The 72,089-nt window shown below is 40.0% G+C and overlaps 1 long non-coding RNA gene and 1 other non-coding gene across 2 annotated transcripts; both read left to right on the forward strand.

Annotated features, from left to right (window-relative positions):
- The first annotated feature begins 268 nt into the window (after window positions 1-268).
- LOC109491549 lies at window positions 269-37,526 on the forward strand. The gene is made up of 3 exons (XR_006585578.1): window positions 269-1,197; window positions 35,779-35,855; window positions 37,280-37,526. It is a non-coding gene; the product is annotated as an uncharacterized LOC109491549 (long non-coding RNA).
- On the forward strand, window positions 9,329-9,431 carry LOC111556393. Its single transcript, XR_002735878.2, has one exon. It is a non-coding gene; the product is annotated as a U6 spliceosomal RNA (small nuclear RNA).
- Window positions 37,527-72,089: the final 34,563 nt, after the last annotated feature.

Consider the following 72,089-nt stretch of genomic DNA (forward strand, 5'->3'; position numbering starts at 1 on the left):
TTCAGAAATGTTTAATACGAAATAATTAAGGCACAAAAGAGTATAAGCATAGATAACACATATCCTTGTACTTTCTATCCAGTTAATAAAAAAGTGATTTATTTTATTTTATTTTAGAGAGCAAGCAGGGGTCAGGGGCAGAGGGGGAGAGGGAGAGAGAGAGAGAGAGAGAGAGAGAGAGAGAGAGAGAGAGAGAGAATATCTTAAGCAGGCTCCATGCTGAGCATTGAGCCCAATGTGGGGCTTGATCCCACAACCCTGGTGGAAATCAAGAGTTGGATGCTTAGCCATCTGAGCCACTCAGGTGCCCCAAAGTTTGTTTTTAAATGAATATTAACTCTCTTTTTGTGGATAAAAATTAGGACTTCCAATCTACATCTTGACAATGAATCAGGAATAAAATTGAGAAGAAAGATCTGTTTTCCCCTGTATTTAACCTTAAAGATGAGTTACTTATTATTTTTTGACTATTTTATTACTTCTGTAAAATAATTACACATTATAAAAAACTCAAATAATACAGAGAAAGAAATAAGCATCTGAAACTCAACAGTTCAGAGACAATTACAGATGACATTATTTGAGATATTACATATGCATACAACACGTGGAAATATGTATGCATTTTACATAAATGGGTTCATACCATTCATTTTACTCTGAAAGTTGCTTCCTTCCTCTAACCCCCATCTGCTGCATGTAGTGGATGTTTTTCCATTTAAAGAGGAAAAGGATCTACACTGATTTTAATAGCGGTACACATGATCATTTTCCTGTATCATGATGTGCTTAACAAGGCATCTATTCATGGCGATGTACATTTCTAATTTTTCCATATTATAATCTGTGTTTAATAAATAGTCCTGAGCATGGTTTTGTTCTTTTATCCTTTTAAAACAGTTCCTTGGGTAAATTCTTAAGAATGGGTGTGGTGGATTGTCCCAGCGTCTGGATGTTTGGCCTCCTCACTGCATCTGTACCCTTTGCCATGTTACTTTCCAGCACTTTTCCTTGTGAGCAGGGTGCCACGTCCCAGCTTTGGGCTCCGGTGACTCGCCTTGGTCAACGGGATGTTAGAAACGTGGTGCAAGCAGAGTCCCAAAGGTGTTTTTGCAATTGAGTTGCTGCCGTCGCCATGAGAAGGACATTCCGAGCCAGCCTGCTGGTTCCGGGAGAGTGAAAGCAGAACGAGCCCAGGTAAACGTATTCAGTGAAGTTCTAACTGAATCAGAGTCCTCACCCAGCCCGCAGGCCCCTGCGTGAGCCCGGCAAGGTCAGCAGAACCGACAACCCATCCGCAGTTCTGTGAACACTAACAGATTGTCTGTGGATGCCAATGAGGCTTTGTGGGTGTTTGTTACAAAGCATTAATGTGGCAATAGATAATTGATATAGTGGGATTTGGCTACTGAATTTTTTTTATTGGTACCTATATTGATTTGTAGTTTTTCTAAGCCTTGATACATTTTTCTGGGTTTTTTTTAAAGGTGATAAATGCAGTTTAGTGGAAGTGATTTCATACATCCATTATAATTAGATGAAAGTAAAAGACCAAATCCAACAAGCAAAAACTTCCTTGCTAGTTTACAGACCTCATTTCCATCTTGGGTTTTGCATTTATCTTGGCTATTTGTTTTTCATGTATATGAAAATCATGTTAATAGTTAATGTTTATTTATTTATTTATTTATTTATTTATTTATTAAAAAATTTTTTTTTAACGTTTATTTATTTTTGAGACAGAGAGAGACAAAGCATGAACAGGGGAGGGTCAGGGAGACACAGAATCCGAAACAGGCTCCAGGCTCTGAGCTGTCAGCACAGAGCCTGACGCGGGGCTCAAACTCACGGACCGCGAGATCATGACCTGAGCCGAAGTCAGCCGCTTAACCGACTGAGCCACCCAAGTGCCCCAATGTTTATTTATTTTTGAGAGAGCATGAGAGAGAGAGACAGAGCATGAGTGGGGGAGGGGCAGAGAGGGAGGGAGACACAGAATCTGAGGCAGGTTCTAAGTTCTGAGCTGTCAGCACAGAGCCTGATGCAGGGCTCAAACTCACGAACCGCGAGATCATGACCTGAGCCAAAGTCAGACTCTCAACAGACTGAGCCACCCAGGCGCCCCAAAAATCATGTTAATAGTTAAAATGAAGATGAGTGATTAGTTGTTCAATTACAGAAAGAAAATAGAAAACTTAAATTACTAAGAAAAAGAAAAAAATTACCAAATTGATAATCCAAATTTGTTTATTTATTTACTTATTCATTTATTTATTTGTAAATGTTTATTTATTTTTGACAGAGAGAGCGTGTGCACATGAGCAGGAAAGGGGCACTGAGGGAGACAGAGGATCTGAAGGCAGAGCCAGATGCAGGGCTCAAACCTACAAACTAACCTGAGCTGAAGTTGGATGCTTAACAGACTGAGCAACCCCAGGGCCCCTAAACTAAATTTACTTTTAAAGTTTTCTTAAAAGATTGTTAGTTTACTTATATTTGCATCAGTCTCATAAACTCTTATAAATGTTATAGCATTTAGTTTTGACCGTCATTCTAATTAATTTTAGGGCTGTGATTCTGGCCTCATTTTTCTAGCCTTGTACCCATGGCCCCATATTAATATTTATGCTGAACTAATAGAAAGTTTTTGTCCATTCTCACTTTAGACTTTGAAATGAGATCATTAGTTCCCATCAGTTAAGCAGAATTGCATATTCAGTCCAATTATCCTTGAAATCCACCAATAATCCCCAAACTTCATCAGAGTGATTAGTATCCATGTATTCTATGCCAAACCTTCCACTTAGAATTGTAATTAAGAAGATGGATATTTTAAAGTTTCACCTTTTTGTCCCTTCTCAAAACCAGCACTTTTTGACTGTTTTGATTCTTGTAGACTGTGCATTGTGTGTGGTTTCTGTACCTTCCCCATCTGAGTCCACGATCTATCCCTTCAACCACATCCTTACATCAATCACCATGTTCCCTTATCTGTTAGCCTTCCTCTGCACCTGTTATAAGCTGCTCTCAACCCAGGGCAACCCACCCCTCCACAGGAGGACCCCACTGAGGAGGGTTACATCTACCATTCCCCTGGGGCCCTCGCTCTACTTCTGTGTCTAGCATTATTGGCAGATGATCACTTTTGAGGAGAAACTAATGATTATTCAGAGTGTATATTCTTAAAAACATTTCTTAAATGTTTATTTATTATTGAGAAACAGAGACAGAGCATGGGAAGGGCAGAAAGAGGGGGAGACACAGAATCTCAAGCGGGCTCCAGGCTCTGAGCTGTCAGCACAGAGCCCGACGTGAGGCTCATACTCACGAACTATGAGATCATGACCTGAGCTGAAGTTGGACACTTTACCGACTGAACCACCCAGGCACCCCAGAGTGTATATTCTTTTTAAAAAAAAAAAATTTTTTTTTTAACGTTTATTTATTTTTGAGACAGAGAGAGACAGAGCATGAACGGGGAAGGGGCAGAGAGAGAGGGAGACACAGAATCGGAATCAGGCTCCAGGCTCTGAGCCATCAGCCCAGAGCCCGACGCGGGGCTCGAACTCACGGACCATGAGATCGTGACCTGAGCTGAAGTCGGACGCTTAACCGACTGAGCCACCCAGGCGCCCCCCAGAGTGTATATTCTTAAACTTACTTTGCTTCATGGCTTCAGACTTTCTTCCTCCCATCTACCATCTATACTGCCATTGGTTATTTTTCCAAAATATCACATTCCTGCCCTGATTAAAAATATCTAATGAATCTCTTCTGCCTAAATTCTGGGCATGGCACCCCAGGCCTTTCACAATCTGCTCGCCACCTGTTTCTAGATTCAATTTCTGCTCCTGGCTGTGGGGAACAGAGGGAGCTAAAGGGGCAGCCAGCGTAGAACCAGCTGTCAGTCAAGGCCGTGTGTGTGTGTGTGTGTGTGTGTGTGTGTGTGTGTGAGACAATTGTTGACATTCCAGGTGGGTACCACATTCTAGGGGACTGCACTCTGGAGGAATAAGGTCATAGTTTGAAAGTGTAGGGAGGTGTCTTGGGTTGGATTTCCCCTAATTTCCCTCAAGTTCCTGCAGAACTTGAGATATGTTTGTGTGAAGTCAATTTATTTGGAAATATGGTCTCAGGGAACAGGAATACAGGATGGAGGAATGAAACTGGAAAGGAGTAAGTCAATACAGGGGTAGATGATTGAACTGGACCAGCACTAGAGGCATCGTGTGTTGGATCCAGTGAGATGTCACGCGGAGTCTTGTGCAGTGCATCTAAGAACTGTTTTCTTGGTGGCAGCGCAAGAGGGAGGAATGTATTCATTGACTTCTGTTCCCCATGGTCGCGAGTGGCTTCGCTGATACTCATTTCCTTGTACATCTGGATTAAGAGTTACAAGTGAGGGGCGCTTGGGTGGCTCAGTCGGTTGAGCGACCGACTTTGGCTCAGGTCATGATCTCGTGGTTTGTGAGTCGAAGTCCCGGGTCGGGCTCTGTGCTGCCAGCTGAGAGCCTGGAGCCTGCTTCTGATTCTGTGTCTCCCTCTCTCTCTGACCCTCCCCCGCTCATCCTCTGTCTCTCTCTGCCTCAGAAATAAATAAACATTAAAAAAAAAAAAATAAAGAATTCCAAGTGATTTGGAAGACATCTTGGTTTGGCCTCAAAGGGATTCCTGGGCAGAAAGCACGTGGTATTTGGTGCAGCTTAAGGCAGGGCATATGCTCTACTTGTTCTGGGACAAAGGAACTCAAAGAGCTAGTAACTGTGAAAGTGGCTAAAGTAAGAGGCGGAGTTAAGAAGGTTCAGAAATGTGCACAAGAAGCAGATGACTTAGGTAGTATGTTGAGCTAGCGTCATCGAGGGAACCCCCCCTGGAGTAATGAGCAGTCAAGCTGGACACGAGCCAGGCCTCTGCTCAGAACCTTGCTGTTTGCTCATGACCAAAGTCCCTCCAAGTACCTAGGAGGACGGATGTGATCTGTTTCTCCCTTTACCCCTCTAATCTCATCTCCATCTTCTCTCCCATCGCTTATTCCTTTCTGACCACACTGGTCTCTGTGCTGAGGCTCTCACATGCTTCTGCCTTAGGACATCTGCCGAGGCCCTGCCCCAAGCACTCTGCATGATGAGTGTGAGATTCCTAGAGATCTGTCTCTTTGTTCCTTAACATCTTTGTTCACATGCTACTCTCCCAAGGAAGCTTAGCCAGATCGCCTATTAGAAATGTTAACCCTCTTACACTCTTGATGCTCGTCACCTTTCCCTTTTCCCGTAGCACTTTATCACCTTCTAACATACTACAAAATTTGCTTCCTTAATAAGTTTTTTATGATTTTTGTCTCTCTCCCTCTACAGAAGGCAAGCTCCACAAGAACTGGCGTTTTGACTGGTTTGTTGGCAAATGTATCCCAAGTACCTGACATATAGTTGGTGCTCAAAAATGTTTAATTTTGGGGGCACCTGGATGGCTCAGTCGGTTAAGCATCTGACTTCGGCTCAGGTCATGATCTCACAGTTCATGGGGTTTGAGCCCCACGTCAGTCTCTGTGCTGACGGCTCAGAGCCTGGAGCCTGCTTCGGATTCTGTGTCTCCCTCTCTCTCTCTCTGCCCCTCCCCCACTTGTACTCTGTCTCTGTCTCTCTCTAAAAAATAAATAAATATTAAAAAAAAATATATATATTTAAAAATTTTTATTTTTGAATAAGAAAATAAAACAACAACACCAAAGTGAACTCTTCTTTAGAGAAGAGGCTCACAGTTACTGCCTTTTGTGCTTTTTTTGAGTCCACAGTTTGTAATCCAGTCAGTAGGAACAGCAGCTGCCTGCTCCTAATTGGAGCAGGGACAGAGATGGGCTAGAATTTTAACCATGACCTTCCTTTTATTGAAATTCAAGCAGGGCAGTGGTGAAAACTAAGCAATTTGTTGTCCTAACAGATTTACGAATGACAAACCACAGCTGAGAAGCTTTGAAAGGAAGGCAAAATCTGTCCTAGAGAGGAAAATAATCATGATTATGATTTATTTGATCATGCTGTATTTGTACCATGCTCTAACTTTCTGTGTATCATCTAAGCATTATAACAGGCATTTACAGTAGGTAGAAATTACGATCCCTACCTTAGAAGGAAATGTTTATTATCTATTTGTACTTAAGAAGAACTGAGGTAAAATTCACATAGTATAAACTTAACCATTTAAAGTGTGCAGTTCAGGGGTGCCTAGGTGGCTCAGTCGGTTAAGCATTCGACTCTTGATTTTGGCTCAGGTCTGGATTGTATGGTTTCGTGAGTTTAGGCCCCACCTCTGGCTCTGCACTGACAGTGCGGGGCCTGCTTGAGATTCTCTCTCTCTCCCTCTTTCTCTCTCTCTCTCTCTGCTCCGACCCCACTTGCACTCTCTCTGTCTCTCTCAAAATAAATAAGTAAACTGAAAAGAAATTAAGTGTGCAATTCAGTGGCATTTAGTATGTTCACAGATGTTGTGCAACCATTCCCTCTATGTAGTTTTCAGAACATTTTTATCGTCTCGTAAAGAAACCCCATACTCGTTATGCAGTCTTCATTACCCTCTCCCCACAGTCCCTGGCAACCACTCATTTGCTTTCTGTCTCTAGGGATTTACTTATTCTTGATTATTTCGTCTAAATGGAATCATACAATATGTGAATTTTTGCATCTGGCTCCTTTTACTTAGCATAATGTTTTCAAGGTTCATTAGGTTGTGGCGGGTATCAATATTTCATTCCTAGTAATGACTGAATACTATTCCAGTGTGTGATGTACCACATTTTGTGTATCCATTCATCTTTTGATGGATATTTGGGTTGTTCCCTTCTTTTGGCTTTTGTGAATAGTGCTGCTATAAACATCTGTTTTTTGTTTCAACACCTGGTTTCAATTATTTGGGCTTTATACCTAGGAGTGGAATATACTTTTATTTTTACCTACTTTGTGCTGGGGGTTTCTTTTCTGCAAGACAGAAACACTAATTGAGGTGGTATTAGATGTATTAGCTAGGTCAAATGTGAAGCAATGTTAAGAAGAATGTTGAGATGAGAAAGCAAAAATTTCAGATGAAAATATGTAAACCACAGGTTCCGCATGGTTGCTATGATTAGACTGAGAATTTGACTCTTAGGCACCTGGCAGGTGCCAAACGCTTTTTAAAGTCAGAAATGAAACCTGGAAGTAAAATGTTTACACAAGCCATGAAATCTAAGAGATGGGTTTGTTGGGGCACCTGGGCAGCTCAGTTGGATGAGTGTTTGACTCTTGAGTTCGGCTCATGTCCTGGTCCCAGGGTCATGGGATTGAGCCCTGCATCGGGCTCCATGCCCAACTTAGGTCCCCCCCCCCCCCCCCCCGCCTCTCTCCTCTGCTCATGCGTGCTTTCTCTCTTAAAATGAAATGAAATAAAAATTTAAAAGATGCGTTGTCTACATAACAATGAAAAACTTCTGTACAATCAAAGGAAAAAAAAAGTTAAAAGGTAACTAGGAAACTGGAGGGAGCTATTTACAAATTGGTAATGAAAGGTCAATGTATAACATGTAAACAGATAATTTAAAAATGTCACCCAATGCCTGGGTGACTCAGTGGGTTAAATGGCTCAGGTCATGGTCTCCCAGTTCACAAGTTTGAGCCCTGCGTCAGGCTGTGTGCTGACAGCTCAGAGCCTGGAGCCTGCTTCAGATTCTGTGTCTCCTTCTCTCTCTGCCCCTCCCCCACTCGAGGCCTCCCTCTCAAAAATAAATAAAAACATTAAAAAATTTAAAAATGTCACCCAAGACATTAAAGGGTAAGCAGGCATTTTGAAAAAAAAGAAGTTTTTTTTTTGAAGGGAGTAGTCTAGTAAATTAGAAAAGAATTTAAAAGATAACATTCAGTGTTGATGGGGATGTGGATAAAAGGTCAACATAAAACAGTGTTGGTGGGAGTTTATATTTGCAGACCTTTTTTGTAGGGCAAACTGATAGCATAGATTAGCATAGATCAATGGAACAGAATGGGGAGCTTAGAAATAGACCCCGCAGATCTTTGACAAAGGAGCAAAGGCACTTCAGTAGAGAAAGAATAATCTTTTCGGCAAACGGTGTTGGAACATTTGGAAATCCATATGTCAAAAAAAATGAGTGGACACACAGACCTTATACCTTCCACAAAAATTAACATATTGTAGTGAAACTTCAAAACACGAGGGATGGAAAGAAAATCCTAAAGACTACCGGTGATAAAAGACACATTACCTACAATGGGAAGAAAATCAGAATGATATCAGACATTTCATCAGCAATACTTGATGCATAAAGCAAATATTCAGCATTTTCAGGGGCAGTGGGAGGAAGAAATGGACGCACGGATAGAACTTAACGTACCTCATCTGGCTGTGAGAGGAGGTATTGAATTCTGTAGCTTGCAAATCCAGACTTAAACCCATACAGAAAGCTAGAGTGTAGCCTAAGCCTGGGGTCGGGGGTACAATTAACTTGTAAGAAAGAGAAGCGAAAGCAGGCATGTTAAGGAGAAAATGATTAGTGTGTTTAGTCGAGGCTAAGCTAATTCAGTGGTGTACGTCTGGATAGCTGTAATTTTCCTCAACTGTGTATTTATTCTCTTTATACCAGTCGTGACAAGGCAGTTACCAAAGATACTCATTTAATCCCTGTGCCATACTGTACTTTCTATAGAGGCTCTAGCAAGTGACAGGCTTTACTGTAGAGAAAGCCTTCTGGTCAGTGTGATTGCTCAGAGCATGACAGCTCCTTCTGCTGTAAAACATGATTTGGGGAGAAAGGCTTTTGCTCCGAAACAATGTAGTTTAGCCTAGTCAGTTAATCAAAAAGTGTAATGCTGGGAGATGTAATGTCATCATGTGGAAAACTTTCGGCGTATTATCTCATCCACTCACCAAATGCGGTCTTGCAATTAAAATCCCTCCATATACCAGCAGATGGAATTTTATGCAAGCACACATAGACGTGTGCCAGGAGACTAAGAGAAGTTCCAAAGCACAGCTGCCTCCTCTACCTGACATAGGACTGAAAGAACCAAATTTATAAGTGAGTGCTTGCCAGACGGCAGACCTCTCGGCCTAGCCAATTATGTAAATGGAACTGGAAGAATGATTTGTACCAGGCACAGTTTCGGACGAAAGCCCCATTGTTGTAAAGCCCTATCCTTGGTCTACGTCGTTTTCAAAGTTTTTTGCTTTCTTTCCACTTTTGATTTGACTTTCCTGACTTCTGGAGAAGCAGCTGTGGGCGTACAGAGTAAGACCTTTCTTAAATTGAGAATCTTCATAAAGACATAAGATCGGCAGAAACAGGGCTCAGTTCGGCAGCACATGCACTAAAATGAACCATACAGAGAAGATTAGCATGGCTTCTGCTCAAGGATGACACACAAATTTGTGAAGCGTTTCATATTGAAAAATCAGCAGAAACGTTGGGATTAAAAATTTTTGGTTTTAAGTTTATTTTTTTGAGAGAGACAGAGACAGCATGAGTCAGGGAGGGGCAGAGAGAGAGAGAGGGAGAGAGAGAGAATTCCAAGCAGGCTCCGTGCTGCCAGCACAGAGCCCAGTGTGGGGCTCGAACCCATGAACTGTGAGATCATGACCTGAGCCAAAACCAAGAGTCAGACGCTTAACCAGACTGAGCCACCCAGGGGCCCCATGAAACATTGAAATTTTAATCACTCACTGTGGTATGTTTATGAGGTCAGCAAGTAGGGATTTTCAAGAATTGGCTAAATATATTCTAAAACATTGTCTTTTGGTTCCTTCAAGCCAAATCAAAGCCTAGAATATGTTGATCATAGAACATGCCTCTAGGACTGTAGCAAATGCCTTATTTATTTGTGTCCAAAAGTTATCTTGGGACCCCCACAGATTCAAAAAGAGTAATTTTTACGGCAGCGTCAGACCAGCACAGTTTTTACATATTGTGCTCCTGCCCAAGTTTGATTTGGAGAAAGCTTAACAAGTATGTGAACAATACGGTGGCCTAGATGGAGACCGACTTTAGGAACCTTAGTTCACAGACCACATAGTTACTTACTTGATTTTGTAAAACTGTTTTCTTTCCAAATATGTGTAATTTTATGGTTCCCGACTCTCTTTTCCCAGGTGTTTAGCAGTAAAATTCTCCTGAACTGCAATCATATTTAATAGCTCCTCTTGGGGTGTGGAGAAGGAAATATAAAAAATAGAAGGGGTAGGAAATGAAACTACTAGAAACAATAAGATGATTCATTAAGAAGCCCAATTATAAATTAACATACAAAATCAGGAGATTTCTTATGTAAAAATATTAATACATTTTATATAAACTGTATAGAAATTTATATAGGAAATATAATAGAAAAATATGTTCCATTCATAATGGCATTACAGGACATAAACCATACAGAAATAAACTTAACTAAAACTGTAAAGGTCCTTTTGGAAGAAAACTGTAAAATTTCATTGTGGGGCCATAAAAGAGGTCTTGAATAAATACATTAAGTACTTTGTTTTAAGTCTCTGAATATTTATCATGATTTTGTTATTTAAATACAAATTGTGGACATTTTCTTAAGGCAGTAGATGAGTTACAACAGGCCTTTATCACATGCATAGAACCTTACTGAATGGGTATACCTACTCTTAGCAGTTACTAATGGCAAATATTAGAATGTTTCCAATTTTTCTGTGTTGGAAACAATGTAACAAGAACTTCCTCATGCATATATTTCTTTTTTCTTTATTTTTATTAAAATTTTTTTTTAGTATTTATTTTTGACAGAGAGAGAGAGACAGAGACAGAGACAGAGCATGAGTGGGGAGGGGCAGAGAGAGAGGGAGACACAAAATGTGAAGCAGGCTCCAGGCTCTGAGCCATCAGCACAGAGCCTGATGTGGGGCTCCAACTCATGGACTGTGAGATCATGACCTGAGCTGAAGTCAGACGCTCAAGTGACTGAGCCACCCAGGTGCCCCTCTTTTTTATTTTTTTTAACGAAGCATGACTTTTTTTTTTAATTAAAAAAATTTTTAAAAATGCTTATTTATTTGAGAGAGAGAGAGAGAGAGAGAGTGAGAGAGAGAAAGAGAGACAGAGTGTGAGTGGGGAGGGGCAGAGAAGGAGGGAGACACAGAATCCGAGGCAGGCTCCAGGCTCTGAGCCATCAGCACAGAGCCCGTCTCAGGGCCCAAACCCACTAACCATGAGATCATGACCTGAGCTGAAGTTGGACCCTTAACCAACTAACTGGGCTACCATGGTGCCCCTTTATACCTGTATTTCTATATATTCACTTACTAATTTCTAGAAGTGGCTCAAAACGTCTGCATGTTTAATATTTTGGCAAATGCTGCCAAAATGTACTCCTACCAGTGCTGTTTTACGGTGCCTTTTTATCCGTGTTCCTTTAATACTGAATATTATCTCTTAACATTTTTTCTCAATCTGCTAGATTCTCCCCAAATACAACTATTTTTTTTCTAAATGCCTGTTTATACTCAGGTTGTCTTTTTGAAAAACATGATTTGTAGGTGTTATTTATGTATTATGGACATTGAACTTTTGATACCTTTGCTGCTAATAATTCCCTCCGACTTTCTAGTTATCTTTTAACTTTTTCCCCTTTCGTTGTACAGAACTTCTTCGTTTTTATGTAGTCAAACCTGTCTTTTAGATTTCATGGCTTCTGTAGATATTTTACTTCGGGTTTCATTCCTTACTTGGAAAAGCCTTTGACACCTGTCAGTTGCCTAGGAGTCAAATTCTCTGTGTAGTTGTAGCAACCATGGGGACCCTGAGGCTACCAGTTTGTGACTCCAGTGGCTTCTCCTCCTGGTGAGCAGGTCTTGGCTGTAAGTCACTGCATGCATCTGTCTCTCTAGATTACAGGGTGTTATCTGCCTTGTTACCTCAGTTCTGTGATGGGTCCAAGGAAAGCCATTGATTTTCAGTTTGCTCAGCTGTTTCTTGTTGGAATGTAAGCGTGATAATTTCTAATCTTTTTGCATCTGGGAGCAGAAACTGGAAGCCTTTTACCGTAAATTATTTGGATGTAAGTTCTGAATAGGTTTATGTAGATCCAATTTAGCAATCTAGGTTTGGGTGGGGCATGGAGGGGTGGCATATCAGGAATCAGTGTTGTCTAGTTAACTGCCTAGGTAACATCCGAAAGAGTTTTTAGACAGCCGAGAGAAGACATCAAGTGGTTTTATTTATTTATTTTTTCTTTTTTCTTTTTTTCCTTTTTCTTCTTTTAATACTTTTTTTTTTCAACGTTTATTTATTTTTGGGACAGAGAGAGACAGAGCATGAACAGGGAGGGGCAGAGAGAGAGGGAGACACAGAATCGGAAACAGGCTCCAGGCTCTGAGCCATCAGCCCAGAGCCTGACGCGGGGCTCGAACTCACGGACCGCGCGAGATCGTGACCTGGCTGAAGTCGGACGCTTAACCGACTGCGCCACCCAGGCGCCCCCATCAAGTGGTTTTATATCCAGGTGTGAGTCAGGTAAAGAGCTAGGGCTGCAGATAGATTTTCCGAGTCAGCGTAAATGCGGTATTGAAAGTCTTGGGTAGCTTCTTGTCTCCCAGCTAAAGTCCTTATTAGTACATTCTGTGCGAGTCTAAATGGTCTGGCTCTTGGTATTTCCCTGACCTCCCCTTCTCCCCTTGTTCACTGAGCTTAAACCACACTGACGTCTTTGCTAGTTCTTAAATAAACAAGGTCTGCGCTGGCTTCCTGGCCTTTGCCTTTGCTGTTTCCTCTGCCTGTAATGTTTTGCCTCCTGGTGCCTTCTCTCACTTTTCCTATGTCTCAAAACCACCTACTCAGTGAGGCCTTGCCTAAAATTACTTATGTCAAATTCAGCTGCCTGTCTGCGTGCCTCATGTCTCCCTTCTCCTTAGCGTGTGTCACTATCTTACATACTCTGTGATATATATTGTTTATGCCCTATTTCTCCCATGAGATTGTAAGCACCACAGGGAAAGGGACTTTTCCTGTTTGCTTCACTGTATCCTGAGGTTTTAGGGGCCACACTGTAGAAGTAAAAAGAATCAGGTGAAAATAAATTAAACTATATTGTATTTAGGGGCATCTGCGTGGCTCAGTCGGTTAAGCATCCAACTCTTCTTGATTTTGGCTCAGGTCATTGATCTCACGGTGGTTCATGGGATCGAACCCTGTGTTGGGCTCCACGCTGACAGCTGACAGTGTAGAGATTACTTGGGATTCTACCTCTCCCTCTCTGTGCCCCTCCCCTGCTCGTACTCTGTCTTTGTCTTTCTCAAAATAAGTAAACATTAAAAATTATATTGTATTTAACCCATTCTATACCAAGTATTGTCATTTCATGTAATATAATCATATAATCACTATAAAAATTAGTAATGAGATAATTTACATTCTTTTTTTTATGTTTAAAGTATTCAAAGTCTGGGGTGCATTTTATACTGACATCGCATTTAATTTGCACCAACCACATTTCAGGGGTTCCAGAACCACATGTGGCTAGAGGCTGCTGTGTTGGACAGCTCTATGAGACTTGTGGGCTATGTTAGGATTGGGACATTTTTCTTAGGAGAAGTTGGATGTAGATTCAGAAGTGACATGATCAGTTTGGTGTTAACACAAATAACTGTGGCAGCAGAGTAGAGAATGAATTGGAGGGACTCAAGAGTCTGTGCAGGGAGATCGGTCTAGGAGGCTGTGAGAGAGATTTGCAGAGAAACAGATGTGGTGGTGCCTGGACCAGGGTGCTGGCTGTGGGAGAGCAGAAGAGAGAAGATTCAGGAGACATTTAGCCAGGACATTCCACAAGGCTGGACAAAAATTGGTTGCAAAATAGTGAGGTAACTTTATAAGTCAGATAATAGTTTGATTATAATTATCTTTTGTCTTCTGGAAGAGAACAGATTAGAAACGGTGACAGTGGCACTTAGTTTTTAGTGGATAAATCTAAATGGCCACATGATGGCGCCAAAACCTCGATAGTTAGTGTGGCTGTTCAGACCTGCGGGCAAATTCCTTCCACAGAAATGTCACCACCTTCACTTAGTTATTTTATTTTAAAAAACAAATTCATTGAGGATAAGTGAAATTTTGTCAAAGTAATGTTTTAGTTCTAATCATGTTCTTAAGTCAGTAGGTAAAACTGACTTAGTTCTCATTATTTTATACTTGCAAAACTGGAGTTGTCTAACCCAGAGCGTGCCGAAGAAAGATGAAGTTCAGTATTTATTTATTTAAGTATGAGACCAGTAGGATCTGTGTATAATAACATCGCTCTTTTTTTGGGAATGCAAACATTTCTCCAAAGTGCATTGGAAGAGATACCAAGCTTTAATAAGAGACAATTATGAAGTTGGTGAACCCAGATACCTCAGTATAACACTTGAAATGATTGGTTAGAGGAAGTACCCTACCCTGTACATAGTAGATTCTTGATTAATATTTGCTCATGGTGACTGCAAGTATGAATTAAGGAAAACCCAAACCACCTGTTGGCCCAAGTTGGTCACTTTTCCCAAATTAAGTAGTCAGTTTTTGTTGGATACGAAGCATGGAATTTAGAAATCTGTAAATGTTACAGATCCAATTTTAGCATACCTTGAAGACCCCCAAAGAGGTCATTTATTCACTCGACAAACATTCTCTGAGTGTTTACTATGGGCTCAGGGCTATGACTTCAGGATCGGCACATGACCTTTAGTGCTATTAAATGATTACCTTCTAGAAATGTAAATGCCACAAGCACTCACAGCCGCAAGGATCATCAAGCATAAAACCTCAAGTGCTGAAGGTCAAGAACCATAAGTGCCACCCGGTCCCAGCAAGTCTTCACCAGGGGTTGGTTTCACAAAGTGCCAGAAAACACTGGGATAGTATGTGCCATTAAAGTATCATCAAGGGCTACAAAGTGCCAAGATACTGACATCCAGAAGTGCAAGTTCTGTTAGCTTCTAGACCAGAGGTCAGCAAACTCTGGCCTGCAGGCCTACCATCTGCTTTGGTAAATGAAGGTTCACTGGGACAGAGCCACACCTACTCATTTACACATAGTCTATGGCTGTTTTTGTGCTGGAATAGCAGAGTGAATAGTTGCAACAGAGACCTTTTGCTTGCAAAGGCTAAAATCTTTACTATCTGACTATTTAAGGGAAACGTCTCCTGACATGCTCTAGACCCACAAATGCCCTCAGTCTCTAACCACAAGTATCATTAATTCCTGGAACTAGATTTGCCTCAAATACTTTATTTTTTTTTTAATTTTTAATGTTTTTGTTGTTTTATTTTTGAGAGAGAGAGAGAGAGAAAGAGAGAGAGAGAGAGAGAGAGAGAGAGAGAGACAGTGTGAGTGGGAAAGGGGTAGAGAGAGAGGGGGAGACACAGAATCCAAAGCAGGCTCCAGGCTCCAAGCACAGACCCAACACAGGGCTCAAATTCAGAAACCATGAGATCATGACCTGAGTCAAAGTCAGACGCTTAACCTACTGAGCCACCTAGGTGCCCCTGCCTCAACTTTAAATCACGCTTGCTACCAAGTGCAGCCAACACCTAGAAACACAGTTCTATCAATGAGTAAACTTACAGAAAACCATCCTGGGAGGTGTGATTAAGAACTGGCAAGAAAGTTCGTAGACTCTGTCTTTGCATTTCAATCAGAATAGGTTATAGAATGTAGACAGAGGTTATAGGTTTTGTCAAAATTCTCATGTTAATTATTCTTGCCTCTAATTTTGACCTTTCTTGTGGATATTGTTTTTGTAAAAGAAGAAATAAAGGGGAGGAAGTATTATATTTTTCATATGAATTCTTCTTGGATATTAATTCTCAGTTTCAGGAGTACTGATTTCATTAACCTTGAACTATCAGAATGTGGATAAAAGATTATGAATATAAATGAACTCAGAGTTAGAACTTGTCGACATCTACTTTAATAGCAATCTAAATACTGTCAGAAGGGAAAGGACTGCTCTGGCAAGTTTAGTGACTAGGCTGATGTGAGGGCTTGAAGGCACAAATGTTATGTCATATAATGCTCATTTGTTACTTTTTGAATTTAAAAAGTAAAAAAAAAAAAAAAAGTACACCAGGCGTAGCAGGTGGGGGTCCCAGTAGGGTCCAAGCATCTGGAAGGAACAAATTGGCTGACATCTGAGACTTAGAAATCAGTCTGCAAATGAAATGCCCCTGAGAGTGAGCAAGGAATCAACACTATTTCTATACTCAAAGTCCCAGGAGATCCTGGGTGCCATCAAAGAGAAACAGAAAAAGGCATGAACTGGAGTCTGAAGTGCTCTTTACCAGTTGTGTGTCCTGGGACAAGACTCTTAAATCTGAGCCTTGGTTCTTCACACATAACTTGAAGCTCATCATCACTGTTATCAGTCTCCCCATCAACATTTCATAGCATCCTCACTGGTGTTTGGAAGTTGCTCAGTGTGATCGACTGTCTCTTTTGATTCTCACGGAAGGCAGAGATTATGTTCCTCTCTTGACAGGTGACATAATTGAAGCTTAAGGTAGAGGTGACTTCCCAAGGTCCCACCGGAGACCATGACAGGGCTGGACTGCTCCATGGCCCATTGCTTTCACCCCGTGCTAAGGAAACCTGCTTTGGTATAACTTTTTTTGAAAGGTGTTTCCAAAGCATATTAGTAATCAGAGTGTTACTGTACTTTATTTGGTAATTTCACTTCTGGGAATATCAAGGAAATATTCCTATAAAAGTAAAGTGAATAAAGACATTCACTGCAGCATTATTTATCATGGTAAATAATTGGAAACTTCCTAAATGTCCAACAAAGGACGTATGCCACAGATAATGACATACTACATAGAATCTTAAATATTCACCCTGAGGCCTATTTAGAAATATGGTAGAATGCATAAATCCACTCTGTGAAAACCTGGGATGTACCATTTTATCCACATTATGATGCCAATTCAGTGAAAGTTTGCCTAGATATGGAAAAAAAAAAAGAATTGAGAAGTACAAAGAAAAATGTCAACATTTTTTTCCTGAGGTAGTGACATTTCGGGTAAATTTTTCTTCTGTTCATGTCATTATAATCCGTACAACAGGTTGGAAATGCAATGCACACTTACACTCGTTCCTCGTATCTAATGGAATCATTGTGAAGACCAAACAAGAGAATATGAATGAGTAACTGGATAAACTTGATACGCTGTGAGACAATTCCGATACCATCATTAAGAAGTCTGACCTGTGCGTTAGGAGATGTCTCGAATTCAAAGGGAAAGAAGCCCTGGGATATCTGCCCTCACCATCTAGGTCAGAGATCAGCAAGCTCTGGCCCCAGGGTCAAACCCTGACTACCGCCTGTTTTTGTATGGCCCTTGAGCTAAGCGTGATTTTTACATTTTTAAATGGTACCCCCCCTCCCCCCTGCAAAAAATAGAAGAATATTGTTTCACGACACATGGAATTATATGAAATCCAACTTTCAGGATCTATCAGTAAAGTTTTATTGAAACACAGTAACACCTGTTTATGTACTGTCTATGGCTGCTCTCCTGCTACAAACAGAGCTGAGTTGTTGCCATAGAGACTGCATGGCCCAGTTTAAAATATTCGCTATCTGGCCTTTTACCAAAAGAGTTTACTTACCTCTGACAGAGGCCAGCTCAGTTCTCCCGTCTTGTCCAGGCCTCGTGAGATTTTTATTCCATAGATTTTTCTCCCTTGCCCTTACATGGTTACAAATGCTGTCTTCTTAATATTTAGATTTTTAGAAATGTTTAAAAAAAATTTTTTTTTTTAACGTTTTTATTTTTGAGACAGAGAGAGACAGAGCATGAACAGGGGAGGGGCAGAGAGAGAGGGAGACACAGAATCGGAAGCAGGCTCCAGGCTCCGAGCCATCAGCCCAGAGCCCGACGCGGGGGCTCGAACTCACAGACCGCGAGATCGTGACCTGGCTGAAGTCGGACGCTTAACCGACTGCGCCACCCAGGCGCCCCTAGAAATGTTTTTAACACATTAGGGATGAAGGCCAGTGAGCGGCTAGGACACTGACAAGGCTTACATGGCGGTGTTTGCCAACCTGCAAATGTGTGTTCCGATAGCCGCTCACGGGGAGGTATAAGACCCATACTGGTCATCTGGAGATCCAATCTTTGATCTGTTCAAAGTTTGAGCCACATGGGCCTCTGTTCCTCCATCTGTAATAATGAAGTTGACTGGATGATTTCTGAGGCCCCTTCCCGCCCTACATTTCTGTTAAGGACTGTGTCATTTCGATACTTGGTGGTTCTTCATAGCATTGAGTGTTTGGCTCTTTTAATGATCTTCCTGACTCTGGGACAAGTAATCAATCAAGTTTAAGACCAGGAATCAAGACTTAAATGCCTACCTGGCTCAGACGAGTCAAATAAATGAGAGCACCCACCTGAGGTAGTACAGAGGTCATGTTAAGCATGGTGGTGAGCTACAGAGTGCTTGCCCTATCTAAAGGGAGTGGCTGTGACTAGACTGCAGCCTAGTTTTGCTAGATCTTTCATATTTTCAAGAGATAATAGAAAATATGGATTTTGATACGAAATCTTCTAATGTTGGATGTTTAAAAATTTTTAAAAATACAATGTATACAGCCCTCACAGGCCCCTTCCCTTTTTCTCAAATACAGAATGGGCCTCTGGGTCACCATTTTAAGAACTCTTACCTCCGCGTGTAGGAAATTCTTACATAGCCTCCCACTGAGGTTACCCAGCAAAGTTTCTCCAGGAACCCTTGTCCATCACAAAATCCTATCTTCAGACGTGACATCAGGCTGAGGTGGCTGAGCGTGTCTCCAAATGGACTTGGGCCTTGTGGTCACTTAGAACTTGAAGGATTTCAAAAGGCTGTTAGTATCAGGGCTCTGATTCTCTGACAATACTGTGTCCAAAACTTTTCAGATGAGTAATCCTGGCCCAACTCTCCCACCACCCCCACCTTTGTACTCACTTTGAAGTTGATCTTCTCTCTCTTTGGTTTCATGCAGTTAGCTAGATGGACTGTTTAGTCGATCTAACAGTCCTGGGAGCGGAGAGCCTGGGCCTACACTGTAAACAACTTATAAACACACTATCCTTTTATTTCTTCTTTTTGTCTGGTGGTGGGCACATGCAAAGGGTTTATTTATTCAATAGATGTCTACTGAGTGTCTGCTGTGTGTAATAGGAGTTGCTGCAGGGACTGCGGACACAGCATTGAACTACAGAAAATCTTACTCTCATGGGACTTACAGTCCAGAGGGGAATGTGACAGTGATGTCACATAAGGGGAAAGGTGTAGTATTTTCTGTGGTATGGTTGTGGAGGGCTTCTCTGAGGAAGTGACATTGGAGGAGAGGCCCAAATGAAAAGAGCAAGCCATTAGAGTATTTCTAGGTAGAGGGAACAGCAAATACAAAGGCCCTGAAATAGATTTCTTGTTGTGTTGGAGGAATTTCAAGGTTACAAGTGTAGATGGAGAGCAGTCAGCCACGGGAAGAGTTATAGGAAATTGAATAGGTAGCCAGGTGCCCGATCACACAGGTTCTTACCAACATGGTGAGGACTTTTCTTTTAAGGATGTAGGAAAGCCATTGGAGGGGTGATATCATCTGATTTACCTTGTAAGAGGCTCCCTCTGGCTGCTGTAGGGGTGCAAGAGTTCGCAGCAGGGAGACCTGTTAGGAGGCTCTGGTGGTGACCCAGGCAGGTGGATGATGGACTTGGCTGGTAGAGGTGGATGTGTGGAGAAGCAGTTGGATTTGAATATATTTACAGTAAGTAGAGGTAACTTGTGTTCACCGTTTAAGCTAACTCAAAGGCCATTTTCTTTGAGAAATACTTGTACTGTTCTTCCATGCTGGGTTTCCCTCTTCTGTGATTCCCCCAAATAGCCCATGCTCACCTCTGTTAGACACATAATATTGCACTGAAATGCTATGTCCTGTGTTCGTATCTGTCTGTGCATTCTGTTCTTTGAGATCCGGGACGACACCTTATTTCTTTCTAGTGCCTGGTACTAAGCCTGCACATAATTGGTGTTTAATGAATGTCTGTTGAGTAGATATATAAATCAACAAATTAAGAGGAAACATTTGTTAGGAAGAAGGAAATTTCTTGGGCGATAGCTGAGTTGAGTATCATACCGTCAGTGGCTGGTAATTTTGGTGGAAAGCTTTTGTGAACCTCAGCGAGCCTAGGTTTATTTGACTTCATTGTAAGGCTTTTCTCGGTCGTCTTCTTATATATCCCAATCAAACAATTAATTGAAAACTTCCCTTCTGGTAAATAAAATCTGGTAAATAAAACAAAAGACACTTACTGGGTCTAGGACTTTATGATATAACAAATTACTTAATATGCAACTTCTGAAGTTTCATAAAAAATACTTCAACATTTTCTCTACCTTTGAGAGTAGATAGTAATTTGAAGCTTATTGATGGTGGAGGGATAATTATAGATGTGCCATTTTATCTCTCAGAGCCTCTGAAACTGAAGCATTTAAAATGATATGCTATATGTTTATACAGCCCCACAGCCCATGTGTCAAATTTTCCTCTCCTTTGTACATGAGATATAGAAGAAAAAAGTGTCAAAAATGATCTTACTGGAGAAATGCTTTGCATGTTGTTAATTTTCATGTGGCGATACTATAAAAGGAATGATATGAATATAATTTTGAAATGAAAAAGGGAAGAATAAGGTGAACAGATTTGAGCCAAGGAGTGGGCAGTTGGGGACCAGACTACTTTTCGGGCTTTATTCCTTTTTATTGGCTCACTTTCTGGATTTGACCAGGGAATGCGAGATAAAATACTAGTAAGAATTATCGTTCATTTGTTCATTTACTCAATCAGTAAATAAGCAAACAGTGGCCAAGGCATGGTATTTGCAGTGGGCATACTAAGTGTCGACTAAGGGGGGAGTCTGTCAGCTAGGGTTGATGTTGTTCCATTGCAGATAATAGAAAACCAAATAGAGGTTACTTTTCTCATAAGATGAGGTCAGAGATAGGCAGTCCAGGGCAGTCATTACTGTCCCATGAAGGCTCTTTCTGGCTGTCTCTCCTGCCATCCCTTGGATTGTTGCTTTCATTTTCATGTTTGCAAGATGGCTGCTTTACCCTAATACTGTGTTGTGTTCCAGATATTTTTCATGTATTCTTTACGAAGCACGGTGCCCAGCTCATGGGAGGCACTCAAATGTTTATTGAATAGATGAGTAAATGGCGATTCAGTGAAAATATCTGAAGCACAAAAGTGCATAAAAGCAAAAGCTAAGTATTCCAAATTATTTAATAGCCTATCATTGTCAGATGATCTGAGCGATTCATTGTTGCAATGTTGCAGGCTGTGTTCACTAGACATAGGCACAGAAGATGTGGTTTGGGGCACAAGATAGTTATCAGGGATTAGTACCTTGAAACGAAGAGGGCTGGAAGCAGTGGGGAGAAGGTGATGTGCAGTGAAGGCCCAGCAAAGCTCTAGAACAAGCATTGCCTGTTGTAATTGTCATGCATTGAGTTGAAGTGGCCTGTCCCTACTGACCCTCCCGGCACCCATCAGTCGCCTGATGCAGGCTGCTCTGGGAAGGGCATGGGCTTGAACAAGGTGGCTCTCTGTAGCTCGTACTGGGAGGGAGCTGACAGCTGCCCACTGACGTTTATACTCTTCACAGCTGGGCAGCCTGTCTTTTCCTGAAGAATAATCTGGGTGGCATATCTCCATATCTGACATTTCACTTGACTTGTCATAACACAAAAAGCAAATAACAAGATCCAGGAAATAAGAAGAAAGGAGAGAGAGGGCGAGCCATAGAGCTCAGTTCCATAGCAGAAAGCTCAGCTTGAGGAAAGAAAATGATGGCTGTGGATGCTGCAATGTAGAGGTGACTTTGCCCACACAGACGTAGCATCAGTTAAGGAGGGCTTCTCCTTGGACAGAACTCTGTATTTGTGCAGAGTGTTTCATTGGCAGAAAGTTCTGTTCAAAACTGAATTGACTGAAGGAGTATGGTTTATAGATGGGATTTCTAATGCAAGCTTGCCATTGTCTCAGCTCTAAATATGCAATCCGTTTGCAGATCCTGAGGAGAGCCGCACCTTGTGGCTGGAAGTAGCTCGTTTCAGGGACTGAATGGTTTGCTTTGTGTGCCTCCATAGAATGGGATCGTGTGGATGCTTCCTTGATTTTAAAGTGCATCAATTATTTTTCCCTGGAATTTCATGATTATATCCATCGTCTGTATATGGATACCTCGCAGTGCTTGCTTACAGTCCTTTTTCTTTGCCTTTCACTTCCCATATGCTTCCCATATATATGTCCTTGGTATACAGTCCCCTCACCTGGTATGGTTGTCTTGGTCAATTTCTGACTCTCAGATGACTGCAACTAACCAAGAACCAAGCTGAATTTGGCTCAGAGAGTATTCCCTTTTAAGTAATGAAAGATTCTTGATAAAGTAAATGCGATAGGACCCCAGGGAATGACTCACTAATGGTGTAGATGGCCCCTTTGGCATGAGGTGGCAGAGATATTTGGGAAAGGGAGAAGAACAGGAAGAGGGGGCCAGACTTGCTTAAACTTAACTCTGTTTAATAGACGACAAATTGATGGTTACCAAAGGGGAGGCGGCAGGGGGATCAGTCAAATAGATGATGGAGGTTAGAGTCACTGATCATGGTGAAAACATAAAATAATAAAGAAAAAATCCTAAATCAGGTTATACTGTTTGTATGAAATAAAAAAAATACAGTACATTTTGAAATTAATTATCTGCATACAGCGTATTTTGTTTCTGAATATTGCAAATAACAGGTTCCCATTTTCACCAGTCATAGTCTTCTTTGTAGACAACCGTGTGAGCCTTCTCAGAGCTATCTAAACACAATCATGAAAGCATTTGAGAGGCAAATGGAGTCATTTTGGTGTTGGCATTCTCAAATCAAAACTATTATTAAAGACAATAAAGTCCTTCTGATGAGACCCTAGACATTTTCAACAGTAATCCCTGGTTTTTAATGAGATGACCTTGTTTTGATTTTGTATTTTATCCTTTTTATTGTGTGTTTTATTCCGTTGCTCTTACTCGTGTTATTGCTTTTGAAGATTCTGAATAATGTCTTAATTATTTTGGTAGGAGTTCATCATCAAAAGCAAATTGCTCTTATTCGAAATGTAACTGTTGTGTTTTGCTTTGGGAAGGAATATTTAAAAAGGCTCTCCATATTTCTGAATAGGACGGTTTACTTCTGGCCACACGGGATCAGCCACCACCTTTGTGGCCTCCTCGAATGGAATCAAAACCTGTGTGAATTCATTCTGCACATAGACAAGATGAACAGAAATAATGCCTTCTCATTGAAAGCTTTGCATTTTTATTTTAACATACTTGCTTCCCCATTATGAAAATAATGCAACTTAATTTATTATGGGAACTGTGAACAATAGAGAACAACACCTATGTGTACAACCTAAAAATCTCCTATAACCCTACTCAGAAAGGGCTGCTGTTAATATTTTGGTGTGTTTCTGATGAGTATGTTAAATTATTTCTATTATGTGTTATATATAATATGTAATGTTTGCATATCTAAAACTGTATAGATAAGTAAACATAATCTCATAATTTGCCCTTTCTACTTAATTATTCAGAGCATTACTGCTTTGTTAGAGCACACTTTCTAGTGGTTGCAAACAGTTATGACATGGATGGATCAACTTTCTTTAAGCAATTGCTACTCTTGGATATTAGGTGTTTTCAGTTTTTATTGATGCTTTTGTATAAATACATTACTGTTCATAGTCTTTGAGTTCTAATATTTGTCTTAGAATATATTCCTAGAAGTGCAGGTATTGGGTCAAAAGGTAGACAGATGTTTGCATTGTTTGATACTATTGACTAATCGTGTTACAGAAAATATAGCCTATTTATATAGTCACTTGCAAAATTAAGAAAGCGTATTTCCCAATATCCTCCACAAACCCTGGTTATTGTCATTAAAGAAGAGAGAGGGGGCAACTGGGTGGCTCAGTCGGTTAAGCGTCTGATTTTGGCTCAGGTCATGATCTCTGGTTTGTGGATTCGAGCCCCACATCGGTCTCTGTGCTGACAGCTCAGACCCTGGAGCCTGCTTCAGATTCTGTGTTTCTCTCTCTCTCTCTCTACTCCTCCTCCACTCACGCGTGCACATACTCTCTCTCTCTCAAAAATAAATAAACATTAAAAAAATTAAAAAAAAGAGAAAACTTGCAGTTGGATAGAGAAATACCAGGGTTACTAACAAGGATGGACATTTTTTTCCTAACTTTATTTGGAAAATGCACTTCTCTTCTTGTTCTTTGCCCTTTTGCTGTTGACACATTTAATGTTTTCTTATTGCATGACCTCTTGAGCTATTAAGAATAGTAACTCATACATGTCACACATGATTTCCAGTTTACCTTTATTTTTGGTGTTACTTGCCTATATGTAACTTTTAATTTTTCTGTAATGTGGTATATCTCTTTTTCCTTCATTATTTATTTGTTTTTAGGTTTGAATGTTTTCATTATACTTGACACCAAAGTTTTCCTCTTGGAAATTTTGGGCCTTAGTAAAGCAAACAGGGCAGCATTTTGGGGGTGCAAATGTAGGCAGGTCGAGAAATATATGTTTACCCTTTTTTTTTTTTTTTTTTGGTATCATACTCTGGTCCCAAATGGGTTATTGTTTCATCTTCAGACTTTTATGTAGCATGGAAAAAAAGCAGTACTTCGTGGGTTTTTTTTTTTTAGGCTGTTTTAATGCGCGCTAATGTTTTTGCTAAGAATTTCATGGCAGATCTTGGAGTGCCTGGCTGGCTCAGTTGGTAGAGCATGCAACTCTTGATCTCAGGGTTTGTGAGTTCAAGCCCCATGTTGGGCACAGAGCTTGCTTAAAAAAAAATAAAATAATTAAAAAAATTTCATGCCAAAATCTTGAAAATGTGGGATAACCATGTGATGCAGAGAACATATGCTTTGGACCCAGACCCACCTGAACTGGAATCCTAGTTCTACTTACTAACTGATGGTCTGGGGTAGTTTATGGGGTCTTGAGTTCAGTTTCCTCATCTGAAAAATGAGATCAGTAATCCACCTTATGAGTATGTATGACATACTAGGGTGTATTTTCCCTTCCTCCTTGTCTGTTTTCCTTTCTCCTTCCTTTTCTTCTCTTCTTTCCCTCCCTTCCCTCGCACCCTTTCTTTCCTTGCATATTTATGTTGCATGGGTGAATGAGTAAATAATACTGGAAACTAGAATTTATTCAATAAATAAAAGTCTCTATTAATCTTTTAGGTCATAGGGCTGTCACGTCTTTATCAGTTTGAAATTCTCTTCGGTGCATCCAAGATTATGCTCCTTTGGTTTCTTTTTTTTTATTTTTTATTTTTTTTATTTTTTTTAACGTTTATTTATTTTTGAGACAGAGAGAGACAGAGCATGAACAGGGGAGGGTCAGAGAGAGGGAGACACAGAATCTGAAACAGGCTCCAGGCTCTGAGCTGTCAGCACAGAGCCCGGCGCGGGGCTCGAACTCACGGACCGTGGGATCATGACCTGAGCTGAAGTTGGCCGCTTAACCGACTGAGCCACCCAGGCGCCCCACTCCTTTGGTTTCTTAGAACCAATGGATTTAGATCATTTGGATTTACTTTGCCCTGGTATTATTACCTTTCCCTTACACTCACCGAAGTTCATCTGTTGTCATTTTATTCCTACCACCTTGGCCTACTTATACTCCAGAGATCTTTGTTTATCTGCAAATGTGAGTTTTGTTTTTGTTTTTGTTTTTTTTTTTTTGAGCTTTCCCTTTTCACATAATTTAGAAAAATATTAAGTGCAGAAACTATGATGTAGCCTGGGGAGATGTTTTTTAGACATTGTCATTTATCCAGAGCAGCTGTTGTGTTTCTCTAAATTAAATAAATGGAGTAGTAGCACAGCTACTTTCTGGGGCATCTTCTCAACTCAAAAATGGCTCCTTAACTGCCTCTTTGACCCACAAAGATGGGCCCCTGCAGCCACGTTTGCACTATGTGATCCCTGCCCTCTAGACCATTGCTGATTGCACCTGAGGGATCCAATCAGACAATAGCTCTTGGAGCTAAAGATCTGGAACTGAAGGACGCTACCTTTTTCTGCTTTTCAGAATGTAAACTCAGGGTTGTAAAGTGGCCATCATGCACAGTTGTGTGAGCTGGGAAACAGCAAAATGGAAATGCCAGAAAGAGCCAGAGAAAGAGAAAGAGAGAGAGAGAGAGAGACAGACAGACAGACAGAGGGGAGGAGGAGGGAGAAAAGGAAAACATACAGAGAGAAGCCATGAGGACTTTTTAGGCCTTGATCTCAGTCCCTTCGGGAGGCCAGATTGCATTTCTGCACTTGGAGTTCATGAGTTATCCCTTCATCATTATGACAACTTCTCATTTTTCTTAATCTAGCTCCAATTAGCTTCTCTCAGATGCAGCTAAAGAGACCTTTATCTTTTTCTCTTTTAGCTCAACTATGTACTATTGGGTGAGTCTTTATCTCTGTCTTCTATTTGATTCCAGAAAGTGTTGTGGGATTTTTTTTTACCTCAGTGCCTGGGGTTCGTTATCTCGCCCCTTCGAAGAATGAAGAGGTGGACACAAAATGAGCAGCAGGCAGAAATGTATTAGAGTATAAGATTAGAAAGGAAGCATAGTAGGAAAGCTCTCTTTACAGAGAGGGGGCATTTGAAGGTGAATGCCCGTGACTATAGGCAAGGGCCCTTGTTTTATAAGGTTCTGGTCAGCGCCCCCCTACCCTTCCCCCTCGGTTCTTCTCAGGTTCTACCCTTACTGACTGGACAACTCTGGCTTGAGTGCTGGGTTATCCATTGCTGACTGGCTCGACTCCATTGTGTGGAGTCAGACTATGGTCATACTGTCCCTCGGTTAACATAAGTTTTATGGTTTACTTATTTTAGTTAGGTATTTTGATGTCAGATTCCTGAGGGGAACCTGAGGGGGAGTACGAGGTGTCTGTTACATTCTTAAGAGGAACCTTACACCCAAGGGGGTTTCCTGTGGTCAGATGCTCCCAGCATTATTCCAAAATGTGTGTTTTTTCCCCACCCAGGGCCCTTAGGTCCTAACCTTGACCTCTCTGCCTGCTAGAATCCTATCTTTTCCTATCATAAGAGTATTCCCAAATGGACTTCCTCTTTCTATAAATTCCTATAAATTGCTCTCTTCACTTATGATGATTCTCTAAAGCCAGATAGAACCATTTGCACACAAGAACATGTCCACCTTGGGTTTGCCTCCCGTGAGTATTAATCATAATGACATCCTACCTGGATAAAGTTGAACTGAGCTATTTCTGTGCTTATTTTATAAAGAGACTGTAGGAGGGATGACAACGATCTTGGAGCTTGATTACATTTAGTTCTCTTTGTGCCGATCCTTGTTCCCATTTCCTAGGGCCTTGCTTTACACACCTGTGCTTGTCAGAGTTGTAAAACTTGAGTTTAGATATGTTGTCTGATGCCTGCCAAGTTCATATTTTGTTCTCTGAGAATTGTCAGGCCCATCTCCAAGCATCCTGTGACTTTGTCCCTCTGATCACAGCTTTTTAGACCAATGGTCTCGACTCACGCTGTGGCATTTAGACTTCGTCTCCCAGAGATTTAAAATGGTAACTCAGGGATGTTAGTCAGTTAGTCGGAGCTGGGTGTTAAGACTGAATGGTTATATCAAACTGGAGCACTGGAGCTGGGTCAGCTGTGATCAGCCAGAATCTTGAAGCCAGGAATGGCTGTGTACCGAGAGAGAGAATATTTGAAAAGACTGCACAGAGAGAATCTGAGATGAGCTATGTTGTATAATAAAGAATTTGGCCCTGGGGCACCTGGGTGGCTCAGTCAGTTAAGCGTCTGACTTCAGCTCAGGTCATGATCTCAAAGTTCGTGGGTTCGAGCCCCACATCGGGCTCTGTGCTGGCAGTTCAGAGCCTGGAGCCTGCTTTGGATTCTGTGTCTCTCTCTCTCTCTGCCCCTCCCCTGCTCATGCTCGTTCTCTCTTTCTCTCTCTCTCTTTCTCTCTCTCACTCTCTCTCAACAATAAACATTAAAAAAAAAAAAAAGAATTTGGCCATTGTTCTAGGTTCTGAGCACAGACATAGACCCTCTAAACTCTTGGAATTTCCCAAGTGTCTTTGTTATTCATGAGTCCCTTGGATCAGCCCCTGGACCTGAATTTATGGAAATGAAATATCTCAAGATAGCCTCTCAAGTAGTCTCAGGACTGGGGCTGGCCAGCAGAAAGACCAACTATATGATTAGAAGGTTGGGACTTTGAGCAGTCTGACACATATAAAGAAGTGAAGGGCTAGAAATGGAGTTCAGTCACATGGCTGATGATTTAATCAATCCGACCTGTATAATGTAACCCCAGTAAACATTCTGGACCCTGAATCTCAGGGGAGCTTTCAAATAGATAAATATATCCATGTGCCAGGAAGGCCACATGTCCTGATTCCATGGGAAGAGCATGGATGCTCTGGGTTTAGGAACTTCCCAGACCTTGGCCTTTGTGTCTCTTTGTTTAACTAGTCCTGATTTGTATCCTTTATAAGAAAACTGTAATAATCAACATAGTGCTTTTCTGAGTTCTGTGAGTCAGTCTAGCAAATTAGTTAGCCTGAAGGGGTTTGTGGGAGCCCCTGAATTTGTAGCCAGCCAGTCAGAAGTACAGGTGGCCCAGGGACCACCGATGTCTGACTGGCAATAAAATGAGGGTTGTCTTGTGGAGGACTCAGCCCTTAACTTGTGGGTCAGTGCTGATTCCAGATAGTGCCAGAATTAATGTGCAGATGTCAGCTGGTGCTAGCATAAGCTCTCCTATAGCCCCAGAGAATCATGAAGAATAACTTTAAATCGTGATGTTTTGATTTTAGCACCTTCTGAGGCATGGCTATACTTCTTTCTCCTAGGTTCCATGTGATCTGCTGGTATTTTTCTGATAGACTCCGGGCTGGTTGGAATTGGCTACTATTTCCACAATCTCTCACAAAGAGAAAAATATAATTTTGAAGGAATGGGACATGAAGTGTGAAGCTGTGATTTGCTAATTCTTCTTAAACGTCATGTATTGAACTCCAAATGTTGTAATTCACATTTTTTTCTGTTAGCGTCGGTGAGAAATTAGTTTCTACACTAAAACCCCTCAATGGAGATTTTTGAGGCAAGCGTGATGTGACTACTCTGAAACTGTACAGCCTCCATGTACCATGGCATTTAGATTTTACAGGTCTCAGAATTTTCTCCAATTTAGTATTTTGACTTTCCAGTTTTAGTGGCTCCTTGTCTAAGTCCAAATTGTCATAAATTCTTAGAGTATGAATGCAGGAATGGACCCAAGGGGTCATCTTTATTATCACAAAGATTCTGAAGAGAAGTGAGATGTCTGACTTAAGATCATATTACTTATTACTGGCAAAGTCTGAGTTTGAATGATTTCCTTATTTTCTGATTCAACACATTTATTCTCACTTTTCCATGATAAACCTGTTTACTAAGGATTTAGCTGTTATTTTTCCAGTGCTGTAAATGAATGTGAATATTTATGTTATAAACTTTTCAGAAATGGATGTGGCTGTGCATTAACACCAGATCTCACCAGGGAAGCTGCTTCCCATGTGGGGCTGCCTCATCCATGTCTGCTTTTGGGGCCTGGTGTTCAAGTAAGTTTTAACTTAAGTCAGTGAACCCTTAGTAGAATTGGAATCTACTTTTTTCCATAGCTTTGTTTGTTTGGATAGGCTTATTGCTTAGTGAATCTTTGCACAAATTATTTTTCTCTGAATGAAAATGTCTATTTTGTTCTGTTTTCTGTCTGTGGAGACCCTGAAGGAGAAGAGACTGATTTTTTTTTTTTTCCTGATGTCAGGCATTGAGGTGTAATTTATATATAGTAAGATTCTCCCTTTTAGGTGCACAGTTTGGTGAGTTTTGACAATACAGTTTTGTAACCCCACAACAATCAAGCTATAAAATATTTCTGTCATCCCCCCAAGTTCCTTCATGCCTTTTGTAGTTGATACCCTCTTCCTACCTGCATTTTCACATAAACAAAAGACACAGTTTACTACCAATATTACCAAAGGAATGTCGGAGGACATAGCTCAGAAATCAAGAAATAGCTGAGGGGGCATCTGGGTGGCTCAGTTGGTTAAGCGTCTGACTATGGCTCAGGTCATGATCTTGCGGTTTGTGAGTTCGGGCCCTGCGTCCGTCTCTGTACTGACGGCTCAGAACCTGGAGCCTGCTTCCGGTTCTGTGTCTCTCCTTCTCTCTGCCCCTCCCATGTTCATGTTCTGTCTCTCAATAACAAATAAACATTAAAAAAAAAAAGAGCTGAGATATTCACCATTATTTCTGCTTTTAATTTCTTTAATGATTTTAAATACACAATTTATAAACATCTTTAGGTTATAAAGTTTTCCATTATTTTTTGTATGCTCTCTCTCTCTCTCTCTGGTGGTTGTTCATATCCTTATATGATTTGCAATTTTTTAAACTTAATTTTATTTTCATTTATTTTTTATTTTTAATATGAAATTTATTGTCAAATTGGTTTCCGTACAACACCCAGGGCTTATCCCAACAGGTGCCCTCCTCAATGCCCATCACCCACTTTCCCCTCCCTCCCACCCCCCATCAACCCTCAGTTTATTCTCAGTTTTTAAGAGTCTCTTATGGTTTGGCTCACTCCCTCCTCCCTCTCTAACCTCTTTTTTTTTTCCTTCCCCTCCCCCATGGGTTTCTGTTAAGTTTCTCAGAATCCACATAAGAGGGAACACATATGGTATCTGTCTTTCTCTGTATGGCTTATTTCACTTAGCATCACACTCTCCAGTTCCATTGACGTTGCTACAGAAGGCCATATTTCATTCTTTCTCATTGCCACATAATATTCCATTGTGTATATAAACCACAATTTCTTTATTCATTCATCAGTTGATGGACATTTAAGCTCTTTCCGTGATTTGGCTATTGTTGAAAGTGCTGCTATAAACATTGGGGTACAAGTGCCCCTGTGCATCAGCACTCCTGTATCCCTTGGGTAAATTCCTAGCATTGCTATTGCTGGGTCATGGGGTAGATCTATTTTTAATTTTTTGAGGAACCTCCACACTGTTTTCCATAGTGGCTGCACCAGTTTGCATTCCCACCAACAGTGCAAGAGGGTTCCCATTTTCGTCACGTCCTTGCCAGCATCTGTAGTCCCAATTTGCTCATTTTAGCCACTCTGACTGGCGTGAGGTGGTATCTGAGTGTGGTTTTGATTTGTATTTCCCTGATGAGGAGCGACGTTGAGCATCTCTTCATGTGCCTGTTGGCCAATTTGCAATTTTTTAAAAAAATTTTTGTTTAATGTTTGTTTACTGTTGAGAGAGAGAGAGACAGAGTGTGAGTTGGGGAGGGGCAGAGAGAGAGGGAGACACAGAATCTGAAGCAGGCTCCAGGGTCTGAGCTGTCTGCACAGAGCCCGACACAGGGCTCGAACCCATGAGCTGTGAAATCATGACCAGAGCCGAAGTCAGATGCTTAACTGACTGAGCCACCTAGGCACCCCTGATTTGCAATTTTTGATTGTGAGTTTATCTTTAACTTGGTTTCATCATGTTGTCAATGTCTGAGTTGCAGTGAGTTAGAAACATCATTTCAACATGACTTTATTGGCTTCTGTCAGTTCTTCATGTTTCAGCACTTCTAGACCAGATTTCTTGTGTTAGTTTCTTTGTTTGAAATTCCTGCCATGTGGAGAATCCTTGCAACTCCAGGTACTGATTCTATTACTATATAACAAACTATCCCAGAACCTATGGATCAAAACAACAATTTATTATTATTACACACATAGTATTATATCTTGACTCTACCCGTGCATGTAGGGCAATGTTGGGTTTTAAAAGTGTTTGTAGGAGACTTTCTCTTTTTCCCCAGGTTTCTGTGACATTTTGCCTTCCATGGGGATGGAGTCTAATTTCCATTTCATGGACTGGATGCCTGGGACTAGTTTCTGGTTCTCTGTAGGGGTCTTAGTTCTAGCATCACTCTCTCAAACCTGAACCCCATGCAGTTCAGTTATCTTCTAAAGCCCACATTTGGGTGCAGTACCACTTGGGGCTGCTGGAGTGTTAGCTATCTTCACCTGTATCTTGAACTTTTACGGTGTATAATGGGAAGGTGGCCCATATCAGGCCCAAATCTACCATGTATCTAGTGATGTCCTTGATAATTGTTCTTTAGTGGATCTTCTTTTCCAAGGGGTTTTGTCCAATTTTTCAAACTTCTTACTTTTTCTTTCATATTTATTTGATTACCAATCTCAAATCTGTTTTCACGTTTTTAAAATTGAAGTATACATGTTTCAGGTGTATGACACAGCGATTCAGTAATTCTATATACATTATGCTATGTTCACAAGTATAGCTTCCATCTGTCACCATACAATACTATTACCATATCATCGACTATATTCCCTATGCTGTAACTTTTATTTCCATGACTTATACCTTCCATAACTAGAAGCCTTTATCTCCCTTTCCTTTCACCCATTTTTCCCATTCCACCCCCCACCCCCAGTAACCACCACTTTGTTCTCTGAATTTGAGTCTGTTTCTGCTTTTTTTGTTTAGATTCCACATATAAGTGAAATCTTAAGGTATTTCTCTGTCTGATTCATTTCACTTAGCATAATATCCTCTAGGTCCAACCATATTTTCATAAATGGCAAGATCTCATTATTTTATTAAGACTGCATAATATTCTGTTGTGTATATTGTATATATACAATTGTATATTGTATATATTGTCTATTGTATGTATGTAGCACATCTTTATCCATTCACCTATTCATTCATCTATCAAGCAATAAATTGCTTCCATATATTGGCTATTGTAAATAATCCTGCAATAAACATGGGAGTGCATATATATTTTCAATATATTTTCAAATTAGCGTTTCTCTCTCTTTTTTTTAAGGGGAGTAAATATCCAGTAGTGGAATTACTTGATCATATGGTATTTCTACTTTTAAGTTTTTAGGAACCTCCATACTGTTTTCCACAGCTGTTGAACTAATTTACATTCCTGCCATCAGTGTATAAGGGTGCCCTTTTCTCTGCGTCCTCACCAGTACTTGTTATTTCTTGTCTTTTGGACACTTGTCATTCTGACAGGTGTGAGGTGGTATCTCATTGTGGTTTTGACTTGCATTTCCCTGATGTTTGTGATGTTGAGTATCTTTTCATGTGTCTGTTGGCCATCTGGATATCTTCTTTGGAATAATGTCTATTCAGGTCCTCTGCTCATTTTAAAATCAGTTTGTTTGTTTGTTTGTTTGTTTATTTATTCAGTGTTAAGTTGTACAAATTCTTTTTATATTTTGGATGTTAACCCCTTATCAGATATATCATTTGCAAATATCTTCTCTTCAGTAGGCTGCCTTTTTGTTTTGTTGATTAGTTCCTTCGCTGTACAAAAACTTTATTTTGGTGAAGTACTCAATAGTTTATTTTTACTTTTGTTTCCCTTGCCTGTGGAGACATATCTAGAAAAATGTCGCTATATCTCATTATGGTTTTGATTTGCATTTCCCTGATGTTTGTGATGTTGAGCATCTTTTCATGTGTCTGTTGGCCATCTGGATATCTTCTTTGGAATAATGTCTATTCAGGTCCTTTGCTCATTTTAAAATCAGTTTGTTTGTTTACTTATTTATTTAGTGTTAAGTTGTATAAATTCTTTTTATATTTTGGATGTTAACCCCTTATCAGATATATCATTTGCAAATATCTTCTCTTCAGTAGGCTGCCTTTTTGTTTTGTTGATTAGTTCCTTCGCTGTACAAAATCTTTATTTTGGTGAAGTACTCAATAGTTTATTTTTACTTTTGTTTCCCTTGCCTGTGGAGACATACCTAGAAAAATGTCACTACGGCCCAAGAGATTACCGCCTTTTTTTTTTTTTTTTAAGTTCTATAATTTCAGGTCGCATTAGGTCCTTAATCCATTTTGAGTTTATTTTTGTGTAAGACAGTGGTCCCGTTTCATGCTTTTGCTTGTAACTTTCCAGTTTTCCCAGCACCATTTACCGAAGGGACCATCTATTCCCCATTTCATGTTCTTACCTCATTTGTCATAGATTTGTTGACCATATACATGTGGGATTATTTCTGGGCTCTCTATTCTATTCCATTGATCTATGTGTCTATTCTGTGCCAGTATTATACTGTTTGATTACTAAAGCTTTGTAGTATATCTTGAGATCTGGAATTGTGATACCTCCAGCTTTGTTCTTTCTGAAGATTGCTTTGTCTATTCAAGGTCTTTCGTGATTCCAAACAAATTTTATAATTATTTGCTCTACTTCTGTGAAAAATATTATTAGTATTTTGATAAGGATTTATATTGAATCTGTAGATTGCTTTGGATAGCATGGACATTTTAACAATATTAATTCTTCTATGAGTGTGAAATATCTTTCCATTTGTTTGTGTCCTCTTCACTTTCTTTCATCAGTGTTTTATTATTTTCTGAGTACCATGTCATTCACCTCTTTGGTTACATTTATTCCTAGGTATTTTATTATTTTTGGTGCATTTGTAAAGGGGATTTTTTTCTCAGTTTCTCTTTCTGCTATTTCATTATTAGTGAATAGAAATGCAACAGATTTTTGTATGTTAGTTTTATGTCCTGGAACTTTATTGAATTAATTTCATTTGTTCTAATAGTTTTTTTTTTTTTGTCAAGTCTTCAGGGTTTTCTTTCTTTCTTTTTTTATGTTTATTTATTTTTGAGAGAGAGAGAGAGAGCGAACAGGGGAAGGGCAGAGAGAGAGGGAGACACAAAATCCGAAGCAGGCTCCAGGTTCTGAGCTGTCAGCACAGAGCCTGACATGGGGCTTGAACTCACAAAAGTGAGTTCATGACCTGAGCTGAAATTGGATGCTTAACTGACTGAACCACCCAAGTGCCCCCAGGGTGTTCTATATATAGTATCATGTCATCTGCAAATAGTGACGGTTGTAAATTTTCCTTTCCAATTTGGATGGCGTTTATTTCTTTTTCTTGTCTGATTGCTGCAGCTAGGACTTCCAGTGCTATGTTGAATAAAAGTAGCGAGAACGGCCATCCTTGCATTTCTAGCAGGGGGCACCTAGGCAGGGCAGGAGGAGCAATGGGCAGGTGCAGGCTGGGGAGTTCTGGGGTGTTTTGTTTTGCGTGGGGGTGCCTTCACTTGGTTTTTTACCTGTCTCTGTGGATTGATATACAGTTCTAGCTGATTAGTTATCAGTTTCAGATCATTTTAATTTCTTCACACTTTTATTTAGATTAGAAGAGGTTAGGTGTCATATCCTGTTCCTTTACCTTACATTTCAGAAATTGTATATACTTGCCAGAGATTCTTATTTAATCTTTGCTTTTGCTTCTTCCCTTCCTGCATGCCTATGCTAAGATTGATACTACCCCAGTAAAATGGATTCCTCAAGGATTACTGCTAAAGTTAATTTGTGCATTATCATTACTTAATCTGCAGCAGTCTGTGTGCTCTTTGATTTACAACACTCTGCATTCTATTGTTGCATCTGAAGTGATGCCTGCAAATGTTTTTATGATTTCATTATATGAGAGATTGTAGACTAATTTTTAATTTACCTCTTAGTGTTCCCATAAGATTGTCATACTATAGAATGAAACTCAATTCTTTGTTTAATTCCAGCTGTCAACTGGGAACCAGGCAAACAATACACTACTGGAAGAGAATTAGCACATCTGCCTAGAGTCCCTTAGTTAATGGTAAGTCACTAACACAAAGTTTTTTAATAAATTGAAATTACAAGTTGCACTGCAGACCATTTATATTTCTACCCTGTGTTGCATGTAAAATATGAACCAATACACAGGAATCTATATCTCCACATTAATGGCCCGTATTTGTTACAAAGGCCACCAAGCAACTTTTTATAGTACCATTTGTCCAAGGCTACTTTTCCTCTCTAAACAAAGGACGATCGTGCTTTCCAAACAAAACTCAGGACACACTGACTGAGAGAATTGTAGTTTTGAGAACAAGGAGAAAACATTATCAAAAGAATTCCAGCTCGTGTGGTCATGATAGCTCTTAAAATGATGTGTTGTGTCTTCCTACTTCTCATTCTGTTTCAGTGCATGCTGCTGCTGCTATTTGAGCTAAGTCGTTACCTGTTTCACTTCTAAGGCTAGATGTTTCCCAGATAATGATGATGTGAGTTCAAGAAAGTAGAAGCTAGGTCATTTAAGAAAAATGTAACTTTTTCTAAAAGCTAACACAGAGAAACTGCAATATATAAAAACAGAGATGAACTTTACATTAGAAAACCAATTTTAATTTTAACACATTATGATTCCAACCTGTTTGATTCTAGACTCTGTACTCTAATTCTGATGTCAAGCAGCAAAATAGGCGAAGGAAGCAAGCATAACTTGACCACTCTGAGCCTTAGTTTCTTTTTCTATAAAAGAAAAGTAACAGTACCTCATGGCTTTGCTGTGTACAGGGATTGAATTAGATAATGTATGGTAAAGCAATGTATACACAAAAGACAATCTATACATTTTTTTCCCTCCTTCTGTCTAGCCCCATCCTTCACGGGAGGTGATTGGTTTATGTAGATTTCAAAAACTTAGTTGTGATAGCAAAATTATAATTAAACAGATGGGATTTCCAGATGTGCCCAAATGTCAATGAAGCCAATATTTAAGCAGAGCTCTCATGGACTGAATTATAATTCCATAAGCCTCGGATAACTGAGAATTGGCTGTAAAGTGAGAATCACTGTATGTTTTGCATTATGTCCCTGCATTAACAGGGACTGAAAAACTGAAGGTTTAGAGGTAAGTGAAATAGCCTGGCACCTGTAATATTTAAGGTGGAAGATAACAACGTTAACAAACAGCACAGTGCTGGTATTAATTGTTTGAGAAAGGTCTGATTTATCTCTCTGGAAAATTCCCTGCTGTTAATGGCAATTATCACCAGAGTATGGATTCTCTAAGGTGTTCAGTAATTGCTCAATTATCTCTAATGCTCATGCTCCATCCTGGCCTTTTAATATAGACTGTTCCACATTTTCAATTGTTCCAGGCTGTACCCAAATCTCAGGTATTTGCAGCAACAGGCATTATAGAGACAGTGCAAGTCAAACTCCCCAGATAATCCCAAATTTCATTTTAACTTTCAGATTCTTCCTCCACCAAACTTTTCGTTAGAATATCAAAGGCAGTGGATGGGGGAAACGGTGCATTTCTGAGTCTACTAGAGGTGATAATTGTAAATGACATGGCCTCAATATTACAAGCTATAGATAGAGGTAATTTTCAAAATCATTCCTTTAACTCCAGGTACTGATTATCTACTGCTATATAATAAGCCACTCCAAAACATACAACTTAAAATAACAATTTATTATTATCTCTCATGGTTTTGTGTATCAGCCAGGCTCAGCTTGGGGTGTCTCATGCAGTTGAAGTCAAACAGAGGCTGAGGCTGAAGGTTCAGTTGAGCCGGAATGTCACATGGCTAGCAGTTGATGCTGACTGCTGAGATCTCAGCTGGGCCTCCCATGTACTTACCCATGAACTTTCCAAGTTCTCAGAGGAGTAGCCCCAGAGCGACCTTCTAAGAGGCTCAGGTGGGGACTGCAAGGCTTCTTTTTTTAAATGTTTATTTACTTATTTTGAGAGAGAGAGAGAAAGAGAGAGAGAGAGAGAGAGAGAGAGAGAGAGAGAGAGAGAGAGAGAGAGAAAACCAGCAGGGGAGGGCGGAGAGAGAGAGAGAAAAACTCCCGACGTGGGGCTTGAACTCATGAAACTGTGAGATCATGACCTGAACTGAAACCAAGAGTCAGACCCTCAACTGACTGAGCCACCCAGGTGCCCCTGCAAGGCTTCTTCTAATCTTGTCTTAGAAGTCCCAGGGTGTCACTTCTGCCACATTCTATGGGCTGAGCAGGTCACAAAGGCCACCCTCAGGTAGAGTGATGAGACTTCACTTCTTGATGGGGAAATGGCAGGATCACACTGCAGAAGAGCACATTTGATGGGAGATACTGTGGTAGCCGTCTTTGGAAAATACAATCTGCTACACTCAGTTCATCTATTCCTGTTCATCTGCCAACACAGCTCACCTGTATCAGGGATGCTTCTGGGCTCCAGCTTGTTTAGTTACTTTCTTCATTTACTTGTGAACACAGAACAAGTCACAATTACTAAAATGCATAGAGGAAGTCAGAGGGTATTAGTGTCACAAATAAATCATGTTTATTTCACAGACCAGATTTTGCATTCTTGTTCTTGGTGCCAGTGTCTTTTTTTTTTTTTTGGATTAATTTTTTTAATGTTTATTTTTGAGGAGAGAGAGAAATAGAACATGAGCGGTGGAGGGGCAAAGAGTGAGGGAGACACAGAATCCAAAGCAGGCTCCAGGTTCTGAGCTGTCAGCACAGAGCCCAATGCAGGGCTTGAACTCATGAACCGCAAGAACATGATCTGAGCTGAAGTCAGCTGCTTCACCGACTGAGCCACCCAGGTTCCCCCTTGGTGCCAGTGTCTTGATCAATATGACATTCACAATTCTGTATTTATATATACTTTGACCATTAAAATCCTTTAGTCTTCCTCACTTCTGCTTTGACCTTTTTGTGTTAAAAATGCTTGACTTACTCCTGATCCCTGATATCCAAGACACCTCTGTTTTCAATGTTTGGCTTTTAGACCTTTGGATTATGCCTGACAACTGCTAGCTTATGTTCTAAAGCTTCTGCCTTTACCTCTTGGCTTACAGATAATTGTCTCTGATGTAGTGGAAACCTTCACATAAGCCCCGCTTCTGCCCAGTCCTCTTCAGGCTTTAATTTTATTACCCTGATCCTGTTCGTGTCCACCTCCATCAGGTGGGAGGTATATTTATGCCTATAATCTGAATTTTTCCTTTCAGTGAAAAACAAAGACTCCTTGCCACACAACTTTTGGTGTCAGTGCCTTAAGGCTTCCTAATGTCTTCAATCTTTGACACCTCCTATATTCTTAGGCTGTTAGTCTCTCCAGAGTTTGATGTTTCTGTATTTGAATGACTCAGGAGATATATTTTCTCTATTCTCAGTATTTAGTGTGTTTCAGCAACGATTCAACAAAAGCTTCTGTTACTCACTTAACATATTGATGGAGATACTTTTAGGAATGGAGGTAGGGGAAATCCCAAGGGTTTGTGTAAGTGTTTTTACAGACTGAAAATAACGGATGCAAATGGAACATAATTGGATAAATGCTCAGAATCTATAACCTGTACTGACTCTTCATGGGTTTCGAACCTTGGATGGGATGATAGTTAAAGTCTGTTGGTAATTACAGACTAGGTTTTTTTCCCCCCAGGAGTTTTCATTTTGGTAGTTTCGTATTAAATTTCTTTATACTTGCATCATCTAAAGTCTCTATTTTGTATAGATAGAAATTATTGTGTAGAATGTCTTTTCTAATTTGGGAAAACTGGAAATGTTTTACTTTATTAGCTAACAGTTTTATTGACCTTCTTTTAATTTTACATTAAATTTTAAAGGTTTTTTTTTTTTTTTTAATTTATCATCTGTCACGTCTTAGTCCATAGTAGGAGTCTGTGAAAATGTTGGTGAGGGGCATCGTTAAGACAAATAGTCCTTGCCCTCAGTGATTTTTGGTGCAATATAAAGGGTAACATCCTTATCCAAATAGTCAGGATACAAGCACTGTTTTGATGTTTGTTATTGAGAAATACAATTTTTGTTAGGTACTTTGAGAAATAGGCTGTAATTTGCTGGGGACGACGGAGACTAAAAAGTGCATTCCAAGTGGAAAGAATGGCTTGAATAAAGGTAGAGAGGCAGGTCCATACAGGTCCTTTTAGAAGAATGATAACTAGATGGGTTTTGATAGGATAAAAGATAAATTTAGGGAAATAATGGGCTATATTAGATTTGAACCATTTGGAAATGGCTTTGAATGTGTTAATTGAGAGCATCTGTATTATTCTGTAGGCAGTGATGGCTACTGAAAAATTTTCTGCCACGTTAGGCCACTTGTCCAATTAACTCAAATTGGGAAAGGTATTCACAGTGCATTTGCGGTGGGGAGCTTCAGGAGTTCCAAAGAGTAGTGGCAGAATTGGCTTGCTGAAATCTTGCAGTGTTATAGCATGTATGGTTTGGCCTTGATGGCAGTGAAGGATGCTGGGAGATTGAGCTAGTAGGAAAGGGTAGGAATCGAGAAAACTCAGGTCTAGGTGAACTAATGTGGAAATAGAGCTGGCCTTGAGAGAAAGGTCCACAGCCTGAATATCAGAGAACAAAGGGAAGTGTCAATGCATGTCTTGATCCTAGAACGCCTTACTTCTAGAAAACTTCAAATAGCATGAAAACAGAGTCAATGGGGAGGCACCACCTTATTCTTGGTAGGTTTATCCAATTTGAAATAGGACCCCAAGCAGAGGCTGTAGATGTAGAATCAGTCTTCAACTAGTGGTGGAAGGTTCTAGTAAGGATCAGTTCATTTGAAGAGTTCTAACTAAAAGGTAGAGTTCAGGCACATGCCGCATGGTGGTTAAGTGTTGGGATTTTGCAGTCAGGTGACCTAGGTTCAAATATTAATTGAGCCATTTTTTTAGCTGTTGAATCTTGGGCATATTCCTTCACCTTTCTGAATTTTGTTTCTCTTTTCTGTTAATGGAGAAAGTGTCCATGTCATAGATTTATCGTGAGGATTAGATGATATAATTTCACACAGTGCCTGGCACATTCCAAGCATTCAGTAACTGTTTAGTGTGCTGGCTTGTCTGCTGTCGAATCAGCATCAGTACTACCCCGTTGAAAGTTCTCTGCATGCTGTAGGAGAAGGTGGAGATTTCACTTCCCATACTCTCCTTCTGTCTTTAAATCTTGGTTATGGTGTTTCCAAGAGAAACACTTGGGTGAGATTTGGAAGGTAAGAGAAGAAAGCCCCAGTCTTTGGAGGCTGTGCAGCTGGAAACACGGACAGAGAAATTCCTAGAGCTTTCCAGCGAGCCCTGAAGAACCACGCACATTAGTGCTGCAGGCCGAGGTGGCTGCTGGTAGCTTTGCCAGCCCTCTCCCACCTGTCTCTTCTAGCAGGTGTGTTAACTTCTAAATCCCTGTATTAAAATACTTCTACCAGGAATACCCAGAGTAGCTTCTGTTTTTCGTACTCAACCTTGGTATAAGTAGCTATTGTTGTTTTTAATCCTGCAAGGTAGGGCTTGTGCTCCAGGAAGGGAAAGTGGAGGGCAAATTAGGAAACCAGGGTGGAAGCTTATTCGCAGGTCAGATGCTGGAGCAATGGGCCTAATGTTGGTGGACAAGGAGCTCCTCAATGCTCCTTTCAGCCCAGGCACCAAATGAACTATAACCATAGCTTGGGTACTGGCTGATGGACTGTAGCATGGGAAGGACTGTAGTATGGTTGTCCACTGACAACCTCTTGTCAGCCTCTTGCCTTGTCCAGAGGCAAGAGAAGGAAGTTTACTTAAGACAATGGGAAGCATTTGAAACAGAGGACCAGGCTACGGCCAAAAAAGCAAGGACAGGAATGTGGGGGAAAGGTGTCAAATCCTGGAGGAGCCTCCAGGTAAGTGTCAGCATTGGGGTCAAGAATCAGAAACATCACAAATGGAATAGGAAAACAGGAAGCTTTGTGCTAGGAAGGTGGGGCTGGAAAATAGCTAACAGTGCCAGCATGCATGTGATGTTTCTTCTCATGGGGTGGGTGGGGCTGTGATGTGTATATGGAACACCTAAAGTCTAGGGACCAAGTGTGGAGTGGATTGGAAAGCCACATTGTTTAGGGCAGTGAGATGAAACTTAGAGCCTGCTGGATGATGTTTCTTAGACTAATCATACACTGGAAACCTTGATGAGAACTGACTCAGGGCTGGGCAGGGCTTGCAGGGCCCCTGTACCGGGGTGGGATGAGTTAAGGCAAGGACCAGCATGCAGCAGATCCAGGGCTCAGGCTTTGTGACGGCCAGTTAGGGGATCCTTCTGTGGCTCCACAGATGTTGGAACACATGTATTGAAGGAATATAAAATAAAACTTGAAATTATGTAGGTTACTTGTCACTTTTTTTTTTTTAAATTTTTTTTTCAACGTTTTTATTTATTTTTGGAACAGAGAGAGACAGAGCATGAACGGGGGAGGGGCAGAGAGAGAGGGAGACACAGAATCGGAAACAGGCTCCAGGCTCCGAGCCATCCGCCCAGAGCCTGACGCGGGGCTCGAACTCACAGACCGTGAGATTGTGACCTGGCTGAAGTCAGACGCTTAACCGACTGCGCCACCCAGGCGCCCCAACTTGTCACTTTTTATAGACGGCACTACAAAATTTATCGATTGCGTTTCTAAGAAAATAGCATCTCATTTTGTGCTTCTCCTCAGCATTTTCTAGTGTAATGCTCAGAGAATCATCCATAGACATTTTTCACTGAAGACAGACTCTGAATTTATTATAAAATATCATTCATTTTTATTTTAAAGATGACACTTGCCCAGAAGGTCTAACAATTTTTACTGCTACTCTTTGTGAATCTGAGAGTTCTGTTTTCTTTCAACTAACTGACTTTTAGTCAATTAGCTTTCTTGTGGGGTTTTCCAATAAACATTATTGGAAAAATATTTTTATGAGAAAATATTCAAATACATTTACAAGTACATAAAAAAAAGAGGCTTGTATGAGCGACTCAGCGTCAATATCTTCCACATTTACTTTCGTTCTTTTCTTTGAAGAAATAGGTGTTGTGCCTCTCCTTAATGCCAGTGCTCTCTCCCTACTCCCCAGAGATACACACTATGCTTAAGTTGGTCATTAGCTTTTATGCAGCTTTCATTAAAAAAAAAAAAAATATATATATATATATATCTGTACAAAATACTATTTTGTTTTGAAACAAATTAGATCAAACTGTTCTACAACCAGATTTTTTCCTCTCAACTTTGTTTGCCAGATTTATATATTACGGTACCTTTAGCTCCTGTTCATTTATTTGTCCCACTCCGTGGTATTCCATATTACTGAACAATGACTTGTTCATTTTCCTTTTATGGATATTTAGATGGTTTCTGTCTTACATTTTTTAAATACTATTATGAGCCATATTGCAATGAAAGACCATGTACGTGTATATGGAACAGCTAAACTTCAGGGACCAAGCATGGGGTGGGTTGGGAAGTACATGCACACACACCTATCTTTTGTCTCTTCTTGTGCATATATGTATGAAAGTTTCAGTGCATATATCTAGGGAATTGCTCAATAAGAGAAATCACATCTGCAGTTTTATTAGATGTCGCCAAATTACTTTTCAAGTCGTTACACCATTTTCTCTTCTACCAGCAGTGTGTGTGTGAGAATTCCTGTTTTTCTTCTTACTCTCTAACACCTGGTATTTTCAGACTTGTTAGTTTCTGCTGGTTTGATGGGTGTGAAATAGTCTCCTCTTGATGTTTTAATTTGAATTGCCTTCACTACTAGTGAGGCTGAGTGTCCTTTCAAATATATGGTTCTGTTCATTTTCTTTGGTGCCGGGTAGTTTGTCTCTTATTGATTTAGAACACTTCCTTTGATATTCTGGATATTGATCTTTTCTTGGTTATATATTATCTTCTCCCGCTATAGGTCTCATGTTTTAACTTTTTAAAGTGACACTGTTTGGGCGTCAATCAATTTTACCCCTAATGATTTGTACTGTGTCCCACATCATAAAAGTGTTTTCTTGTATTTACTTCTCAAAGTTTCGACTTTGAGATAACTAGTCGTTTCCATGGTTATTAACCTAGAGCATTTATTAATTAGCCCTTCCTGGTTTATAGGGATATCTCTGTCATATACCAAGTTTCAATATGAAGATATGTCAGTTTCCGAGCTTCCTTTTCTGCCTCATTGGTACTTTTTCTCCATTCCTGCATGAGTCTCACACCATTTTAATTACTAAGGCTTAATAGTAAGTCTTTATATTAACTTATCATTTTGTAGAAGAGAAGTTACCTTTTCCTTGAAGATGGGGTAATGTGCCTATAAAATTGTGAGGGACTTGAGTCCTCTTTTGGTAAAGATTTTAAAAAATTAAATCCGTTTCTTCAATGGCTGTTTATTCAGGAATTCTTTTTCTTATTTTTCTCGAGCCAATTTTGATATTTTTATGCTGTTCTAGGAAATTCTCCCTTTTATCTAACTTAAATTTACTGGTATAATCTTGTTTATATTCTTATTAATTCTGGAAGATCCAAGCAGTTATCTTTGAGAGTATTACTTCTTCACCATATCCTTTATTCTATTCTTCTGGCACTACTATCAGGTATTTCTTTGAGTCTCTCTCTGTCTCTGTGTTTCTCTCACTCTTTTTCTCTATCCACACAGATATAGGTATCTTTAAAACCCCACTGTGGATGCCTGGGTGGTTTAGTTGGTTGAGCATCCAACTCTTGATCTCAGCTCAGGTCTTGATCTCCGGGTCATGAGTTAAAGCCCTGCGCTGGGCTCAGCACTGGGCACGAAACCTACTTAAAAACAAACAACCAGGGGCGCCTGGGTGGCTCAGTCGGTTGAGCGTCCGACTTCGGCTCAGGTCACGATCTCGCGGTCCGTGAGTTCGTGCCCCGCGTCGGGCTCTGGGCTGTTGGCTCGGAGCCTGGAGCCTGTTTCTGATTCTGTGTCTCCCTCTCTCTCTGCCCCTCCCCCGTTCTTGCTCTGTCTCAAAAGTAAATAAATGTTAAAAAAAAATAAAAAAAACCAAACAAACAAGCCAAACAACCTTCTTTCTCAGTGCTCCATTCTGAGTGAATTCTTTAGACTACCTTCCAATTTGCTAGTTCGTTTTTCCCTTTGGGTCCACCTAGGGCTTTATCTAGTCTATTCACTGTGATTTAATTTTAGTGTTTTTAAGTTTACTTTTACTAATTTCTGTTTACCATCATCTGTTCTTATTTTCTTACAGACTGCTTTGGATTTAGGATTTCTTGCTTATTTTTATGAATGTCATTACTTTGTCTCTTTGAGCATACCGAACAGTTTGTTTGTCTTAAATCCATATTCTGATTTATGGACTTTCTGTCTTTGCCATAGTTTTATTTATGTATTTTGGTCTTAAGGTTTTGCAGGCTCATCATGTATTGAAGGCTGTTTCTTGCTCTGTACTCCATTCTTCCTGTTTAGCAGTTTTGTGCTTACACTCCACCTGACTATCCCCTGGCCTCTGACTCAGAACCATGTCTCATATTGGTGGTTCCCAACACTTGTCCCTCAGTGATGGTGGGGCTGTTGGAGAATCTGTCACCAAGTTATGGGTAGTTTGGCCTCAGCATCTTGCTGCAAGATGGTAGGTATATTCATCTGCCTCTTTAGGCATGAGGCTCATATAAGTAGCAACCACAGGCAGTGGTTAGCAGAAATCTCTTCTCCCTCTTTTCAAGAATGTGGGGATCCAACACCAACCTGTTTCCCAACGGGAGCCAAATTCCGAGACTCTTCTGTCTGCTTATGTATGTGGAGAATCTGATGTCCTCCTCATTACTGAATGTTTCTGTGCCATTTACTCTTGGAGTTACTTATTTCAGTTTTGCATTATTCACATTTGAAAATATTCTTTTAAAATATTTTACTTATCATTGTTATATGTTTGAAACACACAGAATCCTCAAAACATAAACATAAGGAGACAAGGAGAACAAAATAATATTAAAAACTAAAATCCAGGGCACCTGGGTGGCTCACTTGGTTAAGCGTCTGACTTTGGCTCAGGTCATGATTTTATAGTTTGTGAGTTCGAGCCCTGTGCTGACAGCTCAGAGCCTGGAGCCTGCTTTGGATTCTGTGTCTCCCTCTCTCTTTGCCCCTCCCCTGCTAGCACTCTGTCTCTCTCTTTCTCAAAAATAAATAAACCTTAAAAGAAAACACTTAAAAAAAAACGCAAAAAACCTAAATCCTTCTAAAAATAGTTTAAGGCTAACTCACACTTATTAAAAAAATTTTTTTTATGTGTATTCATTTTTGAAAGACAGAGAGAAACAGAGAACAAGCAGGGGTGGGGTGGAGGACACAGAATCTGAAGCAGGCTCCAGGCTCTGAGCTGTCAGCACAGAGCCCAACGCGGGGCTCAAACTCAGGAACCGTGAGATCATGACCTGAGCCTAAGTCAGACGCTCAAGCTTAACCGATTGAGCCGCCCAGACACCCCTAACTCACACTTATTTTAATAGCAGACTTTCAGTCTTTCTTTCTTGTTTGTCTTTCTGTGATGATTAAGGGGTTGACTAGTCTTATAGTTACTTACTCATTTTTATCTTTGTGTTTGAACTTCATCTGCCCACATAGTATAATATTGTTCAATGGTTCAAGTAATTTAGGCTCAAGAATTATTTAAGCATTGTAGTTCTAGTGTAGAGGGAATTTTTTGCTGGTTTAATCAAGAAAAAAAATTGTGAGGTTTCTTTTATAAATTTAAGGTAGTTCTCAGCTCACTCTTGCAGCCACTATCATTTGCATTGTTTTTGTCTTAGATTGTATAATGGGAAATTTCAGCTTCCAGCCCAAAAAACAACGTATTAATAAGGATTAAATGAGGAAATTTATGTTAAAACACTTTGTAAATTTTAAAGCCCTATGCAAGTGTGAGTTAATTGTTATCAGTTTTATGCAAATTATTCTCTTTTTCGATTTATGCATGAAGGCTGTTTTAATAGATTTTGTTCTGTAGAACAAAAGTTCTGTTTCTAAGTCATAGAAGAGTGTATGAATTATCCCAGTTTGCATTTTAATACTATCATTAAAGCTTAATTGACAATTGCTAATGTCTTCCTAAGCAGTGAGTCAGTCGATCATAAACTCAAGACCATGGGTACTCATAGTCCCCAAATTAATTGTCTTTAGATTGAAGAACTGGATATTTCAGCAATTTTTGCAATAATAGAATTAAAACATGCTCGAACTGTGAGGACCTTGGAGATTGAGCATTGATAAACTAAAGTAGTTTTGTTTTGATCAGGCCAATCGCCAGTGGTTATTCCCATTAAAATCTAAGTTGCAAAAATATAGCCAAAGAAATTGTGACCTTGTTCTTAGCACTGTGGCCTTTTTAGATCCAACACGGCTCGGTAGCACTTTCCCGAACCTTATTAGAATCGTGCTTCACTTCGAGTCAGGACAGGGCACCACCTCGAGTATTGAGCCAGTCATGTAATGAGCTTCTTCTGGTACTTTGTCAGCTAAAACTTTTTGGAAGGGGTCTGTGATAGACCAATTTAATGAAAACATCTGCTTTTTAGAGCTCCATTTGCAGCAAAATTGTGGTGTATCATTAAGATTTACCTTCTTTCTATTGGACTTCAAGATGGGTGTGATTTCTACAACATGCTGTTGTGGTTTTGAACTGTTGCCTGATCTCAGCCATACAGAGAGGTTTGTGCTGAGATTTGAAGCAGGCCTCACATTTCCATGTGTTCTCTTAGGGTCACATTTGTAGGCTTTCTTTGAATGATTATACAGTGTCCTTTCCTATTTCGTGGGCTTTTGAAATTTTGTATGTCTTTCAACAACAAAAGGAAAAATTCAGTCTTCCATAACTTGTCTTGTTATTTAAATCATTCTCACATACTTGAATGCCTGTGGCAAAATAAGGTAATGACTGTGATGGCAGCTTTATACACTTCTTCAGAACGCAGCAAGTCTGTTTAATTGTACGTGCCTAATACCTCTCAGTTATTAGCACTACTGGGAAATAGGTGGGAAGCAGTGGTCTAGAGAATCCAAGCATCAATTATTATTATTTTTTTTTGTGGTAAAATACACATAACACAGAATTTGCCGTTTTACTTATTCTTATGTATTCAATTCAGTAGCATTAAATACATTCATAATGTTGTGTAAATATCACCATTATCCGTTTCCAGAACTTTTTTATTTTTTTAAATGTTTATTTGTTTTGAGAGAGAGAGAGGGAGCAAATGTGAGTGGGGGAGGGGCAGAGAGACAGAAGGAGAGAAAGTCCCAAGTGGGCTCCTTGCTGTCATCACAAAGCCCATCCTAGGCTCAAACTCACAAACTCTGAGATCAATGACCTGAGCCAATATCAAGAGCCTGATGCGTAACCTACTGAGCCACCCAGGCACCCCTAGAACTTCTTTATTATCCCCAACAGAAACTGCTCATTAATCAATAACCCCCTTTCCCCTGTGTTCCCAGCCCCTGGTAACTGCTCTTCTACTTTATGTCTTGATGAATTCGACTGTTGTAGGTAGTGTATTTCTATGGACTGAATGTGTTCTCCCAAAATTCATACGTTGAAGCCCTAATCCCTGATGCGATGGTATTTGGAAGTGGGGCCATTGGGAAGTAGTTAGGCTATGAGGGTGGAAACTTCATGAATGGGATAGTGTCCTCATAAGAAGAGACGTGAGAGGTTGTCTTTCTCTCCATATGTGAGAACATAGCAAGTAGCAAGAACACAGAAGTCCGTAAATCAGGAAGAGAGCCCTCACCAGAACCTAGCCATATTGGCACCCTGATCTCAGACAACTTGAACTTCCAGAACTGTGAGAAATACATTTCTGTTGTTCAAGCTACCCAGTCTATGGCATTTTATTAAAGCAGACTGAGCTGACTGACACACACATTAAAATGGAATCACACAATATTTATCCTCTTGTGTCTGGTTTATTCCACTTAGCATAATGTTTTCAAGGTTCATCCATGTTGTATCATGTGCCAGACTTGTATTCCTTTTTAAACTGAACAATATTCTGTTGTATACCATATGTTATCCATTTGTCTGTTGATGTAAACTTGGGTTGGGTCTAACTTTTGGCTATTGTGAATAATGCTACACTGAACATTGTACATATCTGTTTGAGTCTCTGCTTTCAGTTTGGATATATACCTGGTATTGGCATTGCTGGATTATATGGTAATTCCATGTTTAACTCTTTGAGGAACTTCCAAACTGTTTTCCACAGTGGTTGCCCTGTTTTATTCCACACTAGCAACGTACAAAGGTGCTATTTCTTCACATCCTTGCCAACACCAGTTATTTTCCTAATGGATATGAAGTGGTGTCTCATTGTGTTTTTAATTCATTTTCCTAATGGCTAGTGATGCGGAGAATAAATTATTATTTTGATTTGGACTGTATGTTGGGGTCCCTTTATCTGTAGAATTATCTTGTTAACCAAATGATACATGTAGAAATAATGTTGTATTATAAAGGTTTAATTTCTTAATGAAAATGTAAAAAAAAATTTGTATTTTGGTTCTGAGAGAAGGCTTCATTTTCAGATATATTTCTGTCTTATTGATCATAGTTTTGAGATAGTCAACTTAGATATCATCACTGCTTGATACAACTGACACATCCACAAATAATTGCATATTCCTTTTTCTTCTAGAATCATATCTTTTTTTCAGTTTATTTATTTATTTTGAGAGAGACAGAGACAGTGTGAGTAGGGGAGGGGCAGAGAGAGAGGATCCCAACCAGGCTCCATGCTGTTAGCACAGTCTGACGTGGGGCGTGAACTCACAAAACTGCGAGATCATACCTGAGCCGAAACGAAGAGTTGGACGCTTAACTGACAGAGCCACTCAGGTGCCCCTAGAATCATATCTTAAATATGGTAGAGAAAATTGCCATTAGAAGAATTCTCGATGTAGACATAAAGTCACCTACTAATTTATTTGTTGTAATTCTGAAATGTGTACATTAATTTTGCTCTAAACGTCTATGATAAAATTTCCATCTCAGATACAATAGCAATGGAAAAAACAAGAGTCTTTGAAAATGGAATCATTATTCCAGTTACTAATGAGGGCTTCAAAAAAGTATAAGACTTGGTCTTTGATCTCATGGAGTTTAAAATTTTAGTTTGTAGTAGATTCTGTGATCGGAGACTGTGAAAGAACTTCAGATGATGATAGCAGTGACAAGGAGATTGGAAGCTGTGTCTTTAGTCTATGGGACATATTGATCCTCTTTAGGGTCTTTCTGGTATCTGAGGAATGTGCCTTGCATAGGTAATTGGTAAGTATCTGAGACTAAGAAAGATTGTTTAAATCTCAAGCAGACAGACACTGTTAGGTCTGTGGGCAGAATAGAGTCTCCTAATAAATATCCTTGGCCTACACACTCTTTAAGAGAAAATTTGAGCCACCTCCAGTCAACAGTGCTGCACGACACACTTAAAAGTTCGTTAAGAGGGTAGATCTCCTGTTAAGTGTTATTCCCACAAAACAAAAAACCAAAGGACACAAGAAAGCTTTTGGAAGTGTTGAATATATCATTACCTTGTTGTGGTGTTGGTTTTGCCCGTGTATGTATGTGTCCAAACTCATCAAATTGTACAATAAATATGTGAAATATTTTGTATGTCAATCATAGCTCAACATATCTGACTTTTACAAAAAGAAAATTTGAGCCAACGTGTAAAAGCCAAGATATTTCGTATGGAAGCATATGAAATATGCTTTTGGTTTCTTTGTTTGTTTCTCTTGAAAAACCAGAAGATGTAGCACTAGAACCTTTATTTCTGTACTCTTTACATTCTTATATTGGTTTCTTTATATTCTTTATATCAGATATATCTAATAAGATACCATGTCTGGATATTTTACATTTACATTTGAATTAATGAGCATTAATTGTAACTAAAAATTCACCTTCTCATTCACACTAGCACACATCAAGTACTCAATAGCCACCTGTGGCTGTTTGGCTATCATACTGGACAGTGCAGATATAGAATGTTTCCATCACTGTAGAAAGATCTCTTACACAGCACTGCTTTCGACGGTATATGCATTCTCTAGTGTGCCTCAGTTTTCACCAATCCCCAGTTTCTTCTATTGATCTAATTCTCTCATTTATATTACCTGCTATCCCTCACATTTGAGTGTCTTACCCCTGATCTAAAAGAATTAGCCATGTAGGTTGCTATAAACAGACAGACTTAAATTATTCTGACTGACAAGGCAGCAGAAGCTCCTTGAGAGTTGTTGAAGGAACTATTATTGATGCTGTCTGTCTCAGTTGTCATGACTTTCAGTACCAGAGACCTTTAATTAGTTTCATCTTGCTGTTGTTAGAAACTACCATAAATTGGGTGGGGTAAAACAGCAAACATTTATTACCTTAAAGTTCTGGAGATCAGAAGTCTGAAATGCATCTCAAAAGCTAAAATCAGGGTGATGGCGGGGGCACATTCATTCTGGAGGCTATAGGGTAGAATCCATTTCCTTGCCTTTTTCAGGTTCTAGAGGCTACCCATGTTCATTGCTTGTGGCTCCTTTCCATTTTCAAAGCCAGCAATGGTCAGTTGAGTTTTTCTTACATTGTAATTACATTAGGCCCACCCATGTAATCCAGGATAATCTTCCAGTCTCAAAGTCCTTAACTTAATCAAATCTTCAAAGTTCCTTCTCTAGGTAAGACAACATATTCCCAGGTTCTAAAGACTATGGCATGGGCATTTTAGAGGCTTATTATTTGCCTATCACAAATTTCTTTGCTTTAATTGCTCTACCACAGTCTCTACTTTTCCTAAGCACTAACTAAGAGTACAAGATGAGTCTGTTTAATGACTTGAACAAGATTTTATTTTATTTATTTATTTTTAAAAATTTTTTAACGTTTATTTATTATTGAGAGACAGAGAGAGACAGAGCATGAGCAGGGGAGGGGCAGAGAGAGGAGGAGACCCAGAATCCCAAGCAGGCTCCAGGCTCCCAGCTGTCAGCACAGAGCCCGACGTGGGGCTTGAACTCACAAACTGTGAGATCATGACCTGAGCTGAAGTCGGATGCTTAACCGACTGAACCACCCAGGCGCCCCCAAGATTTTAAAAGAAAGGCAAAGAGGTACAACCTGTACCATGGTCCTAATGCTATCTCATTAAAAATATATTTTCGTGGTTTTTGTTGGAACTAGATGGATGGCATGTACACTATGACTATTTTAGAAAGATGAATTATTTTTCAGAGACAGTATTATTTAGCATGGAGATGCTATGGTATTTGGGGGTTATTTCCCTTCTTAGAGAAGAGCCAAACAAAACACCGTTGCTGTAAAATGTTGGGCTAGGACCATTGCAACACACAAACTATGGAGACAGAGGCACTGAGGTAGGCAAATGGAGTCAGAAGATGATGTTCAAACATAGGTTGTCAAACCATGTGACTGTGTGTGCCTGGCAACTCATTTATCTTCCTTTTGTCTCTCTGGCAGGAGTAAAAAAACCCGCTAAATTATAATTTAAAAAAATTAGAGAGGAAGTGTGTGTAGTTGCCTCCAGAAGAGAAATGTAGATCCAAAAGGCAGAAGGAAGAGGGGATGGGAGAGAGACAGAGAGAGAGAAGGAGGAATGTGAGAGAAAATGAGAAGAGAGGTGAGCCAGCACAGATAAAGGTTTTTATAGAGTTTCAGAAGGGGGGGGGGAGAGAAACTTTTGACTCTGTGCTGTGATGGTTAGTCTTATATGCCAATTTGGCTAGGCTATCACATCCATTTATTGAATTAAACATTAATCTAGATGTGTAGATTACTGTGTAGATCTGTCATAGCTATAGTTAATATCTGTAATTAGTTGACTTTAAGTAAAGGAGATAACGTTCAAATATGTGAGTGGGCTTCATCCAATTGTTGAAGGCCTTAAGAGCAAAAACAGCTTTCTTCAAGAAGAAATTCTGTCTCAACACTGCATCATGGTGTCTAAAACTTCCTGAGTTTCCAGGATTCTGGCTTGCCCTATAAATTTTAGACTTGCCAGCCTCCATGACAATGTGAGCCAGTTTCTTAAAATAAATCTATTACTGAATCTATTTCTCTCTTTTAACCTCTCCTACTGGTTCAGTTTCTCTGTAGAACCTTGACTAATACAACTACCAAGAGGTCTTTAGGGAGAATTGGGGACTGAGAGGTTTGGGGAAATTTTTTCTGAGACCTGTGAATGTCAGGACTCCTGTGGTTAGATTTGAGTTTCTTTGTGTATGATGGCTTCTATGCTTTAAATTTTGAGATGGGGTTGAGGTTTGAGTTTCTAAAGTCCTACTCCAGAAATAGTCATCGTTCTTCTCGGAATGAAGTGAGAACCAAAATAGTTTATCCCCACTTGCAGTGGACAATATAAGCAGAAGCCACCACTTAATGTCTATATTAACATGACTTTGTTATTCCACTGTTTTCACTAGCATGCTTTATGTTATTAGGAGCCTCTTTCCAGGAAAATGATTTGATTGTTCATTGTAAGAACATCCCCCAAATCTCATTAACTCTTCAGTGGAAAGCATCAATGGGTAGTTTGCACACTAAGGTTCTTGGGATTTCTCACTATAAAATGCCCCCTTTGCTGTTTCCATCAATACTGGACTGTTGTAGTACAATCCTTACTCAACCCAAATCAACTCCCCATAGCAAAAGGTCCTCCCTAAACCAAATTTTCAATTCTCGATAAATTCTGATGTTCCTTCCCTGATCAACTCCCCACCCTGACAGTGTCAGAGTTCTGCGGAGAGGAGAGGGTTCTCTTCCTTATGGTAGCAGGGAATTCAGCTTTATCTTAGCAACAGGCTGTGCTGGTTTTATTGAGGGAGCCAACCATCCACAGAGGGGAGGAGATGATGAACCCGTTACACCCAGACATAAGTTACATAATTACACTTTTTGTCTGCAGGCCGGATCACTTTCTCATTCATCTTGTGTTCCTATAGGCTTATGAATTAGAGATTGCCACCCCTTTATGAATAGCTTTTGTCCCATACTCTGTCCCCTTTGTTACCTACCCTCATGGGCAGAAAGGTTAGTGAGCATGACAGCTGAGCCTGAAGAGATGCATATGTTCTCTCCATTTCTGCTGCTGTTTGGTGAGTAGGCAAGCCCTGGTAGGCCTGTTGGCCCCCAGACTGGGTGAATAAATTGATCCAACTCAGAAGGAGGTAATGGGAAGCTTGGTTTCATCCTCCGGTTGGATCTGTGCGATGCAGCTTTGCCAGCAACAAAGCTGACATTTTGACCCCTGCCTGACTCCTGTATCTGTTTTAATTGTTTTAGAATTCACAGAGGGAAGGGATGTGATTGGCATTCTTCTTATTTGTTCTTGTAGCAGATCCAGCCTGCCTGCAATACTTATCCTCTCTGAGTTAGCGTCCCCGTCATCACCGAATGGATGACACGGACAAGCTGTAAGTGTTAAAGAGGTACAGATGTTAAGTCACTTCTAGCTGGAATGGTCAGGAAGAACTTTGTGGAAGAGATGATATTTGAGTTGGCCCTGAAGGGACAGTTCCTTTGCATTGGCAGAAAAGCATTAGGATGATTTAGAAATAAGTTGATTAGAGGTTAGGGAGGGGCCTGATGAGTATGATGATGAATCCTTGGAAAGGCTAGGAATGTTTAGCCCCAAGGAGAAGTCAAATCTGACACTGTGGGAAGCTTTTGTTATGGTATAGTGGGAGTTAAAGCAGGAAAAGTGGGCAAGGGCCTGATTTAGCTGGTGTTGGCATTTTAAAAGTGAAAGGCACAATTCTGAAAGGATAACATATTGACTGATGAAATTGGAAATAATTCTTCAAACGTGCAGCTCGGAGGTGATTTTAAAATAATTAGTTCTAGAATCTTGGATTATTTAGTTTTCTCTGGTTGCTCACTAAAGGTGGGGTACCCTCTCTCCCATATTATAATTTTTTCAGAAGTATTGAGTTTTTCGTCTCATGCACACCCAATGGCTTTCACACCCAGTGAAGCCTGTCTGTCTCCAACAGATATTTGAGAAGAGGTGAAAAATAAGACAGGAGTCACACTGTGAAACCAAATACCATTACTATAAAATTTAGCATTCATTGTGGTTCTGAGTCATGGTCACATCTACAAAATGAATCAGGAGAGAATTATAAAATACTATTAAGGTATTGACATTTCAACATTTCACAATTTAGCCAGAATCTTTATTTTCTTAGCATGTCGTCAACTTAAGAAAGTCAGCTTAAAGAAAAAGTAAAAAAGCACAAATTTATATGAAATGAATTGAAATTGCAAATGGAGGTAAACTTTTTTTTTTTAACTAAAAGGATGGAAGTAAATAGAAACTTTACTGGAAAAAGCAGAATTTGTATGTCTAACTTACAAAGAATTACAAAATAGCTCAAATAAATGAAAGGCTACAGTCTGGTAACCCAAAAGTATGTGCTGTACATAGACAATGTACAGTTTTCCATTGGAACATAAATTTTATTCTTTTTTTTTTTAATTTTTTACTTTTATTTATTTTTGAAAGAGAGAGAGACAGAGCATGAGTGGAGGAGGGGCAGAGAGAGAGAGGAAGACACAGAATCCGAAGCAGGCTCCAGGCTCTAAGCTGTCAGCACAGAGCCTGACATGGGGCTCGAACCCACGAACCATGAGATCATGACCTGAGCCGAAGCTGGACACTTAAACGACCCACTGAGCCACCCAGGCACCCCACACAAATTTTATTCTTTACTGCCAATTCTCCCTTGAGGATAAGAGTTTTGGGACCTTTTGGGGAGAATGTTGGTGTTCCTGACTGAGGAACTGGCAGAGGATATTCAGGAAAATCCCTGAAAAAAAATATTATGAAGATAGAAAGTGATAGGGCTACTGGGGAAGGTGGCTCTGGATCCATGAAATGGTGAGTTCTAGCTTAACCTCGTGAGACAGACTTGTGCCCTGTGAAGCAGCTATATGAGTGCTAGATATTTTTATTTTTCCTCTCCAGATGCACTCATTCCTCTTCCCCACTCTGAGAGGCTAACCTTTGTGGATTACATTATTGGGTTCCCCTGCCCTCTTGTTGTTGTTTGGGTTTGCCAATGGCACATACCATCAGGATATTGAAGAGTAAAGTTGGGTTTGTCCCTCCCTTGAACTCCCTTCCTGTGGAGTTCTTATAGGCTGGTTTGATCCTTCAACCAAAGATCACAGCTCTTCTCCAGCGCTGTCTCACAGAGTCCTATCCATGGTTTCTCATATTCCCCCTACCCCTTCCCCAGCCCTTCAGGTATAGGGATAGTAACAGTTCTCCACTGCTACTTGCTCTGGAGTCTTAGGTTACTCCTTAGATTTCTCTGCATCATGCCCATACTTTTGAAAATAGTCCTTTTAAATAATAACTATATGTTTTAAAATATATGCTGGGATTTTGAAAAATAGATCAAATAAATTTAAAGATGTAAAACTGGAAGCACAGGCCAATGTTGACAAGGAATAAACATGACTGATTGTTGCAGTGACTGGGGTAGGAGTGGCGGGGGGGGGGGGTTGGAGAAAGAATCTCCTGTCTTGCATCTAGAAGATCCACTGAGACCTGGTAGGGGTCTCAACCAATGACAGTGTCAGTGACTAGAACACAGGTGTTGGCTTTCTTTGGATGTTCCAGGTGTCTTATTCAATACATGTTTTACAGGTTGGTAAATGTAGAGCTGTTTCTAAAGCAACTTGCTTCTGATGGGGCAGGTTTTTCCAGTATCTTGATGGCACATGTAGAATTCTAGTACCTCCAAAAAGGTGGTGAATGAATCCATTAGTTATGTGTAAGCATTCTAGAGAGTTTTGAGGATCTTGAAGGGCGATATATCCTTAGAAAAGAGATGAGGCTATTTTTTGTAAATAGATGAGACCAGGGATTGAGTTATTTTACTGATATTGTATTGTCTGTAATTATAATACTTCAGTTTAGGCTGTGATATATATATGTACACAGTAGATTAATTTATACCCTAAAGTTAAATTAATATTTGAGGTTAATTAATACTTCAAGATACCCTAACTGGAAATCCAAACTTCAGAATAGGTGATAGCTATTTGAGTCTGCACAACAGGGTTCACTATTTAGCATAAGGGATGAGAAATACTTTTTTGTTGACTAAAAGAATTTTTTTGAACAAGAGGGAGTGTGAGCTGGGGAGAGGGGCAGAGAGGGAGAGAGAGAATCTTAAGCAGGCTCCACACTCAGCGTGGAGCCAGATGTGGGGCTTGATCCCATGACCCTGGGATTATGACTTGAGCTAAAAATCAAGAGTCAGACACTCAACTGACTTAGCCACACAGGTGCCCTAAACGAATGGTTTCTAAGATATGCAGTTGGCAATGATGATTTCCCCAATACCTTGTCATTGTGTGAATGGGTCAAAATCTGGTGAGTCTAGCCACTTCAGCATATTTCCCTAGATACAGCAGTTAGCTCATCCCTACTTGCTAGAATATGGGAGATTCTAGTTGATCCTACTGTGAGGACATTGCATTTACTTCAGAGTGAGCTTTTTATTCAAAATCACTGTTGGATTAAAAATAAAGGACAAAAAATGGGGACTTCACTGAGCTTACAGTGACAACTTTGTGTCAGTCGGGATAGCCAGGCTGTGCTGCAGTAACAAATTACACTTAGAATCTCACTGCCTTAAAACAACAAAGGTTTGTTTCTTTCTCATTCTGTATGTCCACCGAGGGTTTGTTCTGCATTGCTATCACTCTCAGAGCCTGACAGAGCAGCCATGAGCTGGACCTTTGTTCATTGTCTTAGAAGAAGGAAAAACTGAGCTCTTTCTGGAGGGTCTTGTATGGGCAAATATGAAGCTATCTTTGTGACCACAAAGTAGATAGTTGGAGATATTTGGGTAACAGCACTATGAATACCACAGTTTGAACCACTGTGTTGGTATTCCTACTTGTTAAACGTTTGCATGAGTGGCAGACTTTAGCCTGAGACTTACTTTCACTGTAACCTACCACCTGGCAGAGAGGTTGGGGGAGAGGAAACACAAAGGCCTCAACTATTTTTAATAAATGGAAGCTATTGCTATTCATTCACAAAATATTGGGCAATCTTTGAATGGCAATTGGGCATAAGTCAATTTGAATCAAATGGAATACGAAAAGAAGACATGATTTCCCACTGACAAAAAGGGGCATGCTGGTTCCAGTGTTTCAGCTCATGTCCTGTGTAGCCTAAATGCTTGTCATTGACGATGGGGCAACTGCTGTGCAAAGAGAAAACTCTGAAGACAATCTCTGAGGAATATTCTAGATTCACTTTCTTTCTTTCCATCTTCCTTCCTTTTTTTCTAGCTTACTGTTTGCACTTAGTAAATATTTCAACATCTTGATGATGATTTTATGGGGATTCATGGCACCAAAGAGGGAAAATTTGACTTTCTCTCACTCAGCTGTACAAGCAGGTGGGCTCTTTTAAATGATCTCCTCAACTGTTAATGATTCTGAAGCCCTATTTGAAAGTTCCTCCCTTTAGTCCCCAAGGTCACGGAGTATTCAGAAAAACTTCTAAATGAGAGTTAATTTCCAGCAAACGATATCCCTGCATTCACTGCCAATTAACTGTAGCCTAGAGCTAAGCATATGATTTGGGGACAAAACTTCTTGCAACACAACATACAAAAAGCAATTATAGTCTTGTTTTTCTTATAACCAGTTAAGTGGTAGAGGAAATAAAACTGTTACTTAGTAATTATCACACTCTGCCCAACTTCCTCCATAATTTAATAGGCATAAAATCCTTTTAAACCTCAAATTATTCAACAATGTATCTAGTAACCTAGGTAAGTCACCTTACGTTTTGCCAGGTAAACCGACCAACCAACCAAGCACTTAAAATGTTGAAGTTAAAATATATAACATCTAGAGACAGCTTTTCTCAGGAATGTTTAAATTCCATTATTCAGTGTTCTGAATACAAAATAATTACATTCAAAATTCAAAAAAGTCAGCCTTACCTGTGTCACGACCGAGCAATCCTTTGGGATAAAGGAATAGACACCTATGTGTTTACCTTGCTCTGAATGTACAAAGAGATTTGTTTGGGAAGTGGTTTGTATGTTAACAACAATCCATGTAAAATTTTTTCTTCTTGAATCTCAAAAACGAAAGTTTGCCTACTTATAGAGTGAGTGGCATCCAAAATATTGCTGATTTAAATGCAGTATTTTCTATTGCATTTTCACGAACTAAAGGAACAGCTTCTTAACGATACCAACAGATCATCATAAATTTATATTTATGATTAAGTTGACTTCATGAAGAATACATTCACTTTTCTTTTTAAATATTCTGACCTATAAAACAAATAGAAATCCTAGGTGAGATATGAGAATGGAAATGGAGCGGTGTTGAATTTGTAGGGAGAGAGTGAGGCCAACCTGGGGGTCCTGGTAGATTTATCAATTAGTGAACCATATGGTCAGACCTCCTCAAGATAGGGAATCTTGTGCATTTGGACAAGATTTGTTTTTAGCCTCCCTTCAACATTTCCTTTGGTTTTCTAAGGAGCTTCAAGCTCCTGATATTTTATATGCTCTGTCATTCCTCCTTTTAATAAAACACATCTATCCCGGGTTTCATTCTGTTATTCTGCAAAATGGCAATGATTCGAAGAGACTTTGTATAAACTGTTAGAAAGCTGATGTGCTACCCTTTATGATGGCATAATGCTTCAAACTGGTGAAGACATTCCAGGCCCTAACAAAGGCCTCAACAAGTCAGATTCACTGACATGTTTAGGAAACCATAGATGTGAAATTCCAGCACTATGTATGCTTGGCATATTGAGGAGTGTTCAATACTGTAAATGAAAAAATATATATGTAAAAGCAAATACATCTGATAAGATGGATCCTTCTATTTCTGTAATATAGAAGTGCCTACCTGGACATAGAAAAAAAGTCATTTTATTTCCACCTGTAGAGATGCTATGTTTTTAGGTAATTCCTACAATTAGGATCTTAGAAGAATATTGGGAAACATCTTGTTTATCAAAGAAGGTTTGTTAAGAGTGCAGATTTTGGTGGGGCTTCTGGCGCTCAGTCAGTTAAGCGTCCAACCTTGGCTCAGGTCATGATCTCACGGTTCGTGGGTTCGAGCTCGTCATTGAGCTCTGTGCTGACAGCTCAGAGCCTGGAGGCTGCTTCAGATTTTGTGTCTCCCTCTCTCTCTCTCTGTGTTCCTCCCCTGCTCATGCTCTGTCTCTGTCTCTCAAAAATAAAGAGACGTTAAAAAAATTAAAAAAAAATAATGATTGAAGATTCTGGGGCTGTATCTCAAACCTGTTGGCCTAGACTCTCAGGCTAGCATGGCCCAGGAATCTGTACTCTACCATGATTCTTATGTATTCTAAAGTTTAAGACCCCCTGTTGCTCAGGGACATGGCACCTTTGCACCAATGGTTAAACTTGGTTTGGTTATAACTAGGTTACCTTTTATAGTGGATACAATCATATGAAAAATCTGGAGAATCTGAAAATTTTCAGGTTATAGAATGCATTTACTAATCTCTTTTTAATTACTCTCATCTTTTTTTTTTTTTTTTAGAATCCACTAATAATTACAATTTAAATTATTTAAAAGTACCCTCTGCTTTTCAGAGATTTCTAAAAGAAGGAAGGTAACAACCACAAAGAAAAGGTCAAGGACAGTGAGGATTTGCACCTTTCAGTCTTCCCTCCATTTCCTTGTGTCTTACAAACTCATTACATACAGAAATAAGTAAATAAATGAGTATTTGTCATAATAAATACATACATATACATATGTAGGTATTTTAAAAACATTTTAGTTTAGGTCTTAGCCATGCCATAAATTGAATGTGTAGACTAGAGTCAGGCAGTCCATCATTCAAAATGGGGGTTAAACTCTCTTATTTCCTTTTTTTTTTTTAATTTTTAATGTTTTTGTCTATTTTTGAGAAAGAGAGAGAGAGAGACAGTACCAGCAGGGGAGGGGCAGAGAGAGAGGGAGACACAGAATCCGAAGCAGGCTCCAGGCTCTGAGCTGTCAGCACAGAGCCCAACGGGGGGCTCAAACCCACAAACTGTGAGATCACGTCCTGAGCCAAAGTCGGACGCTCAACCAATTGAGCCACCTAGGCACCCTGAGTTTCCCCCAGTTTAAACAGTTACCTCATACTCCTTGATCTATCATCTTCCTCTCTGGCTGTCCACTCATCATCAAACCTAATGTAAAAATACTCTGGTTATTGTTTCTTCAGGTCTTAATTTCCTTGTGAAGTGTCCCATGTCAAGTAAATCTTATATTAAAAAAAATTTATATTAAAAAAATTTTCTCCTATTCATCTCTCTTTGTCAGTTTAATTTTCAAATCTTGCCAGGGACCCTGGCATAAGAAAATAACCCTCTCCTGTCCCCAACATGGATAAGTGGAAAACCCAAGTATGCAGGGCCCCAGGCTTCCACTCTTGCCTTAAGCAAACCATGCTCACTTTAATGTTTGCTACATTGGGGGCCCGTAAAAAGTACAATCGGAGCAACAACAACAACAACAACAACAAAACTTCAGATTCCAGTCTGATTTCAAGGTCAGAGAAATACATCTCGGTTTTCTTAAGTGCTTAAAAGCATTAGAGTCTGCCCCAAGCTAACAGCAGGGAAGCTTCTCTTCATATCTTTTTTTTTGGAGTAGTGTAATTCCCATTGGAATGGAGGGTAGAATTTCACTCTGTGTCACAAAGTTAGTAGGGAAAGAAGGTTCCTGTTTCCTAAGTTACTCTGATGAGGGTACTTATCCCCCAAGAAAGCTAGACTTATCCACTTAGAAAGCCACTGACAGTACCTGCTCTTTGTATGTGTGTTCTTCCCCAAGTTATTCATTCTCTGTCTCAGGTTGTTAATTAAAAAAAACAGGGCTGTTGATATTTACCCTTACCCTCTTCACAGTGAACTCTGTAATAGTGATTGATCGTAATAACCTGACAATCAGTTCGTATTCAAAAGATAGGCACTGTAAGCACAAATGGGATGTTTCTGATTCGATTGTGATAGTAATGAGGTACCAAATCAACAATTTTTCAAAAACAAATTTAGAAAGCTCAGCAAAATTTTCATGTGACTAAGTTAGATGTCTATCTGTAAAGGCAGCCTGGTCTGGGTCTAGGTCCAGTGCATGGGATTCAACATGACTTTGATCTCAGCTGCTTTGATCTTGTCTCATACTCCATCTCAGTCACCCAATCCCATGGGCATGCCTTAAATGCTAATACCAAGTATACCTGCATACCTTTACCATCTCAATTTCAAGCATCTCATACTCATATCAATTCTTCAACCCCATTAGGACCTTTAATCCAAGAATGTTAATATATTTTCACTGTCCCTCAGCTCTGCCATGTCTTCACTTTCTTTGTTTCTTCATTTAGATCCCAGTCTCCATCATGATAATCACTCTGCTGCCTGCATTCTTGACACTTTTGTCTCTCTTCAGTATGTTTGGCAAAACTCCAACTCTGATAAATCTCTTTTCTCTGCACTCAAGCAACAGAGAAAAATATAACCATGATGACTAAGATCACTCTAAATATATAACCACATAGCTCTAGTTGGCTTGGCACATCCATGGCATTGCCCCTTTCAGCATTCTCATACTCCCATATATTGTTGGAATTAGATTCAGCGGCACATAACAGAAACCCACTGATGGATCTTCTAATATAAAACACAAAAAGGTAGTTCTTGGCTTCTTTAGCAGTCACACAAAGTCATGAGAGACCCAAGAAACTTTCATGTCTCTGCCCTGCCATGCTTTGCACTCAACTTCTATCCCCGAGGTAAGATAGATGGCTGCTGAAATGTCAATAACATCTGAGTTACAAGAAGTAGAAAGGAGGAAGGGGAGAAACAAATGAGGCCCCTCTGAACAGAAGCACTATTCTGGTAGTCTCATAGCATTTTTGCATACTTCTCTCTTGCCACAATTTAGTCGATCGGTCACACTTAACTGCAGGGGAGTTTGGAAAATACAGTCTTTCTTCTAGGTAACCAAGGGCCCAGCTAAAAATAGTTCTCTTACTGAGGAAGAAAGAGAAAATGGATATTAGGCAAATTATTGTTACATACCTTCTCTTCTCTCCTCAGATTTCAACCTCTCCTCTCCCTGCCCTGCCTCCCACTAACACCTTGCTTATTTTGCTGAGAAACTAGAAGCAGTTGGAAGAGAACCTTCACATACTTCCACCAGCAAATTAACCAACCAATTATGTTCAACTTCACTTACTCCTTTAGCTGTTGTTCCATTTCCCTGCTCTCCTTGAGAGTAAACTTGTCTATTGCCTTTTCCACTTTCAGTAGAATCTAGTGCAATAAGCCTTCTGTCCTCTGAAACTGGGTGGTCAAGGTTACCAATGACCTCCATGTTGTTAAATCCAAATCTGGTGGTCCTCATCTTAGTGGATGTAGTCCTCATCGTACTGACAAAGTTTCTCATTCGCTCGCCCTTGAAACTTTTCCATCTTTTGGTATTCAGTAGCACACCACAGTCTCTTGGTTCTCCACCCGCCTCTCCAGCTATTCAGTCTCCATTCTCTTTCCTGGATCCTTTTCATCTTTATGACTTTAACATTTCCACTTGGATGTCTAACAGAAATCCCACCTTTAACATGTCCCAAACTAAAATTCTTTGTCTAATTCTTACCTTCCAGTTTTCCCCATCTCAATTGGTAGCGACTCTGTCATTACTATTGCTCAGGCCAAAAACCTTGAAGTCATCATTGCCTTTTCTCTTTGTTTTATGTTGCACCTCCTAACAGAAAATCCTGTTGGTTCCATGTTCCAAACATTTACATAGCCTGACCACGTACTTCTACTGTAAGAGCCTAGTGCAAACCCCATAATTTCTCACCGGCCCAGTGTAATTAGATGCTCTGTTTTTGTCCTCTCCCTAGAATTGTCTTCTCAACATTGTAGCCAAAGTAACCCTTTAAAAATATGTTATATGCCACCACTTCTCTGATAAAGATATTTAAATAAATTCCCATTTTAGAATAAAACCCAAACTTCTTAGCCTCTTAACAAAACTTAACAAGGTCCTAACATGATCTAGACCCTGCTGCTTCTCTAACCTCATCTGCTATTTCCTTATACTTCTTTTTACTCCAGTCATACAAACCTACTTGCTATTAATTAAATATATCAAGAACATTTTCAACTCTAGGTCTGTGCACTAGGCATATCTGCTGTCTGGGATATTCTTCCTCCAGTTATACATCTCATGCTGTTAACTTATTTTATTCAGTTGTTTACTCATATGTCACCTGCTTGGAGAGCTCATATCTACTGCCCTGTTTATTTATTTACTTATTTATTTTTTTTTAAATATAATTTATTGTCAAGTTGGCTAATATACAGTGTATACAGTGTGCTCTTGGTTCTGGGATTAGATTCCTGTGATTCGTCACTTACATACAACACCCAGTGCTCATCCCAACAAGTGCTCTCCTCAATGCCCATCCCCCATCCCCCGCGCCCCCCCCCTTAAGCCCTACTTAAATAGCACTTCCTTTCACTTTCTGTCACCTCTTCCTGCTTTGCTTTTTGTATGACCCTTAGCATCATCTGGAACAGTTGCTTGTTTGTTTGTTTCTTCTTTGACTTCCTCCATTAGAATGTAAATTTCAGTAGCATGAAAAGATCTTATCTTTTTTTCTCTTCACTTATTTATTTCCAGCATCTAGAACGTTGCCTGGCCTACAGTAGATATTTAATAAATATATATTAAATAATGATGTCTCTTGGAAACCAACTTGTGTATCGAGAGCTATGTTGCATACCTCCTGAATTCCTTGTGAGATCAGCTGCAGACCAGTTGTGTTTGGCCATAAATTAATTCCTTTAGGGCTCCTGCCCAAACCCTGTTCATACCCTGGATGGATTTTCTGGCCTCACCACTGTCAACATTCAGGATAGGGATAAAGGAACAGATGTGAGAGCTAGACACTCTGGCTCACAGCCACCTGATTGGAATCCCTTTGGAGTCTCCATGTTCTCAGAATTTTTTGGGAATAGGAAAAAGGATGCATTACAAATTGAGAATAGAGTAAGTAAACCTCATGCCTGCCTTTTCGTATTTATTCATTACTCTTTGGTTACAACTATCTGAACATTCTTTTCATTTTGTGGGAATCCATCATGCTGTCCATCTTGTTGAATGTGGGGTGTTATCTTACATTATGGAAGCCCAAAATTTCCAATATTCTCTGCGCCTGGAGAAGAGGCTAAAGAGTGGGCACGTGACTCAGACTTGGACAATCTAATGTCTCCTGGTGACTTTAAATCTTCGTTGAACAGCACAAAGATAATGGCACCAATATCATGAATATTGACATGGCCCAGGGGTGGGGGGCAGTGACATCTAGGGGTGAGTAGTTGCACTGTCTTACAGTAGTGTGGTCTCCTGGCTGTCTAGCCTCTGCGGTTACCTTGGTTCCTTTCCATTTTATAGGCTTGGTCTCCCAAGTTTTTGTTGATTCTGTCAAGTCTTCATGTCCTTCCAATAAATTGCCTTTGATTAAGACAACCAGAGTCAGTTTCTGTTGCTTGCATTCAAGAGCTCTTAACAGATACAGAAGGCTAAAACGACCGCATAACAAAAAACAAAACAAAAGGAAACTTTGTATGAAAACAACATGATAACTTCTATATTACTTTCTATCATATGAAAATTAATGTGCGGGGCGCCTGGGTGGCGCAGTCGGTTAAGCGTCCGACTTCAGCCAGGTCATGATCTCGCGGTCCGTGAGTTCGAGCCCCGCATCAGGCTCTGGGCTGATGGCTCGGAGCCTGGAGCCTGTTTCCGATTCTGTGTCTCCCTCTCTCTCTGCCCCTCCCCCATTCATGCTCTGTCTCTCTCTGTCCCAAAAATAAATAAAAACGTTGAAAAAAAAATTAAAAAAAAAAAAAAAGAAAATTAATGTGCATAGTACTAATTGGACTATTTTGGTGTAGTATCTTTATTATCTTAATAGTAGTGATGGATAATTTTATGTGTCAACGTGGCTAGGCCACAGTATCTCCAGGTATTTGCTCAAACATTATTCTAGATATCTCTGTGAAGTTTTTTTTCAACACAGGATTAATATTTAAGACAGTAAACATTGAGTGAAGCAGGTTACTTTCCACAGTATGAGTGGGTCCCATTCAATCAGTTGATGGTCTTAAGGCAAAGACTGACTGGCCCTGATGAAGTGGATAATCTATTAGCAGACTGCCTTTGAACTTGAAGTGCAGTTTTCCCCTGGGTCTCTGGCCTGCCGCCTACCCTGCAGATTCTGAACTTGCCAGCCTCCACAATTGCATGAGCCAGTTCCTTAAAATAAATTTCTCATTTTCTTTCTGTATACACATTGTATTGGTTCTGTTTCTCTGGAGAATCCTGACTAATACAATAGTTAAACATATAACACTGCGATAGGCACAGATCTCTGTTGTGTGTGCTAAATAGCTCCAATAATACTCACTCTATGGTGCAGTTATACACCCCCACCCCCTTGTTGGATTTGGGTGAAGATTCTTTATGGAAGGACTGGATGGCTCTCTGGGGTCCTGTATTATGCAGCTGGGAGCAGCAAGCCAATGTAATCTGCCTTATTTCTGTTATAATCTACTTTTGTAGATTTGCTATGAGTATCAAACAAATGAGATGGTTCATGTGATGGTGCCAGATGAACCATAGAAAATGGCATAAGTGCCATTTAATAAGGGGTGTGTGAGCATTCAGGAGAAAAACTTTGAAAGCAACGTTGTCACATCATGTCTCCATTCCACCAGCATGCTCCTCTGCCCAGTTTCCCCCAATTTAAAAAGTTAAACCAAGGAGAAAGAAGGAATAGCAAATCTTATCTGCTCTCAGTTATACTATTGCAGAAGTGTCTCCTTTCCTATGGTTCCTAGAGTAATCCTTCTAAAGCAAATCTTCTCACACCACTTCCCCACCCTGGTAGATGTGGAGACATGCCACATCAAGAATCCTCCTTGATTCTCTGCAGCAGAGTGTGGTCCGTAGGTAGCATCAGCTTTCAGCTCCTTCAGGTGCTGCCTCAGCTGCAGACTTCCCCTGACCTTCTTGACTCACCTGGATCCCTTCCCTGGAGGGCTACACCCAGGGCTGAGTGATGGAGAGATAAAGGCCTGGCTATTTCTGTTGGAAGCTGGCCAATTCTGAAGAGCCGTGCTTGTTCCTGAGCTTCCTACTGGGTTGGCCAAGGTATGGTTAGGCCTGCATCTTAGTTCTACTTTGCTCTTTACCCGTTCATGCTTCATCTCTCTTTCTTCCCTTCATGTGTCTTGATCCTTCATAAACATCTTACACCCCTTATGGTCAGTACCTGCTTCCAGAGAACCCAACCTGTTACACCATCTTTAATCCTTTAAATGGTTGCCCATTTGCCCCCCCAGAGCTTCTCGACAGGAGTACGTGGTGGTGTGCCAGTCCAAATAGTGCCTGGCACGTAGTAGGGGCTCGATAAATACTTACTGGTTGTTGGTGTGCAGAGTTCCAGGATGAGTAGGAGAAACCCAGCCCCTCTCCTCTGCCACCTCCTGGAGCGTTAGTTTCTCAATGGAAATTAAAACATTAAAAATGTTCAAATAAACATGGATATCTTATAGACCAGGGCATACATTAGCATGAATTTTAAAGTTGAAACATATGAATTTCAAATAATTTTGGCCCAAGCTGGAAGTTGCTTTAATCTTCAGCTTTCAATCCTGAGGGAAATATATTGGTTCTGTGTTATCAGGAAATTTATTAGTAATCTGAGAAGTTCTGATCTTCTATATCCTGACCTACATAGTATAGCATTAAACTTTCCCCATCATCTGCTACCAGCATCTTTGCAGCCAGATCTCCTACTTTTCTGGACGACATGCTTCACTCTAGCTTTGCACACATGCCTTAAGTCACACCTTGCCCCCACTCCATCATCCTTACCCTGATGAATACTTTCATTTAAGAGTAAGAACAAAAGTCACCTCCCATGTAAACCTGAATCTCTTAGGCAGAGGCTGAACTATTGCCTCCTTTGGTCTCACATTGTATCTAGTCTGTATAGTTTCAGTAGAACGTGTTTTACTTGCTCTGTCATCTTAATCTGGTTACATTTTCCACTGTTGGAAGGTGATCCCACCTCCCTGCCACCACCAGTACAGAAACTACCTCTTCTTCATTTTCTTATCCCCGGTGTATCGTAGAGTACCTGGCACAGAGTAGGTGCTCATATTTGCATAAGTGAATGCAAATAGAGATAAAGGGTGATCTGTTACTGAGGTGTAGTAGCTAAAGAAATACTGGGTGGGGATATTTGTTAACTCGATTAACAGAGCTCTATATGTTTTCCCTTTGTAGAAAATGTTACTTCTTGTAAAGTGTTCGAAATATGAAAGCACAAAGTATATTTCCAACTGGAATAGATGATTTCAAGAAGGACATCTAATAATGACATGAAGGGTACACTATGGTGCCCCCATTGCCGTGCATTCTCGGGGGCACTTTCAGATCCCTGCTTTTGTCATGATTAGGAAATTACTTCTGGTTCGCATTTTGGTTGTGAAAAATAATTGATGTGAGCTTCTTTCTCCCAGAGGGTTTGAGGTTGGCCAGGAGATCCAGATCTGCCTTCTGCAAGTGATGCTTGAAGTTTTCATACATATTGTGGGAAAACAACTGTTTTTCATTAGCTTAGCCTAAAATAAAAACCAGTTAGCCTTTTGAACATTTAATGAGTTATTTTCTCGGTTGCTTGGGTGGAACATTTCTCTGAAGTTGAGCAAATATATTAGAAGCATGTCCAAATCTGTCAAACGTGGTGTGTTGACTTTACCCAGAATTTTGCTATTAATAATTTCTTGATAAACGGCCCTTTAATCCTTCTGGTTTTGTAGACTGAACCTTTCTGATATCAAAGGATGAAGAAAGAGACACAGTAAACCCTTCTATAAACACTGAAGGGAAGTTGGTAGGAGGCTCTCTGGCCCTGATGTGGTTTGCAAAATACATCAAAAGAGAGCAATAGGAAATAATAATCATAAGGAAGAATGGAAAACTGTGGCATAGATATAGTTTTCCTTTGGTGGGAATCTTACACCATCATACCATTTGACTGGAATAGTTAGGAATGGTAGGTAATAAATAGATTTTAGTATTAAGAAGAACTGGAATAATTAATTGCATCTTTCCATTTTATGACAAGTAGGCAGACTTGTCATAAACCATATGTTTTCTCCTTTCTTTCAGCAATTTTATTTTGATTTTACTGTTCTTGGCAGTAAACTTACATTCTATAGGTTAGTTCATCTGCTCTATTTGCAACGACTATATGTGTCATAGTGTCATATAATATAACCATATGATATGATAGTATATGTGTTTCTCTGCCAGTAGACAAAGCAAATGAAGTTATGGTTGTTTTTATTAACAAATACAGAATTTGCTGAGTAAGACTGGGACACAGACAGGATAAAGGATGAAAATAAACATAATTTGAGCTCGTTTTAAATGCACGGTGACATTTCATAAAAAATATACTTAGCTGCCTAACTTTTTGATAAAGCAAAGATTAGAGGAGTGAAACGTGGGAGTGATTCTATTAACGTTTCTGGTAGAGCTTCCTCTATTCTTAAGACCTCAAGAATTTTTCAGATACGTACGCTAATAATTGTATAAAGAGGGCAGGGAAAACAGCAATTTATTATGATGACTGGATTAAGTACTCTGGCACGGAACAGAGAAAAGCAAGCATCTCTGCAGATGGGAATGTGGCCACATAATGTTTTCAGTAACAGATTTCTATGGAGGATTTTTTGGCATGAGGGATGAACATTCATATTGCTGGAATTGCCATATGAGTTATATTGGTGGCTATTTTAAGATAAACTGGAACCTGTTAATTATTTCTTGGCCTCTATAGTTCTGATTTATGTATCAGAGGATGAGAAAGTTATAAGTTGTTGACATCTGTCCACTGCAGTATTATTAGGCCAGGTGTTCATGGTTGTGAAATCATTTGATAATTAAAAATTTTGCTTAGCATTTCCAAGGCAGGGGTTTAGAGTACACTGACCATTCCAATGAAGATGTTCTCATTAAGTCAATTCTGACTGGAGGGAGCAGACTAGAACTCTCAGTAAGAAGGGGTATTCTTACCATTGTCAAATTTTCTGATCCTCAGAAAATTTATCACATTTATCACATTTATGAGGAAATGTGATAATAATAAGGTCAATCTCATAGTATGTCTACTATGGGAACTAAATGCAACTATGTATGTGAAGGGCACTTTGTAAATTACAAGGTACCAAACAGAATCTCTAATTACTTCTATTTCAAAATGAGTAATGTTACTTCTGGTAGATGCTGATGATGCAATGTACTGCATCCTGTTGGGCCTTGCGATTTTAGTGCCACTGAGGTGGACAGATCCATGCAAGTGACCAGAATCCCTCATCAAGTGTGGGAAGTGGCATCTTTCTACTTTGCTGCCTTAGAGGGCCTTTCTGGAGCCACAGACGGATGATCAGGCACCCAGAGACAGGCCTTGGAAGTGCCGGGAAGTTAATGCACTGTGGAGCAGTCTTGCCTCAAAGGCTAATGGAAGGCAGCGCATGACTATTCTAGGCTTGTCGTCTGGTGAGACAAGTCTGAGGCTCCTCAGCAGGAGTGAGCTGTACTTGTCCACAGAGGTAACCAGCACACTAACATACAATTTTATTGTCTTTGCTCACTCTCCTGGATTGCTTTTGCCTCTCCCTCACCTCCGCTTTCTGGGGCTGACTCCTATAAAACCGTCCACACCCCAGCCCTTGTCTCAAGCTTCGCTTTCTGAGATATTACCCTAGGCTGGCTAACTTCCTCTAGACATTTTAGCATAGTGCTAATGAAAAAAAAAAAAAGACATCAAACTGCTGCAAAAGGAGATATTTCTGTAAGCACCCTATGGAGAAGATTCTTGGCAGTGGGTTTTACCACCATACTGGAGGGATTAAGAGACTGCTGTGAAGATAGTCAAGGTATTTAGGACTTCTGAAGTTTCAGAGCTGTCGTCTTCAGTGTTTTTCAATCCTTTAATTACAGAAAAAGGTCCCAAATGTGGGGAGCAGGAGCCCAATCAGTTCTTCTTGAGTCGTTAAAATACTACTGGCTAAAGTACTGCTGTGATAAAGTGCTGTGGAGCAGGGTGACTAAGAGAAGGACGAACACACATCAAAGGAACAAGTAAGGAGGAAAAAGTAGGAATAATGGGTAATTGAATCCCCACGCTTTTCTCTGCTCTGTGTTTCAGGGTTCCTTACAATCCAGTGTTCATCTTGCAACTGCTGGGAAATCAGTGTGTTGTTCACGCTGTGCTCCCCTGCAGCTGCTCAATAAACAATTTGCAAATGAGTGAAGACATTAACTGGATTTTGTCCCCTTAGGAATGCGGTGGGAGCACGGGCCCTGGACCAGAAAGTGGTAGAACTGTCTCAAGCCCACGGTCCGTCACTAACCCAGGACACAGATTAATATTGGCAGCTCAACCAGTCACAGTGGTCTGGGTGCCCAACAGTCAAATGGAGGCCTTTAATTGGTCTCAGAGTTCTAAGGAACCATGTTAAAGCACTGGGCTTTGAAGTCAGGCACAAGTGGGTTTGAATCCTGAGCATGTAAGAAGTGAGACCTTGTGAAAGTTAGTTTACTGTTCTAATCCTAAAGTTTTGATTCTTTCTTTTTCTTTCTCTCTCTCTTTCTCTTTCTTTCTTTCTTTCTTTCTTTCTTTCTTTCTTTCTTTCTTTCTTTCTTTCTTTCTTTCTTTCTTTCTTTCTTTCTTTCTTTCTCTTTCTTTCCCCTTCCTTCCTTCCTTCCTTCTTATATTTATTTTGAGGGGGGAGGGGCAGAGAGAGAGGGGAGAGAGACTCCCAAGCAGGCTCCATGCTCAGCATGGGATCACCAACCTGGATCACAACCTGAGTGAAAATCAAGAGTCAGACCCCTATGTGACTGAGCCATGCAGGTGTCCCAAGTTTTTACTTTCTTTTTTTTTTTTAATTTGTTTTTCATGTTTATTTATTTTTGAGAGAGAGAGAGAGAGAGAGAGAGAGAGAGAGAGAGAGTGTGGGGAAGGGGCGGAGAGAGACGGAGGCACAGAATCTGAAGCAGGCTCCTGGCTCTGAGCTGTCAGCACAGAGCCTGATGT

The sequence above is a fragment of the Felis catus genome, chromosome C2, assembly GCF_018350175.1.
Source record: "Felis catus isolate Fca126 chromosome C2, F.catus_Fca126_mat1.0, whole genome shotgun sequence".
NCBI classification, from domain to species: domain Eukaryota; kingdom Metazoa; phylum Chordata; class Mammalia; order Carnivora; family Felidae; genus Felis; species Felis catus.